At 40.3% G+C, this 72,089-nt stretch overlaps 4 protein-coding genes across 5 annotated transcripts in view; 3 read left to right on the forward strand and 1 right to left on the reverse strand.

Moving 5' to 3' along the window:
- The window catches only part of synpo2b (synaptopodin 2b), a 15,399-nt gene extending 9,481 nt beyond the window's left edge, over positions 1–5,918 (forward strand). Inside the window, 2 exon segments of the mRNA XM_061911833.1 lie at positions 2,788–3,166; positions 3,169–5,918. Of these exon segments, the coding sequence (XP_061767817.1) occupies positions 2,788–3,166; positions 3,169–3,278 (489 nt within the window). The 3' untranslated portion in view covers positions 3,279–5,918.
- Positions 5,919–16,085: 10,167 nt separating this feature from the next.
- Positions 16,086–39,482, forward strand: myoz2b (myozenin 2b). 2 transcript variants are annotated; one of them, XM_061911841.1, is made up of 6 exons: positions 16,089–16,429; positions 21,214–21,333; positions 29,209–29,375; positions 34,506–34,599; positions 38,629–38,791; positions 38,855–39,482. In XM_061911841.1, exons 2-6 carry the CDS (start codon positions 21,252–21,254, stop codon positions 39,078–39,080), a joined length of 732 nt encoding a protein of 243 aa, XP_061767825.1. In that variant the 5' UTR covers positions 16,089–16,429; positions 21,214–21,251; the 3' UTR covers positions 39,081–39,482. The 2 variants fall into 2 exon arrangements, with proteins under 2 accessions (XP_061767826.1, XP_061767825.1); XM_061911842.1 differs by lacking the exon at positions 21,214–21,333 and having other exon boundaries at positions 16,086–16,429.
- A 14,362-nt stretch (positions 39,483–53,844) lies between these two features.
- The window catches only part of usp53b (ubiquitin specific peptidase 53b), a 109,270-nt gene continuing 91,025 nt past the window's right edge, over positions 53,845–72,089 (forward strand). The window contains exon 1 of the mRNA XM_061911844.1: positions 53,845–54,120. The gene's annotated coding sequence lies outside the window, so the exon portion shown is untranslated. The remainder of the gene's footprint in view (positions 54,121–72,089) is intronic.
- Positions 69,739–72,089, reverse strand: part of LOC133559821 (solute carrier family 22 member 7-like) — a 20,208-nt gene continuing 17,857 nt past the window's right edge. Inside the window, exons 7-10 of the mRNA XM_061911847.1 lie at positions 70,676–70,890; positions 70,486–70,594; positions 70,217–70,423; positions 69,739–70,079 (exon numbers count right to left, since the gene is read on the reverse strand). Coding sequence (XP_061767831.1) covers positions 70,070–70,079; positions 70,217–70,423; positions 70,486–70,594; positions 70,676–70,890 — 541 coding nt within the window. The 3' untranslated portion in view covers positions 69,739–70,069. The remainder of the gene's footprint in view (positions 70,080–70,216; positions 70,424–70,485; positions 70,595–70,675; positions 70,891–72,089) is intronic.

A 72,089-nucleotide genomic window follows, 5' to 3' on the forward strand; every position in this document is an offset into this window, starting at 1 on the left:
ACTGCATCCATCCACCCATTTCCTACAGCTTGTCGCTTTTGGGGTTGCGGGGGGTGCTGGAGTCCATCTCAGCTGCATTCGGGCGGAAGTCGGTGTACACCCTGGACAAGTCGGCACCTCATCGCAGGGCCAACACAGATAGACAACATTCGCACACTAGGGACCATTTAAATGATAAATGGGTTGTACTTTAGTGTTGCATTCATATTTATAGTAATTTCTATATGCTGGGTCAGTAAAAAATCACAAGAGGCTCATCATCCCTACAAGCCTGTTTCGCAGGTTTCCCGTCAGGGGATTTCGTGTTTTTTTGTGTTTTTTCCAGACCTAACGTATATTCCGCTCTACCCCGGTATTGAGCACTGTGTAACGGAAAAACCACAGAAACCTCGACTGTATATTAATATTTGTATCGGGGTCGGACCTAATAAGTTTACTTCTTCCCACTCCCTTTTGAGCCAATATTGACATCTACAAAAGATTAGTCACATGTAATGTTTTCAATGTAGGTGTAAAAATAATGTATATATATATATTTATTTTGTATTTTATGTCATTTTTTTGTTTTGTTTGCATGGCTCAAAATAAACCATTCATTCATTCATTCATATTTATACCTATATTCAACATTAAATATGTATATTTATATTTCCATCCATCCATCCATCCATTTTCTACCGTTTATTCCCTTTGGTGTCACGGGGGGGCGCTGGTGCCTATCTCAGGTACAATCGGGCGGAAGGCTGAGCACACCCTGGACAAGTCGCTACCTCATCGCAGGGCATTTAAAATGTACATTTAATAATCCCAAAGGTGAAGAAAATGAGCTGAATGTGAAAAAAATTACCAAAATATATCAGCTAAAAAAGTGTGATTGAATTTTTACACTCGATACCCCAGTTTAAAAATATTTATTTCAGAGGTTAATTGATGTGAAATGTAGTAGCTTAACATCCATCCATGCATTTTCTACCGTTTGCCCCTTTTGGGGTCGCTGGAGCCTATCTCAGCTACAATCGGGCGGAAGGCGGAGTACACCCTGGACAAGTCGCTGCCTCATCACAGGGCATTTAAAATTTACATTTAATAATCCCTAAGGTGAAGAAAATGAGCTAAATGTGAAAAAAGTGAGGTAAATGTGAGAAAAATTACCAAAATATATCAGCTAAAAAAGTGTGATAGAATTTTTACACTCGACACCCCAGTTTAAAAATATTTATTTCAGGGGTTAATTGATGCGAAATGTAGTAGTTTAACATCCATCCATGCATTTTCAACCGTTTGTCCCTTTTGGGGTCGCTGGAGCCTATCTCAGCTGCATTCGGGCGGAGGGCGGTGTACACCCTGGACAAGTCGTTACCTCATTGCAGGGCATTTAAAATTTACATTTAATAATCCCTAAGGTGAAGAAAATGAGCTAAATGTGAAAAAAGTGAGGTAAATGTGAGAAAAATATTCAAAATATATCAGCTAAAAAGGTGTGATTGAATTTTTACACTCGACACCCCAGTTTAAAAATATTTAATTCAGAGGTTAATTGATGTGAAATGTAGTAGCTTAACAGCCATCCATGCATTTTCTACCGTTTGTCCCTGGAGCCTATCTCAGCTACAATCGGGCGGAAGGCGGAGTACACCCTGGACAAGTCGCTGCCTCATCACAGGGCATTTAAAATTTACATTTAATAATCCCTAAGGTGAAAAAAATGAGCTAAATGTGAAAAAAGTGAGGTAAATGTGAGAAAATTTACCAAAATATATCAGCTAAAAAAGTGTGATTGAATTTTTACACTCGACACCCCAGTTTAAAAATATTTATTTCAGGGGTTAATTGATGCAAAATGTAGTAGTTTAACATCCATCCATGCATTTTCAACCGTTTGTCCCTTTTGGGGTCGCTGGAGCCTATCTCAGCTGCATTCGGGCGGAGGGCGGGGTACACCCTGGACAAGTCGCCACCTCACCACAAGGCCAACACAGATAGACAGACAACATTCACACACTAGGGCCAATTTAGTGTTGCCAATCAACCTATGAAGCTTAAATGATTCCCGGGCGCGGCCACCGCTACAGCTCACTGCTCCCCTCACCTCCCAGGGGGTGATCGAGGGTGATGGGTCAAATGCAGAGAATAATTTCGCCACACCTAGTGTGTGTGTGACAATCATTGGTACTTTAACATTAATTTCAAAAATAGTTTTTATGTATGTCATTAAATGCCTCAATGTTTAAAACCCTACATGTAGCTTGATTTTGTGAACTATCAAAGTCCTGTAAAATCTACTTCATGACACCACACATGATGGGAAAGTATATTTTGATTAAACTGAATTAAAGAATTAGTGCGTCTGCCTCACAATATGAAGTTCCTGCAGTCCTGGGTTCAAATCCAGGCTCGGGATCTTTCTGTGTGGAGTTTGCATGTTCTCCCCGTGAATGCGTGGGTTCCCTCCGGGTACTCCGGCTTCCTCCCACTTCCAAAGACATGCAACTGGGGATAGGTTGATTGGCAACACTAAATTGGCCCTAGTGTGTGAATGTGAGTGTAAATGTTGTCTGTCTATCTGTGTTGGCCCTGCGATGAGGTGGCGACTTGTCCAGGGTGTACCCTGCCTTCCACCCGATTGTAGCTGAGATAGGCGCCAGCGCCCCCCGCGACCCCGAAAGGGAATAAGCGGTAGAAAATGGATGGATGGATGAATTAAAGAATGGTAGTTCTCTGTGAAGCCAGAGGGTGGCAGCACAGTCAACTTCACAAGGCTCATACAATGTGTTTGTTTTTCCGCAGGGACTTGGTAGAAGCAGCTTCCTCAGCCTTCCCAGACGCCACACAGGTGGATTTAAGTTACCCGTCAGCACAGAAGGATGTCGTTCTCCAACACGTCAGCACCAAGCAGCCTACAAGCCGCCCACACCTTGGGAGGCGGCATCCAGATGCCCCTTCGGTTCGGTGGACGACGCCTTCTTCTCCCAGAGTGTGGTTGCGTCGCAGGTCCGAGACGCAGGGCCCCGCGGGTCTCTGCCGGAGCCGCCTGAGGAATGGAAGCGTAGGGTGTCGCTTGATCCTCCGCTTGTCAGTCAGGGTTACTGCGGTCTAACCCCAGCTTATCTGGCAGGGTCCATGAGGATGAAGTGTACGTCTGGGAAAACAGCAGAATATGGGCCTCCTTTAGACCGGCCCAGCCGCTAAAGTCTGCAGTCAGGGCCCAGACTTACAAACCCCGTTTCCATATGAGTTGGGAAATTGTGTTAGTTGTAAATATAAACGGAATGCACTGATTTGCAAATCATTTTCAAGCCATATGCATTTGAATATGCTACAAAGACAGCATGTTTGATGTTCAAACTGATAAACATTTTTTTTTTGCAAATAATCATAAACTTTAGAATTTGATGCCAGCAACACGTGACAAAGAAGTTGGGAAAGGTGGCAATACATACGGATAAAGTTGAGGAATGCTCATCAAACACTTATTTGGAACATCCCACGGGTGTGTAGGACAATTGGGAAATGGTGGGAGCCATGATTGGGTATAAAAACAGCTTCCAGAAAAATACTCAGTCTTTCACAAGAAAGGATGGGGCGAGGTACACCCCTTTGTCCACAACTGCGTAGGCTAATAGTCAAACGGTTTAACAAAAAAAGTTTCTCAAAGTGCAATTACAAGAAATTTAGGGATTTCAACATCTACGGTCCATAATATCATCAAAAGGTTCAGAGAATCTGGAGAAATCACTCCACGTAAGCGGCGTGGCCGGAAACCAACATTGATTGACCGTGACCTTCGATCCCTCAGATGGCACTGTATCAAAAACAGACATCAATCTCTATAGGATATCACCACATGGGCTCAGGAACACTTCAGAAAACCACTGTCACTAAACACAGTTTGTCGCTACATCTTTAAGTGCAAGTTAAAGCTCTACTATGCAAAGCGAAAGCCATTTATCAACAACATCCAGAAACACCGGCGGCTTCTCTAGGCCCGAGATCTTTTAAGATGAGCTGATGCAAAGTGGAAAAGTGTTCTGTGGTCTGACGAGTCCCACATTTCAAATTGTTTTTGGAAATATTCGACATTGTGTCATCCGGACCAGAGGGGAAGCGAACCATCCAGACTATTATCGACGCAAAGTTCAAAAGCCAGCATCTGTGATGGTATGGGGGTGCATTAGTGCCCAAGGCATGGGTAACTTACACATCTGTGAAGGCCCCATTAATGCTGAAAGGTACATACAGGTTTTGGAACAACATATGCTGCCATCTAAGCGCCGTCTTTTACATGCTTTTTTCAGCAAGACAATGCCAAGCCACATTCAGCACGTGTTACAACAGCGTGGTTTTGTAAAAAAAGAATGCGGGTACTTTCCTGGCCCACCTGCAGTCCAAACCTGTCTCCCATCGAAAATGTGTGGGGTATTATGAAGCGTAAAATACGACAGCGGAGACCCCGGACTGTTGAACAACTGAAGCTAAACATAAAACATGAATGGGAAAGAATTCCACTTTCAAAGCTTCAGCAATTAGTTTCCTCAGTTCCCAAATGTTTATTGAGTGTTGTTAAAATAAAAGGTGATGTAACACAGTGGTGAACATGCCCTTTCCCAACTACTTTGGCACGTGTTGCAGCCATGAACTTCTTAATTATTATTTGCAAAAAAATAAAAAAAGTTTATGAGTTTGAACATCAAATATCTTGTCTTTGTTGTGCATTCAACTGAATATGGGTTGAAAAGGATTTGCAAATCATTGTATTCCGTTTATATTTACATCTAACACAATTTCCCAACTCATATGGAAACGGGGTTTGTGTAGAAAACACATCCAACTCTGGTCGAACCAACTTCCAGCCCTTGTCTTGAGCAGTGCAACACATTTGAATGAGGAGAAATACACACTATAGCAGACCTGGGCAAATTAAGGCCCGGGGCCACATGCGGGCCGTTAAGCTTTTCAATCTGGCCCAGCCGGACATTCCCAAATAATTTTTTTTAGATCTCTAAGATGGAAAGTGTAGCTGCCATTATGATGTGCAGTGATCTTTTACAAATGACCGCAAGTCTTGAACTATACAACATATTTCCATGGCTGGGATCTGCGGTTTTGCATGATATACTAGTTACTATGGTAATGTAATCAGTTACTGTTGTCATATAATTAGTTACTATGGTCATCTAATTAGTTACTTTGGTCATCTAAGTCACAACAGTTCAGACGAGGCACCAAGCAGTGTGGGTTTGGGAGCGTTTCCACATAGTGTTTCCAGAGCGGCCAGCCTATAATGCGGGTGTCAGGGACAGACATTTTTACAACAACACGCTAAAGCTTAATGATGTATCAAATTGTAAGTTTTTTTGTTTTTTTTACCTTTTGCGTTAATGTTTTTGTTGCGTTTCGCTTGATGGCAAAATATGTCGATCGAGAAGGGGTGTGACGTTCATACGTTGTCAATATTCAATGTTTTATCGTTCATAGTTAATATTGTAAATTCCACATTCTTTATTTTCATGTACATTCTGGGTGTCTCATTCAGTAAAAAAAAAAAAAAAAAAAAGTAAAATTCCATTCCGTTTTTTAAGGCGGTCTGTCATAACGTTTTCAGCACTCAGACATTATTGTGAGGTTTTGTATTAGTGTTCCTAAAAATAGATAAACCAGCCACCAGACACATTTTTCTCTAAATTTGGCCCCCTGAGTCAAAATAATTGCCCAGGCCTGCACTATAGTATAAGAAATGAGAATAGTTTAAAGTTAAAGTCCCGCCGATAGTCTCACACACACACACACACACACACACACACACACACACACACACACACACACACACACACACACACACACACACACGCACACACACACACACGCACACACACACACGCACACACACACACACACACTAGGTGTGGTGAAATTACCCTCTGCATTTGACCCATCCCCCTGTGAGGTGAGGGGAGCAGTGAGCAGCAGCGGTGGCTGCGCCTGAGAATCATTTTGGTGATGTAACCCCCAATTCCAACCCTTGATGCTGAGTGCCAAGCAGGGAGATAGTAGGTCCCATTTTTATAGTCTTTGGTATGACTCGGCCGGGGTTTGAACTCAGAACCTACCAATCTCAGGGCGGACGCCACAAGCCCACGGAGCAGGTCTAGTAGGTGAAAAGTGAAAAGTCCGTCCACATAAAGAAGCATGTTTTCACGTATGATAAAGATATATACAGTATATACAGCATTCTATTATAGTCTTTGATTTAATGGTATGAAGCATCAACGTAGGATAGTGTTTCTTAAGTATTTTCTGCCACGCCCCCCGAGGGGCATCATTTTTTTTTTTTTACATCTCCCTTAAAGTGAATGTTTATTTTTTATATCTCAAGATATTTATTTACGAACACTAAAGATATTATGTGCCACCCCGTTAGTCAAGATGCACTGCATTAAATGGACAGTTTGGAACTTGCCAAGTTAAATTTTTACGAGCAAACATTTTTTCATGCCCCCTCCTCAAAGTGAATATTCATGTATTCATATTTTTACAATATTGGCCCCACTATTCAAGAAAAATTGCTTTAAGACAGTGGTTCGCTATCATTTTCTGTCACGCCCCACTTAGGGTACATCTTTTTTTTTTTTACGCCCCCCCGAAGTTATTGTTTATATTTTATCTGTATGTGCTTAGATAGTTGTTTACTAAAACTGAAGATGCTATTACGTTATTGACTCTCAGTCCCCCTTACAAAGGGGCCCCACGATTTAAAAAGCACTGCATTAAATGGGCTGTTTGGAACTTGCTAAATTACATTTTACTAGGAAACACAATTTTTTCATAACCCCCTTACAGTGAATGTTCATTTATTCATCTTTTTACACTATTTTATCTGTACGTGCAAATATAGTCTTTTACTAAAACTAAAGATGCTATTAGGTTATTGTCTCTCACTCCACTATTCAAGAACTTGCTGACTTACATTTTACTCTGAAACAATTTTTTCACACCACCCCCTATGTTGAATATTCATTTATCCATCTTTTTATGCTATTGCCGTGCCCACCATTCAAAAAGCATTGCTTTAGAACAGTGGTTCTCAATTATTTTCTGTCACGCCCCAGTTAGGGGATATTTTTTTCATGCCCCCCCTGAAGTTGTTTATTTTTATCCGTATGTGCCAAGATAGTTTTACTAAAACTAAAGATGCTATTATGTAATTGCCTCTCTGTCCCCCTTACAAGGGGGCTCACCCCACTATTTAAAAAGCACTGCATTAAATGGGTTGTCTGGAACCTGGTAACGGCTTCAGGGTGGCAGAGGGGTTAGTGCGTCTGCCTCACAATACGAAGTTCCTGCAGTCCTGGGTTCAAATCCAGGCTCGGGAACTTTCTGTGTGGAGTTTGCATGTTCTCCCCGTGAATGCGTGGGTTCCCTCCGGGTACTCCGGCTTCCTCCCACCTCCAAAGACATGCACCTGGGGATAGGTTGATTGGCAAGACTAAAATTGGCCCTAGTGTGTGAATGTGAGTGTGAATGTTGTCTGTCTATCTGTGTTGGCCCTGCGATGAGGTGGCGACTTGTTCAGGGTGTACCCCGCCTTCCGCCCGATTGTAGCTGAGATAGGCGCCAGCGCCCCCCGCGACCCCAAAAGGGAATAAGCGGTAGGAAATGGATGGATGGATGGAGCCTGGTAACATTAGCCAGAAATGTTTTGTTTTTTTCACGCCCCCCTTAAAGTGAATGTTCATTTATTCATCTTTTTAGGCTATTGGCCCGCCCCACAATTGAAAACGCATTGCTTTAAGACAGTTGTTCTCAATTATTTTCTGTCACGCCCCACTTAGCGGACATCATTTTTTTCACGCCCCCCCGCCCCCCCCCCCCCCCCCAAAGTTATTGTTTATTTTTTATCTGTGTGTGCCAAGATTTTTGTTTACTAAAACTAAAGATGCTTTTACGTTATTGCCCCTCACTTCCCCTTACACTACTCAAAAAGCACTGCATTAAACGGGCTGTATGGAACTTGCTAACAGTTACATTTTACTAGCAAACAGATTTTTTTCACGCCCCCCCTTAAAGTGAATGTTCATTTATTCACCTTATTACGTCTACTGACCTGCCCCACTATCTCAAAAAGCATTGCTTTAGGTTCTCAAGAGTTTTCTGTTACTCCCACTTAGGGGACATCATTTTTTTATCCGTATATGCCAATATAGTTATTTCCTAACACTAAAGATTCGATTATGCAATTGCCTCTCAGGCTCCTTTACAGGGGGGCCTTCCCCACTGTTTAAAAACCACTACATTAAACGAGCTGTTTGGAACGTGCTAACAGTTCCATTTTATTAGAGGACATAATTTTTTACGCCCCTGCCTGCAGTGAATGTTCATATATTTATCTTATCACGCTATTGCCTCTCCCACCCCCTTCCCCCACACACATCCATCCATCCATTTTCTACCGCTTATTCCCTTTTGGGCTCGCGGGGGGCGCTGGCGCCTATCTCGGCTACAACACACACATATCACCCCAAATTATATGAAATCATGTCTTAATCAAATAGATTTGTGATTAAAGCCATTCCAGACATACTAAATATAGACAAAAACTGAGATGGCAAACAATGTCAGTCTTGATTAATCACATTGCGAGTGCTTTTTGAATCTCATCCTCCTAGTATTGTTTGCACTCTGGCAATCAGCATATATTCTGCATATACATGAAAAAACACAAAATGGATGGCGCTCTCTATTTTGCTCATTTAAGCGACAAAATCCTCTGCTCACATTCTTAGTAGTTTGCACATGTTTTAATACAAGCCGACCTTAAAAGGGGAACTGCGCTTTTTTGGGAATTTTGCCTGTGGTTCATGAAAGACATGACAGATGGATTTTTGGGAGACATTTGATTCTGCCTATAGAGCCCCTAGAAAAATTCAAACACCTCCATTAAGGTTTTATGTACATGATGTAAGTACACATGTAACATTTATAATAACATTTAATATTTACATATTTTGACCGTTTTAAGCAAACGCGGAATATTCATTTTGAAAACGCATCACAGCGTTTGTTGATTTCTGCTCAATGCAGACTTTACGACAACCAACATAATCAAACATCACTTACTGTATAAAGTCTGCTGTCATTGGACGGCTGACTGCTGTGCCGTTCTCGCCAGTTCCAACTTGTCGAATTATATCTTCAGCCATCTACTTTCCAGATGAGATGCATGATTTATGATCTAAAAAAAACTTACAGGGAGAAAGGAAGCGAGGAAGCAGCTCACCGCTCGATTATGTAGACATTGAGACACGATATAGTTTGTCTGCGTTAGCCCTTATAATGACATCACTAATACTTGGTTAAAATTCAAGTCACGAAATGTAAATAGTATTGTTGGCGGTTTTTGAATGGTTATCAGATTTTAGGGGCGCAATGAGGACCTCCCATAAGCAGATTTTTATTGACATGTATTTAATGTTTAGAATGCAGCTGATATAGGCTCCAGCACCACATACAACACCGAAAGGGACAAGCGGTAGAAAAATAGATGGATGCTTTATAAAAATAAATTAAAAAAAACACACCCTTTATGCCTTTCATAATGATTGTGAACAATAGGCAAATTCCAAAAAAAAGTGCAGTTCCCCTTGAAGTAGAAGAGGTTCTTGGTCTGCAAAGCACTTATATATAGACTCAGTGTTGTGTTGCTGATTATAAAAAGGGTTTTAGTGATGATGAAATATTTACAAGTTGATCCTTTTCTTATGTTTGATTGCACACAATGGTTGGGAGGAAATTTTAACTTGTTCACCTCTCAAATTGCCTTTATGATCACAAACTCCTTCATTTGTGTCATCGTTGTTCCAAAAGCAGCTCTGTTGAAAACTGTATTCTGCCTTATTTTGAGTCACTTTTTGCATGTGAAAATAAAATGTGTTTGCACTTTCTGCACAAACATATTAAAACATGCAAACGTTCTGGACAAAGTGGATATCTTTCCCTTTTAATGACAATCTTGAATGGAATTGTATTTGTTAGTTATGTCATAGGAAATAATTAGTCCTATTAAATGATAATTATTCAAACAGATCAATCACACTTTTAAATACGGATTAATCACAGGTTACTTTTAATTTTTTTTTTTTTTTACCGTATACAGTAAAAATATTACTGCTTCGCACACTCTCGATGAGCTTCAAGCACACCTGTGAGGTGAAAACCATTTCAGGCGACTACCTCTTGAAGCTCATCGAGAGAATGCCAAGAGTGTGCAAAACAGTAATCAGCACAAAGTGTGGCTATTTTGAAGAAACTAGAATATGAAACATATTTTCAGTTATTTCACGTTTTTCGTTAAGTACATAACTCCTCATGTGTTCATTCATAGTTTTGACGCCTTCAGTGACAATCTACAATAAATAAATAGTCATGAAAATAATGAAACCGCATTGAATGAGGAGAAGGTGTATCCACACACACACACACACACACACACACACACACACACACACACACACACACACACACACACACACACACACACACACACAGTGTCTTGGAAGTGTGCGGTTTTAAAAAAATAAAATAAAATAGGGACTTTTGTTGAGGCTAAAAACAATTATTCATGTTTACTATGTTTCTTACGGGGAACTTTGCTTCACTATGCAAAGTTTTAGGTTCGCGAACCATGTTCAATAACCGATTAAGATTGCAAATCAAGGTTCCACTTGTGTTTATTATAAATAATTTTCACTTCTATAATCTATCGTCACAGAACCAGATCAGGACTTGAAATGGGATCGAATCTCAGGTCAAATGAATGGGAACAGGCTCAAAGGCCACAAATGTTGATCAGGACATCCCCAGTTAAAGTCACTCTGATATTTATAAATGATAAATAAATGGGTTGTACTTGTATAGCGCTTTTCTACCTTCAAGGTACTCAAAGCGCTTTGACACTACTTCCACATTTACCCATTCACACACTGATGGAGGGAGCTGCCATGCAAGGCGCCAACCAGCACCCATCAGGAGCAAGGGTGAAGTGTCTTGCTCAGGACACAACGGACGTGACGAGGTTGGTACTAGGTGGGAATTGAACCAGGGACGCTCGGGTTGTGCACGGCCACTCTTCCCACTGCGCCACGTCGTCCCGAGTAAGTAAGTACACTAAATCCAAAAAGTCTTTTAAGATAATGTAACGGAGTAAATGTTACTACCTACTTCTATCCTCTATGAACCAGGAGGTAACCTGCTTAGTAACCGCCAGGTGAACAAAGAAATGCAACAACATTGGGTGATATTGCAGTTGTATGTGGTCAGCCAGTGGCGGGCTGTGCGTTTCCCACCTAGGCCTTCAGTAGTGTCCTACTTAGTCAGACTTTAATAAATACCCCACAAAATACCATAACACATGACCACGGCTGGACAAATACAATACAGAGATACACTTGTGCACTCCTGGTCATTGAATCCCCTCAACAGTGTACAAAACAGGCTGTATTTCGGCACATTTAAAAATCAGTGAACCCGTATCAGCATTTAAAATCATTGTAAAGAACATATTAAATGTGGCAAAATAAATAAAACTAAATATTTGAAATTTTTCTTTGAGAGTTAAAAAAAGTCAGAACCGATGATTTCTCTGTCTCCCTTCCTGCTTTTCGCAAATGACAACTTGTGATTGGATTCTTACTTGGGAGTGACAAGTGAAAATCCAATCAGTCACGTATACCGCAAAGATACCTAGATAGGCTACTGTCAACTCGTGATTTGATTGGCTATCGCAACTGTCTATCTGGCAGAATTCAGACAGCGCTAGCAACAAATTAGCTGAATTCTGATTGGATAAAACCTCTAACGTAAAAACAAGCAAAACTGGAGCCTAATAAAACATGCAGAGAATATGATGAATAGTTTATGGAGAGTAGATTAAAATGTTTTTTTTATTCATCTATGATCATGATTTATATTAGGCCAGCAGAGAAGGCCTTGCTGGCTCTAACGGCACACCACTGTTAAAAGCACATTTCTAATGGTGGACTCATGCACACTACCGTACTTTATGTAGGAATCATACTTGCCAACCCTCCCGATTTCCACCCGGACAACAATATTGCCTTTAGCGTCCTCTACAACCTATCGTCACGTCCGCTTTTCCTCCATACAAACAGCGTGCCGGCCCAGTCACATTACATATGCGGCTTTTACTTACACACACACAGACTTAGACTTAAACTTCCTTTTTTATTGTCATTCAAATTCGAACTTTACAAAATAAGAACAACATTTCATTGCATTAGCTCCTGGTTTAGCAGGATAAAAAAAGCAACAAGGTGCAGATAAATAGATTACTGTACAGATAAACATATTGCACTTTTGCATATGCATCCAGGTTTATGGATGTATGTTATATTGTCTTTTTTATTCCAGCGAGTTAATCAATTTTGGGGGGAGTTGAGGGGATAATTAAATTATGATGCGTTATGATGAGTCTTACCGCCTGAGGGAAGAAGCTGTTACAGAACCTGGAGGTTCTGCGGAACCTCTTCCTAGAGTCCAGCAGTGAAAACAGTCCTTGGTGGGGGTGGGAGGAGTCTTTGCAGATTTTCTGAGCCCTGGTCAGGCAGCGGCTTTTTGCGATCTCCTGGATAGGAGGAAGAAGAGTCCAGATAATCTTTTCAGCAGTCCTAACCACTCTCCGGAGAGACTTCCAGTCTGAGGCATTGCAGGCTCCAGTCCAGACAGCGAGGCTGTTGGTCTGCAAGCTCTCTATAGTGCCTCTGTAGAATGTGGTGAGAATGGGGGGAGGGAACTGTGCTCTTTTCATCCGATGCAAAAAGTGCATGCGCTGCTGAGCTCAGTTTACAAGAGCTCCGGTGTGTAGGGACCAGGTTATATTGTCAGTGATCTGCACCCCCAGGAACTTGGTGCTGCTTACCATCTCCACTGAAAAGGGTTCGTATGTTCTCCATATCCAACATTATGTATTATTCTAATTGATCTTTTTTGTAACACTGTTAGTGAATGAAGCGCACATTTCTGGTTGTTGCACAATAACTCAGATATGGTAACACTAGTGAGCAGTAAAGAATATGAAGGGACTTTTGGTCCAGAGCAGGGGTGTCAAACGTACGGCCCGCGGGCCGGATCAGGCCCCCGAACAGGTTTTATCCGGCCCGCCGGATGAGTTTGCTAAGTATAAAAATGAGCCAGAATTCCATCCATCCATCCATTTTGTATCGCTTATTCCCTTTTAGGGTCGCTGGCGCCTATCTCAGCTACAATCGGGCGGAGGTCGTTAGCTCATCGCAGGGCCAACACAGATAGACAGACAACATTCGCACTCACATTCACACACTAGGGCCAATTTAGTGTTGCCAATCAACCTATCCCCAGGTGCATGTCTTTGGAGGTGGGAGGAAGCTGGAGTACCCGGAGGGAACCCACGCATTCACGGGGAGAACATGCAAACTCCACACAGAAAGATCCCGAGCCTGGGATTGAACCCAGGACTGCAGGACATTTGTATTGTGAGGCAGACGCACTAACCCCTCTTCCACCGTGAAGCCCTGAGCCAGAATTTTTGAATGAAATAAACAGTTCTAAATGAGTCCACTAGATCAGTGGTCCCCAAACACCAGGCCAAAGAAGAATTTTTTATCAACATAGAAAACACAAGATACTCTCACAATTAGTGCACCAACTCAAAAAAACCTCCCCTTTTCATGACAAAAAAAAAATACAAAAAAATAATAATAATTTGGCCACGGGACAAATTATCAAGCGTTGACCGGTCCGCAGCTACAAAAAGGTTGGGGACCACTGCACTAGATGTCACAATAGCAATTATTTGTATCTTTGTAGATTCTGTTACAAAATAAACCGCAATATGTTAGTGCACCAGTTGAGGAAAATGAGCAAACTACATAAATAACATCCTGTAATTTGATTTTGATATTATTTTTTTATCTTGATAGATTGAAAATTAACACCAATGAGTTGACTGATGAACTGTATCACGTAATTTATTCAGAAAGTATAAATAACGACAAATAAAGACAGAACATTATTACATTATTGGTACATTTTCAAATTGTGCTTGTTCTATTTTTAATAAGGAAAACAGTCTGTAGTCGTCTTTATTTTTAGGTTACCGTGCCGTGATTTTACCACTCCGGCCCACTTACAAGTATATTTTTTGTCCATGTGGCCCCTGATCTAAAATGAGTTTGACACCCATGCTCTAGAGCAGGGGTGGGCATTACGTCGATCGCGATCGACTGGTCGATCTCGGAGGGTGTGTCAGTCGATCTCAAGCCAGGCATTAAAAAATAGACATAAAAATGAGCAATCATCAATCATACCAAGACTTCAATTTCGTCAGTTGTTTGACATTCTCGGCACCCGAGGATCTTGTGAGATGACGCTGGCTGCTGCGAGCTCATATTTAAGAAAAAAATCACTAACAGGGCGGACGCAGAGAAACACATTTTATTTCTAGAGACTCCGTACCTACTGTCAAAACTCTAAAGACCGACTGCACAGTTCCTGTCTTCACCATAAAAGACCTGTTTCATCCTGCCTGTGCTAACAAAATAAGAGTCTCAGAAAGCTAGCGTGCACAAGCTAGCAAGCTACGGAGTTTGATGCCAATGTATTTCTCCCCCGCCCTCAGCGACCGCTTTCTCACTTGCTTGCCCACCCGCACAGTCACTGACGTCACTCACCTGCTGCCAGACATTAAAGGGCCACACACATATGCTACTCTCATAACAAAGTGTTTAAAAACGAGTATGCAAGTGGACAAATGAGATGCCAAATCCAACCACTTTCATGTGGTATTGGACAGAAAGGAGGACTTTTTTTTTCCTCCATTTGAAAATGCGGACGTTATCAGCACCACTGTCTAATTCCAATCAATGCAAGTCATCAGAATCAAATACACCAACTTATATTCTTGTCTTCACGAAAGAAAGGAATCTATGTGTATTAAACATGCTTGTATTATCATTAAACACCATTAACTTGTTAACAAAAATGTCTCTTTCATAAATAAATAAATATAAATTATAAATAGGAATGAGGTAGATCTCCTCGACCTGGTCAATTGAAAAGTAGCTCACCTGCAGAAAAAGTGGGAGCGCCCCTGCTCTAGAGCATATTTTGCTTTAGTCGTTATTGACGTGCTTCTTGCTACTTTATGTTGTATTTTTTTTACATGTTATTTCCAATTCATTTTATCATCTATTGTTACACCCAAAAATGTGTTTTCTTTTACCCTTTCAAGTGTAATATGGCGATGATAAAGCAAGATATAGCAACTGGTCAGCAGTTACAATCAGGAAATTTTTAAATGTGGCAATAAAAAAAAAATAGACTTTATTATCAAAAACAATTCCGATAGCTAGCGCCCCCCCCACCCCCCGCCCCCCCTCTCTGTGCGTCGGTTGAGGTGGGCGGGGTTGGGGGGCGCAGGGGTGTATAATATACCCTGGAAGAGTCATGGATGTATTGGATTCTGGGTAATTGTTATGTTGTGTTTATGTTGTGTTAGTGTGAGGATGTTCTCCCGAAATGTGTTTGTCATTCTTGTTTGGTGTGGGTTCACAGTGTGGTGCATATTCATAAGAGTGTTAAAGTTGTTTATATCACAACCTTCAGTGTAACCTGTACGGCTGTTGACTATATGCTTTGCAATATCGTACGTGTGACGATAGAAGCGGCGAAATGCATGCGTCCGGCCGGCACGCAGATAGCATGGTGTAAAGGCGGGCGATGACATGTTGTAGAGGACGTTTAAAGTAAAGCCATCACGGCAAGCCCTCAATATTGTAGTCCGAGTGAAAATCGGAGAATGATAACCCCGGGTGATGTCCAGGAGAGGCACCAAAACCGGGGGTCGGCGATTATGCAGCTGAGCTATATGCAGCTGAGCCACATCAGAGTGTTCAAAGAGCCGCATGCAGCTCCGGAGCCGCGGGTTGCCGACCCCTGATATAGAGGAATTATATTTGGACTGTCCACAAGTGGCAGCTGTGTCGTGAACTTGAATACTTCTTACCACAAAAGGTTTTAACCCCTTGAGACATGTTGACTTGGACAATTCAGACGCAAGAAAATGGTTTTATCGCCGGAATGGGGGAGGGAAGCGTGACCCCCCTCCACCCCAATAACTAGACCTGTGTCTTGTCCCATGGTCTACATGCGAGCCCTGTGGTGTTTGAGAGCGCTTTGGAGTGTTTGTCAGGGTATATTTAGCCTATTGATGTAAGCTGCATTCCATGGACAACGGACACAGAGACACACTGGCAGTGTGGCTTTAGTGTCCAAGAGTGTGAAGATCAGGGAAGATCAAACCAGCGAGTGTTGGTTGACCTCTGAGCGTCGCCCGCTTCCCCTCAAGGATACCGCTTGCACGCCCGGGACACCATCACAGGTCAGCGAAAGACTCAGTGTTGATTCGGCAAATATTTTATATATTATATTGTCATCCCTAAATGAACACCATTGTTCTCCAATTGTTGAATGTTTTTTTTTTAACTTTTATTTATTATTTTTGATTTGCTGAAGAACTAATTATTGCAGTCTTTAAATTGTGCCTCATTACTTCAATTCAACATGTAGTTCAAATTGAAAAACTACAGCAATCTTTTTTTTTTTAAATAAATAAAACCTCAACTTTATCATTAAACCTAAAATTGTTATACTATACTTTTTTTGTATGGACTTCATATTTATGCACTATATCACACTTTTCAGCTACCTGTACAGTTTTAAAATTATGTACCTGTCCTATTACGAATGGAATAACAATGAAATTAGGGAATACATTTTAATCTGACAAGCATGGATTTTAAAAAAGGCAAAAAATATAACATAATTTTGCAGCAAGGTACCTAAAACATGCGTCCAAATGCAAAAAAAAATATGACTAAAATGTTTGTATATTACTTTAAGAAATACTGATAAAATGCGTCAATAAAAAGTTGAAATAAAAGTTGCCAACAAATAAATGTAAAAAAATATATGAATGATAATAATGATAAAATAAAACTGTTGATATGAATAAACAATACCAAAACAATAATTATTAGTATTTCATTGTTAGTCAAATTAATGTTAATTATACATTTTACTAGTATATATAAGTAATCATGCACTAACTCACACTTTTGAGCTTCCTATACAATTTTAAAATTAGGGAATACATTTTAATCTGACAAACATGGATTTCGAAAAGGCAAAAAATATTATAACATAATTTTGCATAAGGGTACTTAAAACATGTGTCTGAATGCAAAAAAAATATGATTAAAATGTTAATATGTTACTGTCAGAAATACTGATAAAATGCGTCAATAAAAAGTTTAAAAAATTGAAATAAAAGTTGCCAACAAATAAAAGTAAAAAAATACATGAATGATAATAATGAAAACATAAAACTGGTAATATAAATAAACAATACAAAAACAATAATGATTATTATTTAATTGTTAGTCAAATTAATGTTCATGATATATTTTACGAGTATATATAAGTAATCATGCACTACCTCACACTTTTGAGCTTCCTATACAATTTTAAAACTATGTTGCCGTCCTATTACAAATAGAATAACACAATGAAATTAGGGAATACATTTCAATCTGACAATTTCGACAAGGCAAACAAAATTAAAGCAGAATTTTGCAGCAAGGTACCTAAAACATGCGGCCAAATGCAGAAAAAATATGAGTAAAATTTGGGAATATCCATCCATCCATCCATTTTCTACCGCTTATTCCCATTGGGATTACTATCACAAATAATGATAAAAATGCGTCAATAAAAAGTTAAAAAAGTTGTCAACAAATTAAAGTAAAAAAATACATCAATGATAATAATGATAACATAAAACTACAATATATATATATATATATATATACAGTATATATATATATATATATATGTATATACAAACAATACAAAAACAATAATTATTATTACATTTTAACTATATTGTTATTTATTATACATCTTACTAGTATATATAAGTAATCATGCACTACTTCACAGTTTTCACTTACTACTTGTAAAACTACTTTATGTTCCTGTTAATTGTGATATAACAACGCATTTTAATCTGACAAACATGGGTACAATTTTAACAATTTTGTAGGCTGTAACCATATAAAAGGTACCTAAGATATGTGTAAAAAAATATAGGTGTATTTTTATCATCACAAATAATAATGGAATGCGTACAATTAAAAGTTGAACAAGTTGAAATAAAAATGCTCAACGAATGAAATGAAAACAAGCACATTCATGATAATTATGATCCTAATGCAAAACTAGGAATATAAATAATACAACAACCAAAACAAATAATAATAATAGCAAATAATGCACTTATTACTATTATTATTATTGGTCGATGCATGATTTTCTGGGGTTGAATATACATTTTAAAAATGTATGTGAGTAATTCATGCATTACTTGTCCTATTGTGATTGAACAATACCATAGGTTTATGGAGTACATTTTAATCTGACCTACATGGGTAAAATTTTAGCATCTTTGTTGCATGGAACCATATATGGTAGTTAAAATATGAGTTGAAATGCGAAAGGTAAGATGAGATGCAGTTTAAAAAACATATTTATTATTACTGTCATTATTATTATTATTATTATTATTATTTGTATTATTGTTAGTATTAAAAACAATAGTCAATGCATCATTTTCTGGGGTTGAATATGCATTTTATAAATATCAACTTTGGATTTCCATGTGCAGTATTACTGTAGTTCTCCTTAAAGGGCACAAACAAAATGATCTCCAAATATTTGTAAGTTAAAACAATAATTGCACCTACAAAATGATTGTGCGAAATTAAGTTTTTTATTATTGTATACACTATTTTTTATTTGATTGCTATGACAATACTATCCAAAAACAGATTAACCCGCTGGAATATAAAGAAAATATAACATACATCCATAAAAGCGCAATATATTTATCTGTACAGTAATCTATTTATTTATATCTGCACATCATTGCTTTTTTATCCTGCATCACAATGAGCTAATGCTACATATTTTCGCTCTTATCTGTACTGTAAAGGTCAGATTTGAAAGACAATAAAAGGAAGTCTAAGTCTAAGTCTAAGTCTAAGTCTAATGCAGGGGTCACCAACGTGATGCCCGCGGGCACCAGGTAGCCCGTAAGGACCAGATGAGTTACCCGCTGGCCTGTTCTAAAAATAGCTCAAAAAGCAGCACTTACCAGTGAGCTGCCTCTATTTTTTTTATTTTTTTATTTATTTACTAGCAAGCTGGTCTCGCTTTGCTCGACGTTTTTGATTCTAAGAGAGACAAAACTCAAATAGAATTTGAAAATCCAAGAAAATATTTTAAAGATTTGGTCTTCCATCCATCCATTTTCTACCGCGTATTCCCTTTTGGGGTCGCGGGGGGCGCTGGCGCCTATCTCAGCTACAATCGGGCAGAAGGCGGGGTACACCCTGGACAAGTCGCCACCTCATCGCAGGGCCAACACAGATAGACAGACAACATTCACACTCACATTCACACACTAGGGCCAATTTTAGTCTTGCCAATCAACCTATCCCCAGGTGCATGTCTTTGGAGGTGGGAGGAAGCCGGAGTACCCGGAGGGAACCCACGCATTCCCGGGGAGAACATGCAAACTCCACACAGTAAGATCCCGAGCCTGGATTTGAACCCAGGACTGCAGGACCTTCGTATTGTGAGGCAGACGCACTAACCCCTCTGCCACCGTGAAACCCAGATCTGGTCTTAACTTGTTTAAATAAATCCATTTATGTTTTTTGTTTTGCTTCTTATAACTTTCAGAAAGACAATTTTAGAAAAAAAATACAACCTTAAAACTGATTTTAGGATTCTTAAAAACATATACCTTTTTACACTTTAAATTTGTTCCTTTTCTTTCCTGACAATTTCAATCAATCTCAAGTACATTTTTTTTTTTTTATTGTCAAGAATTATAAATACATTTTAATTTAATTCTTCATTTTAGCTTCTGTTTTATCAACAAAGAATATTTGTGAAACATTTCTTCAAACTTATTATGATTAAAGTTTTAAAAAATTATTCTGGCAAATCTAGAAAATCTATAGAATCAAATTTAAATCTTATTTCAAAGTCTTTTGAATTTCTTTTAAAATTTTTGTTCTGGAAAATCTGGAAGAAACAAAGATTTGTCTTTGTTAGAAATATAGCTCGGTCCAATTTGTTATATATTCTAACAAAATGCAGATTGGATTTTAACTTATTTAATACATGTCATCAAAATTCTAAAATGAATCTTAATCAGGACAAATTACTAATGATGTTCCATAAATTATTTTTAAATTTTTTTCAAAAAGATTCGAATTAGCTAGTTTTTCTCTTCTTTTTTTCGGTTGAATTTAGAGTTTGCATGTCCTTCCCGTGAATGCGTGGGTTCCCTCCGGGTACTCCGGCTTCCTCCCACTTCCAAACCCATGCACCTGAGCATTGGTCGATTGGCGACACTAAATTGGCCCCAGTGTGTGAATGTGAGTGTGAATGTTGTCTGTCTAGCTGTGTTGGCCCTGCGATGAGGTGGCGACTTGTCCAGGGTGTACTCTGCCTTCCGCCCGATTGTAGCTGAGATAGGCGCCAGCGCCCCCCGCGACCCCGAAAGGGAATAAGCGGTAGAAAATGGATGGATGGAAAGAGTCGAAATTGAAGATAAACTGTGTTTCAAAATTAAATTTTAATTTTTTTCCTGTTTTCTCCTCTTTTAAACCGTTCAATTAAGAGTTTTTTTTCATCATTTATTCTCTACAAAAAAACCTTCCGTAAAAGGAAAAAAAAAGTACAACGGAATGACAGACAGAAATACCCATTTTATATATATATATATTCATCAAAGGTAAATTGAGCAAATTGGCTATTTCTGGGAATTTATTTAGGTGTGTATCAAACTGGTAGCCCTTCGCATTAATCAGTACCCAAGAAGTAACTCTTGGTTTCAAAAAGGTTGGGGACCCTTGGTCTTAAGTATACTAGTAATGATTACTAATTATTGCATAACATAGCATATTCTACCAAGTTGTATTTATTTCCTTATTGTCAAAATAGGAGCCATGGCATTTTATTGACAATGGCGATAGACGCGCCATGTTTAAAAGTGCCAACAAGCACATCTTAGTGTCCTGTATGTGTTTCCAGCCCGCCTGCTGCCCTCTGACAACCTTGCCAGGCCCACAATGTCACAATTCTGTACAATGGCAGCTGGAGAGAAGAAGAAGTACGCAGCAGCTATTTGTCGAGAGGTCCACGGTGCCAATGGTAAGGCGTTCCGGCCCGGGCTCGCCACTGCAAGTCCATAACCCTCTGAGGGATACGAGTGCAAAATGTCAGGGCTGCTATCTGCCAGAAATAAGCGAAGGGACTGATTGACCTCCTACAGAGGCCCTGCTGGGAGCTCTATTTCTGGGTGTGTCAATGGGTGGGACCGGGGAGGGAAGATGTGGCGCTATGCAGGGCTGTGACAGCTGGCGGCCATTTGCTCACTGTTGGCGTATGAGGCTGTATTGTAAAGTCCTTGTCAGGGATGGCGATAACTCCTTTTTCCATGACAGGGCTTACGGAATATGACATGGAGAAACCTTTCCTCTGACATAAACATTTCTTTCCATGCTGGCATCTCGTTAGCTGCCTTATGACAAGCCATCAATCACAAATTGTGACGTGAGTTGGCTCCTCCCACCTGTAGCAATGTAACTGTATTTCTATCATTGATTCACACTTATTTGTTAAGTGTCTAACACAGCAGACGATGGCGTGGAACACCGCAGAGGCCAACACAGTGTATATGTTTCTTTTACTTTTTATTCATAGCTGTATGTAGAAGTTGCTGGTTGCATCAGCTCCGTTACTTTAATGTCTTTAATGTTCTTTGTGCTCTTTGATGTTTGATGTTTCCCTCTTACGCACATGTAAGAGGGATGTGTACTATGGCTATTAGTTTTTTTTCCCCCTTGGCCTCAGTCTGGACCGCCTCTCCATGGCCCAGGCTTACATCGATTTTTCATTTTATTTTAATCTTCTATTTTTTTTTCTCCCATTCCCCCCCACACTTGTTTACCTGAATCTCATCTTTTTTGTAAGGGGTGCTGGAAGCCAGCTGACCCGTCAGCCATCCTGTTCTGTCTCCCTGTAATGTTTGTCTGATCTTGAATGGGATTGTGCTGAAAATTGAAATTTTCCTGAAGGAACTCTCCTGACGGAATAAATAAAGTACTATCTAATCTAATCTAAAGGTGTCCCGATACAACTTTCCAGTTCCGATACGTTACCGGTATCGGAGCTTTGAGTATAATTCGGTACTTTTTTGGCAGCGATCGAATCTTGTTGGTCCTACCAATTCCTATAAAATCCAACAGTGCCGGTAACGCCGGGTTGCAAACGCGACATCACTCCAGCAGTACAGGGAGCAGATATAGCCAAACTACCTCTAGATAATGTTGCAATTTTCTAGATAGATAGATAGTACTTTATTTATTCATTCAGGAAAATTAAAATTTTCAGCACTAAGATCAGACAAACATTACAGGGAGACAGAACAGGATCGCTGACGGGTCTGCCGGCTTCCAACGCCCCTTACAAAGAAAGTGAGATACAGGTAAACAAGCGGAGGGGAATGGGAGAAAAAAAAAGAAAATTAAAATAAAATTTTAAAAAATCGGTCTAAGCCTGAGAGGGGGTCCAGACTGAGGCCAAGGGGGAAAAAAAACTATTCATAGCCATAGTACACATCCCTCTTACATGTGTGTAAGAGGGAAACATCAAACATCAAAGAAGACAAAGGACATTAAAGACATTAAAGCAGCGGATACAACCAGACACTTCTACATACAGCTATGAATAAAAAACTAAAAGAAACACATACACTGTGGTGGCCTCTGCGGTGTTCCACGCACGCCATCGTCCCCTGGGGTGGAGGGAGCATGGCCAGAGACGTTAGCAGATTCAACAAAGCAACCAAGAGAGCCGACTCCACTCTTGTAAGTCAACAAAAAAATTTACAGAAAAAAAATCCTAATTGGCAATTGCAATTTTAACTTTCTTCCAAAAATTTTCTGAAAACTACAATGCACGTCACAATCCAACATCTCATGCGTACAATACTTACAGTATAGACACTTTGGAAGGCGCAACAGACAGTAATGACGGAAATGACCGACACACCATAAACTATTCCCCACAGCCCTTTAACTTCTTGGACTCGGAACTGCAATTGAAACCTAATGTCATACCTGCAAATGAGACTAAAAAAAATTGACAATGACTCAAGATATAACAACTGGACAGCAGTCCTCATATTCAGGTAATTTTCAAATGTTGCAATAAAAAAAATTAATTTAATTTTTTTATTATTATTACTATTAGTATTATATTTTATATGTTTTATATTTTTTTATATATTTAAAACATGTTTTATTTTGTATATTTTATTTTTTATTCATATTAGAATTTTTTTTTTCAAACAATCAATATTTAAAAACACACATGAAAGTACCGAACATTATATCCGTTGAGTATCGATTCGCAGATACCGGTAATCGGTACCGTGACGGTTCAAATATGAACAATACCCATCCCTAATCATAGTACATACTTCTATATTATTTTGTTGTGTTGAATGTTGAAAAAAAGGCTTGATCAAGTGAAATTACTTAAACAGAAAACAATGGTAGATATGAAAACACTAACATATGGATTTATACTGTCTTTAAATTTAAGGTGGGGTTGAAATTTGACCAAGTGGTCACAACAATTCCTTAAGACAATTCCTTGGGACGGCGTGGCGCAGTGGAAGAGTGGCCGTGCGCAACCCGAGGGTCACTGGTTCAAATCCCACCTAGAACCAACCTCGTCATGTCCGTTGTGTCCTGAGCAAGACACTTCACCTTTGCTCCTGATGGGCGCTGGTTGGCGCCTTGCATGGCAGCTCCCTCCATCAGTGTGTGAATGTGTGTGCGAATGGGTAAATGTGGAAGTAGTGTCAAAGCGCTTTGAGTACCTTGAAGGTAGAAAAGCGCTATACAAGTACAACCCATTTATTATTTATTATTAAGATTATAAGTAAGTTGAACGATGCGGACCCTTTGCTTACTGGACACTTTTTAATACGTTTCTGCTTGAAGACTTTGCATGTGTAAGTAATAAGCAAATATAATGATGAGATACTTCTTTATATTTGAAAAATGTGTGTTTTAGACTGCAGTATTGGTCAAATACACTTTTCGTGTGTATCTAATTCATGACCCGAAGATGATGACAGTAAATTGAATGATGCGGATATGTTTGTTACTGGGTACCTGCTCGTACACTTTTGTATTTGTAATGCTTTTGTATTTGTAATGAATGTGTAACTACTAGAGATGCGCGAATAGGCAATTATATCATCCGCAACCGCATCATCAAAGTCGTCATCCACCCGCCGTCCACCCAAACCAACATTTTATCAGAAACGCAACCGCCCGCCACCCGCCCGCTGAAATACATCAGAGGTTGGCGAACTTTACCACTCACAGAGCTGTCTAAACCCATTTCACAGAGTAATGAAGACAATTGGAGCCGCTAACGTTCTCGCGATTATCCAATTGGCGCTCATCCTGATGACAAGGATATGGACGCGATGTGAAGCCATTGCCTTTGACACCTTCAACAACATGTACACGATTGTTAGTCTGGCAACATGCAGCTTCCGCAATCACACGTACAAGATTGAAAGGCATACTGGGTGACACAGAATACACTGATGGTTGTGATATAAACAACTTTAACACTTACTAATATGCGCCACGCTTTGAAGCCACACCAAACAAGATTGACAAACACGTTTCGGGAGAACATCCTCACAGTAACACAACATAAACGCAACACAACACATACCCAGAATCCTTTGTATCCGTGACACAACCTGAATATATCCCCCCCCCCCCCCACGCCCCCAACCCCGCCCACCTTACTGAAGCACGGGGTGGAGGGGTGTGGCGGGGTTTGCTGCTAGCAGGGTGTATAAAATAGTCAGGAATGATCATGGATACAAAGGATTCTGGGTATTTGTTGTGTTGTGTTTATGTTGTGTTACTGGGAGGATGTCCTCCCGAAATGTGTTTGTCAATCTTGTTTGGTGTGGCTTCACAGCGTGGCGCATATTACTAAGAATGTTAAAATTGTTTTCATCACAACCATTAGTGTACTCTGTGTCACCCAGTATGCCTTGCAGTCGTGTGCGTGTTGCTGTGGAAGCCACACACAACATGTTGCTAGAATGACAAGCAGATCGTACATGCTGTAGAGGGCGACAAAGTCAATGACTTCATAGCAAGCCCTTACACTTATCTGGGTGACTGCCGGCAGTCATTCTAGAGAATAATAGCGTCTCCTATTGTCTTCTTCGCTTTATGACACGGGTCTTAAATGGCTCTTTGAATGGCAAAGGATACCGATCCCAGAACCATGTATATCAAATATTTCCGGATGGTTCAACCGCCACCCGCCCGAATCTAATTAAAATCTATTTTTTCGTCATGTCACCCGCCCGACCCACGGTTTATCCGCGGATTCCGCGGATGAGACCGCAAACCGCGCATCTCTAGTAACTACAGTCGTCTCTGGTTTTTTTTGTTCTTTGGTTGAGGACAATGCCGCGATAAATGAATTTCCACGAAGATGGAATCATTCATTATAAATCTTACATTTTCAAAGCTAGAGCAAAGACCTTCTAAATATGTTTCTCAACAGTATGAGAGCCCTCTAGACATGAAGTTACACCCTTTAGTCACATTTACACTTTCTTAATCCAATATAGTAATGCTGTCTGAGGCTGAGCCAATCAGTGGCCACAATACTGAACAGCGCACTCTGATTGGTATATATATATATATATATATATATATATATATATATATATATATATATATATATATATATATATATATATATATATATATATATATAAATATATATATATATATGTATATATATATATAAATATATATATATATATGTATATATATATATAGGTATATATATATATACATATATATATATACCTATATATATATATATATATATTTTTTTTTTTTCACGGTGGCAGAGGGGTTAGTGCGTCTGCCTCACAATACGAAGGTCCTGCAGTCCTGGGTTCAAATCCAGGCTCGGGATCTTTCTGTGTGGAGTTTGCATGTTCTCCTCGTGAATGTGTGGGTTCCCTCCGGGTACTCCGGCTTCCTCCCACTTCCAAAGACATGCACCTGGGGATAGGTTGATTGGCAACACTAAATTGGCCCTAGTGTGTGAATGTGAGTGTGAATGTTGTCTGTCTATCTGTGTTGGCCCTGCGATGAGGTGGCGACTTGTCCAGGGTGTACCCCGCCTTCCGCCCGATTGTAGCTGAGATAGGCGCCAGAAAATGGATGGATGGATATATATATGTATTTATGTATATACTTCATATATATGTAGACTATAAAAATATGCAATGTTTTGAAGCTGCATAATTTTAAGCGCAATGTGTCGAGGGATGACTGTATAACTATTTGATACGTGTTGATATTGAAAAATCTGCAAAATCGTTCAATTAAGGACACTTATTGATAATATCTAGCTTGTGTGCTATTGTGTGGCTAGCTGTTGTGTAACTGCCATCTACTAGTAGCCTACACCATGTATCCCTTTTGTAAATGACGTGACTAAAATAGAAGAAAAGACACATCCTGTGTGTTAATTGGAGGACATTTAGATGTTAATTGGCTGTCCATCTTTGCAAAAGTAAACCCGATGCAGGGCTGCTTGTATCAGAGATTTTACATGCACGTCGATATCGGACCAATCAGATCCATAAAACATTGGCATGAAAAGTTCCAAACATTCCAAATGACCACGATGCCATGCTGGCTGCATGAAAGTTAGCCAAGGGAACCACTGCACTATCACACACCTTTTGTCTCATCATATCTGAGGTAAGATTGGGTTTGTTTCTATTAAATAATAATTCACACTCAATTACCTGTGCAAGAAGGTTAAGGAATCTGGTCTTTGATTGGTCGGTCTGTCTATATGTCAGTTAGTCAGCAAGTTAGCAAAACAGCCCAAAAAGTTATTGGCAGATATTTAAGAAACTTTTAGAAAATGTCCGAACTGGGATAAGGAGCAACTGATTAGATTTTGGGCCTGACTTTGTTTACGCTTTCCTCTTTCTTCCATTCCGCTAAAGATATTTCAAAAGGTTATAGGTGGATTTTTATCTGACGTTCAGAAAATGTCTACAATGGAATCGAGATCAAGTCTTTACTAGTTAGGGGCTGCCCTTTACCGTTTCGCACGGGACTACAAACCCTGGTCATCCCCATGAGAGGCGAGTGTGCTGACAACCGAGCTAAAAGCGTTGGCTGGCACCTGATAGCCAGCATTGCTCCTAAAGTTGTCGAGGTTTACTAAGGTACACGTGGCCAAAGCGCACTGGCTGGCTGTCTTTGTGATCATGTTATCTTCTGTTTTGTTTTTGACTCAATTAGTTCCTGTTTTTGCGCACCCTGGTTTGTTTTAGTTTCCATGACAACAATGAGTTGTCACCTGTCATGTCACGCACCTGGTTCATTTGGATTCACGCACCTGTTAATCACCGAAGCATAATTTAAGCAGGAAATACAGAGAGTATACTCCACAAAATTCCTGGGGGTCATCATTGACGAATACCTCAATTTCAAATGTCACATTAGCCATCTGTTAAACAAAATATCCAAATATGTTGGCCTGTTCTTTCACCTTCGTCATTATCTTCCTCTTTATGCTCTACTTACCTTGTACAAAACTCTCTTTGAACCACATCTAAACTACTGTAATATCATCTGGTGTAACACCTTCCCTACCTACCTTCACAAATTAGTATCCCTGGAAAAGAAAATCATACGGGCCCTGTCATGGTCCAAGTTTAATGCCCCACTCGTCATCTATTTCATAAATATCATCTCTTAAGACTGACAGAGTTCAATATTCATCAAAATGCTTGTTTAACCTATCAAGTCATTTATAAGCTGAATCTTAGGCTCTGTAGTTTGGTTCCTATCTACCATCCCCAGCATGCCCACAACACTCGTAACTTAGATCTGATAACAGGTAAACATCGTTTACTGGCTTGTAGCGCTCACAGTGTTGTATGCAGGGGACCAAAGATTTGGAACCAGCTTAATGAGAGCCTCAAGATGCTGTTTCCATCCTCCAACTTCAAAAAGAAACTGAAAACTTACCTATTAACCACCTATCTTCAATGCCTCATGTGGGGTAGACAACTGTTGGGTTTTGCATGGTTGAATGAATGTATGTATGTATGTATGTGTATGCTTGCTTTAGTACTATTATCTTGTGTTTATCATATAGCGTTGTTGTTTTGTTTTTGTTTTTCGTTGTTGTGCTTGCTACCATATTTGATCTTTCCATGTATATATTGTCCTTTGGACCCCCTGTCAAAAGCTTCTTCTAGCTTATTTGGGGGACCCTTTCACGTACCAACATCTTTAAATGACGATATTCACCACTATTGTAAATGTTATATGGTATTGTGAATAAACTTGTAAACTTGGAAGCCTCTAGTGGCCAGGCAGTCAGCTTGGCGACATCACCTCCTACACACCCATGTTATCCATGCCGATGATCATGCTCTTTCTCAGTCTCAGTAAGTGTTTTCGTTTTTGTTGTCCATATTTTTGCCTTAGTGCAAGTTTTAGTTTTCATAGCCAAGTTTTTGTACCTCCTCTGTGAGCGTCTTTTGTTTGTTCCTTTTATTGAGTTAAGATTAAAATATGTCATTACCTTCACGTTGTGTCCGGTCCAGTCGCTTTGAACCACGGGAAAACAAACCACACCACAGTCCACGCCGTGACAGCGTTACACACTTTACCTCACGTTTACGTTATAAGCGTCACCTTTTGTGCGTGTGTGGGTGTCGGTTATTAAAGTACAACGGTTCTTTTTTATTTTTGTATCTATTTATTGATGACAGTGCACAATAATGAACAATCAGCTTTATGGACTGTAAATGAGGTCAATTATCCCATTGTTTGCTACTTTAAGGATTACCACATGCCAACATTTATCATACATCCTGTTGTATGACACGTGAGGTTTTATTTTGGCATTGTTGCACTACAGGGGACGGGATGGATCTGGGAAAGAAGCACAGCACTCCCAAAGACATCATGCTGGAGGAGCTGTCGCTGCTCTCCAACAGAGGCTCCCGCCTTTTCAAGATGCGCCAGAGACGATCGGATAAGTACACGTTTGAGAGCATACAAAACGAGGCCAACGCACAACTTAATGTGAGTAAAAAAAATGGTGGTATTTATCAGAAAATGTGCTTTTGGATGTCTTTCAGCACAATGATGATTCTATAGGAGGCTGCTTAGAAATTTGGCATAAAAGCTACTTTCTTGTTAATTAGTGTTTGTTTACTAATGTGGCCTTGTTCACATTGCAGGTCAATTTGGGATTTTTTTAATCATGTGCGACTTTTTATGTCAGTGGGAACAGTGGCTATCCAAATGTTTCATATCCATATGTGGATATAAATGAAATATATATGCGATTTGTGCATCAAAAAGCGATAAGTGTCATAATTATTTTTCCAAACTAGACAATTACAAAACCACTCACAAACGTTTTTGTATGTCTGTATGTGGAGTAAAACTATAAAACAAAATGGACTTACAACACAAGCAATGCCACACAATTAATCGATTTAAACTATTATACAAACATCGGGTCTGCTTCAAATACAGAGATGAGGGTCATTAATTTGACCTGCTCTTATACTCTATCTCAAAGTGTTAAATGCCTACTGAAAAGAGATTTTCTTATTCAAACGGGGATAGCAGGTCCATTCTATGTGTCATACTTGATCATTTCGCGATATTGCCATATTTTTGCTGAAAGGATTTAGTAGAGAACATCGACGATCAAGTTCGCAACTTTTGGTCGCTAATAAAAAAGCCTTGCCTTTACCGGATAGTAGCAGACGATGAGGTCACTGGTGTGAGGGCTCCTCACATCCTCACATTGTTTATAATGGGAGCCTCCAGCAGCAAGAGCTATTCGCACAGAGAAAAACGACAATTTCCCCATTAATTTGAGCGAGGATGAAAGATTTGTTGATGAGGATATTGATAACGAAGGATTAGAAAAAAAAAAAATAAATAAATAAAGAAAGTTAAAAAAAAGGCGATTGCATTGGGAGCGATTCAGATGTTTTTAGACACATTTACTACGATAATTCTGGGAAATCCCTTATCTTTCTATTGTGTTGCTAGTGTTTTAGTGAGTTAAATAGTACCTGATAGTCGGAGGGGTGTGTCCACGGGTGTGTTGACACCAGTCTCTGAGGGAAGTCGATGGCAGCTGCATGGACGGCGCAAGCTGAGCTGATCTCCGGTAAGAAGCGACTTTTTACCACAATTTTCTCACCGAAACCTGCTGGTTGACATTCGGTCGGGATCCATGTTCGCTTGACCGCTCTGATCCATAGTAAAGCTTCACCTCCGGGAATTTTGAACAAGGAATCACCGTGTGTTTGTGTGGCTAAAGGCTAAAGCTTCCCACCTCCATCTTTCTACTTTGACTTCTCCATTATCAATTGAACAAATTGCAAAAGATTCAGCAACAGAGATGTCCAGAATACTGTGTAATTGCGCGATCAAAAGAGACGACTTTTAGCCGCAAGTGGTGCTGCGCTAATATTTCCTCTCCAACCAATAACGTCACAAACACACGTCATCATACGCGTCATCATTCCGCGACGTTTTCAACAAGAAACTCCGCGCGAAATTTAAAATTGCAATTTAGTAAACTAAACCGACCGTATTGGCATGTGTTGCAATGTTAATATTTCATCATTGATATATAAACTATCAGACTGCATGATCAGTAGTAGTGGGTTTCTCTAGGCCTTTAACATGTGCTCAATGTCAATGTTTCCTTCCCATTATTGCTATGTTGTCTATTACCATTGTGGTATTTTGTCTATTACCATGCATTCTTCCTACATTGTTGATACAGTGTAATAATTATTGTTAACTGTGGTAACGCCACTATGATACAACATTTGTATAATCCCGAAACAAAGTAACAATGAAACTCAATGTATTAATCACTGAATGGAGAACTGGGGGTGGGATTAAATAAATTATCTTTCAGGCAAAACTGGACAATCATGCTTACATGCTGTACATTACCTTTTGGATTAAATCAATTTATGTTAATATGTATTGTCGACTTGTACTTTTTCATGTCATTGCCTGAAAAAAATTAATAAATGAAAAAAATTAAATGAATATGTATGATCAGTACCGGAAAACACGATCGGTCTACGCATGCGCGAGCGCAACGTCACATCCTGGACTTGCAATAGTTAGTGGCGTTTCTGCCACGTCATGTTCTCTGATATTTGAATGTTTTATTAATGTTTTGTAGAAAACATAGCCTTTAGGAACAACATATAGCAAGAATATAAAAATAGACATGGGGGAAATTTAAAAAAATTAGGTAGTATTATCGCCACATTTTCATCCACTTTTTACTCTTCTGTCGTTGCAATAAATGACGCACGAGGGCGCCACTGACCACCATCACGTAATTTATGTTTTGAACTGTTGATTTTAGTTTTTTTTAAACACGACACTTACTGTAACTTATTTGTGTTTTAACAACAACTATACAGTTAGTATTGTGAACCGGTGTATTTATTGTAAACAAAGTAGTGAAACAAAATGATTTATTCGCCATTTAAGGCTGCTGAGTACATCGTTCAGGTTTCTGCACGGTTTCAGAATAAATACTGTATTTTTTAAGTATTTTTTATACGGCATTGTTATTCAAATAAAGATTACAAAAGATAAAACCATGGTAACTGGAATTTCGGGAGCGATAACATATTTTTTTTATTATTATTTTTGTTTGTATAAATCTTTATTTATAATGTTAACATTATAAATTGTTTTTGTTCATATGTTTGTTTGTAAATGTTGAATTCAACATTTACAAACAAACATATGAACAAAAACTAGTTTGGACTTGTGGAAGCACTCGATCACTAAGGCGGGGCATCTGTTGCCTCATCCTGGACAATTTTCATGACAAAGTTGTGCTTTGTTTTAAAGATGTGATATTTGGTTTTACACTGTATGAACAAAAATTTGAAAAGGAATTTTACCTTTGCAACCTCATTAATGTAAGTTTCTCAATACCTGACTTGTCTTTGTGCCTTTAAAAATGATTTAGAACTCTACAATAAAACACTCTCTACCTCTAACTAGAAAAAAAGCTGTGAAAACGATGATGCTGTGTTCCAAATTTAAGTTATTTACTGAAATTTAGTGAGCCTATGGCTTTGCACTTTATATATATATATATATATATATATATATATATATATATATATATATATATATATATACATATACAGTGGGGCAAAAAAGTATTTAGTCAGCCACCGATTGTGCAAGTTCTCCCACTTAAAATGATGACAGAGGTCTGTAATTTTCATCATAGGTACACTTCAACTGTGAGAGACAGAATGTGAAAAAAAATCCAGGAATTCACATTGTGGGAATTTTAAAGAATTTATTAGTAAATTATGGTGGAAAATAAATATTTGATCACCCATTCAAAGCTCTCACTGATGGAAGGAGGTTTTGGCTCAAAATCTCACGATACATGGCCCCAATCATTCTTTCCTTAACACGGATCAATCGTCCCGTCCCCTTAGCAGAAAAACAGCCCCAAAGCATGATGTTTCCACCCCCATGCTTCACAGTAGGTGTGGTGTTCTTGGGATGCAACTCTATTCTTCTTCCTCCAAACACGACGAGTTGAGTTTGTACCAAAAAGTTCTATTTTGGTTCATCTGACCACATGACATTCTCCCAATCCTCTGCTGTATCTTCCATGTATCCATTTTGGTATAAACTCAACTCGTCGTGTTTGGAGGAAGAAGAATACTGAGTTGCATCCCAAGAACACCAAACCTACTGTGATGTATGGGGGTGGAAACATCATGCTTTGGGGCTGTTTTTCTGCTAAGGGGACAGGACGATTGATCCGTGTTAAGGAAAGAATGAATGGGGCCATGTATCGTGAGATTTTGAGCCAAAACCTCCTTCCATCAGTGAGAGCTTTGAATGGTTAACCAAATACTTGTTTTCCACCATAATTTACAAATAAATCCTTTAAAATTCCTACAATGTGAATTCCTGGATTTTTTTTCCACATTCTGTCTCTCACAGTTGAAGTGTACCTATGATGAAAATTACAGACCTCTGTCATCATTTTAAGTGGGAGAACTTGCACAATCGGTGGCTGACTAAATACTATTTGGCCCACTGCATATATGTATATATATATATATATATATATATATATATATATATATATATATATATATATATATATATATATGTGTATATATAAAAAAAATATATATATATATATGTATATATATATATATATATATATATGTATATATATATATATATATATATATATATATATATATATATATATATATATATATATATATGTATATATATTGTATTCTATTTTAGTTACTTAGAATTTACAACCCCTTGGCGCTGTTTTATTTTGTTCTGTTTTTGTACTGATTTGTACTGTTTTTGTACTTATTTTGATTATTGTTTCGTGTCTGTTTGTTTTTAAATGTTGTAATTTATAAATAAAAGTTAAAACAACAACAAAACAAAACAAAAGAAAAACAGCGCCAGGGGGTGGGTGCGATAATAACTGTCGTAAAACAATTTCAAGGAAGCGACGTACTCTTTGCGCATGCGTGGACCGATTGTTTCTTCCAGTACCGACCGTGTAGTAACAATAACAAAGCAGAAAACAAGTGAAATGTATATTTTAGGATCTCACATGAATGGTCCACCACTCCTGTCTTTGACTGCTCATCCATAAACATGCTCTTCAATATCCTGTTGAACTGCCAGAGCCAATATACTCGTCCTCTTCCTTCTCAGTCCTCTGCGGGCAATAAATCGGTTCAGAAAATGCTGACTTTTATTGCTCAAAACCCTTGAAATTGCCAGAAATTCGCCACTACTGCGACGGACTACAGCTGAAGCCATGTTTACTTCAAGTAAACACTGCAGTGCTTGCGACGTTATGATGTCATGTCCGCGTGCGGGTCAGATTGCATTCACATTACAAATCAAAATTTTGTAATGTGAACAGCCACTAAAAACAAAAACAAATCTGAATTGGACATCTGACCCTGCATATTGAAAGTAGCCTGAGTGCATAGAAATCACCGAACATAATCAAACTGCAGGTCAACAACAAAGGTACAGTTTTGCCTAACAGTCAGTAAAACTGATTTTTGTATTTAAATTTGTCTGTTCCAGCCTCAAACCTGCCCCTGTTAACTTTCTTCTGTTTTACAGCATGATTTCCTGACTGCGAACGCACACATGATTGAAATAAAAGTGGATGCACCAACCAATGGAAACACACCAGATCCAGATAACACACCTCAAGGTAACAAAGCTAATATTTTTCCATTTAGTCTCAATGCATCCTGGATATAAACAAATACGACAAATACAATACAAATACAAATACTAAATCTATAATTACAGTGGAATAGCGTTAACAAAACGTTTGTATTAATCATGACCCCGGAAGTAAATGGGGGGGGAGGTTTTTGTAGGGGGAAAGAAACTTGGCGTGACAGCTCCCTTTTGTTTTTTGCTAGCTTCCATGCTAAGTTCCTTTTTGTTTTCTAGCTCCCATGCTAGCTCTCTTAGTTTGTTATCCGCCTTGTGCGAGCTTTGTGTTAGTACCCTTTTGTTTGTTCTTGTTCCAATATTTTAATTCAATCCTGTTTTCCTGTTCAATGCCTGCCTCCGTCTCTGCATCTTGGGGTTCGTCTACAACAAACTTTGACATTAACGTGGACCCCGGCTTAAACAAGTTGAAAAACTTAATCGGGTGTTGCCATCTAGTCGTCAATTGTACGGAATATGTACTGTACTGTGCGATGTACTGATAAAAGTCTCAATCAATCAATCAATCAAAAGTTTGATACCCCTGGCTTAATGCTTATTATTAGAATATTCCATTCATAACACAGAATGTGTGGGCTTCCAATGGCACCATTTACCTGTCAGACTTTGAACACCCCCGATTTAAGGCAAATCCACAGTGAAATGGGATTCACAGCATTAATAAGGATTTGAACATGTTCACATATCATGCATTTGTTGCCTAATATTTGCTGTGTCAGGTTTTATTTTTTTCTTGTCATTTGCCGCCCATATTTCCCCCACTGTGGGCTAAAAATACGAGCCAGTGGCAAACATTCAAGCATGAGCTGGTGATTATGTAAGGTGGTCATAAAAAAAGGACGACACTGTCGAGCCGTGAGCAGCTCGGATCATACAAGAGATTTGAGAAGCGCTGCACAGCTGATGTTTAGTTTGGAAAATCTTTTTTCAAAAGAATGATTAATGACGAGGTTTCGTCTCGTGCAGGCCGTCCAAAGCTCCCAGCTTTAGTCCTGGAGGGGTGTCATCCCATGTGGACATGTTATATGACGAGTGTACACTTCAAGTATGTGCTATTTTAAGACCCAAGATCATAATGATGGACAAGTCAGCCTGCCAAGGCTAAGAGCTTTCTAAGCACGCTCCCGCTTCATAATCTCATCACAAACCCAAAGTCTTTGCTCTGTTGCCGCAAACACAACTCATGATCACGGCGTGGTCAGTGGTGTTTTTGTACAAAAAAAAGTCGACAACGTCTGCGTGTGTGACATGTGTCTGCTGTACCTGTGGGTGGTGCAACAGCTGGAGGAATATAAAAAAGAAAAATAGATTTTTTTTTGTTGATTCAGTTTGAGGAGACTTCACATTGCTTAACGAGACAAAATAAATACTCACTTCTTCATATAAGTACTTAAATGTGTCATCACTAATTAATCCTAATTGGAATTGTATACATAAATGATAAATGGGTTGTACTTGTATAGCGCTTTTCTACCTTCAAGGTACTCAAAGCGCTTTGACACTACTTCCACATTTACCCATTCACACACACATTCACACACTGATGGAGGGAGCTGCCATGCAAGGCGCTAACCAGCACCCGTCAGGAGCAAGGGTGAAGTGTCTTGCTCAGGACACAACGGACATGACGAGGTTTGTACTAGGTGGGAATTGAACAAGGGACGCTCGGGTTGCGTACGGCCACTCTTCCCACTGCGCCACGCCGTCCCTGATAATAAATACATTTGTTATTAAATGGGTGTTTGGTAAAAGTACATTTACTTATTTCATCGTTTGATTATTTCGATATTTCGATTTTATTTTTATATTACCATGATATTCATATCATGATTTAATTAAATAGTTCATTATTTAATTAATTATTTAATTGATAATTCCATGATTTAATTAGATAGTATTATTAGGGATGTCCAACAATATCGGACTGCCGATATTATCAGCCGATAAATGCTTTAAAATGTAATATCGGAAATTATCGATATCGGTTTAAAAAGACTTGTTAATTCCATGACTGTATATATCGGTATCGCTTGACATCGGTATCGGTAATTAAGAGTTGGACAATATCGGAATATCAGCAAAAAAGCCATTATCGGACATCTGAAATTATTATCAATATCATTTTATTCATTAATTATTTAATTAATTATCAATTTAACTATATATAACTAGATAATTAGGGGTTAAAGTGTAGTGGGGGGTGATTATTGTAGCATCCCAAAAAGAGTTAGTGCTGCAAGGGGCTCTGGGTATTTTATTTGTGTTTATGTTGTGTTACAGTGCGGATATTCTCCCGAAATGTGTTTGTCATTATTGTTTGGTGTGGGTTCACAGTGTGACGCGTATTTGTAACAGTGTTAAAGTTTTTTATACGGCCACCCTCAGTGTGACCTGTATGGCTGTTGACCAACTAGCCTTGCATTCACTTTTGTGTGTGAAAAGCCGTAAAAAGCAGTATTATGTGATTGAGCCGGCACGCAATGGCAGTGCCTTTAAAGTTGATTGGCGCTCTGTACTTCTCCCTACGTCCGTGTACCACTCCGCACAGCGGCATTTTAAAAAGTCATAAATTTTACTTTTTGAAACCGATACGATAATTACCGATGTTACATTTTAAAGCATTTATCGGCCGATAATATTGGCATTACGATATTACCGGACATCTCTAGAATACACCAAAAAACTCGTTAAGTCACAGCGTGATGTGACAGGAGGTGACAGTACAGTACACCTACTCTGAGACAAGAGCTATAGTGATGGATGCTTGGTTATGGTTTTAAGTCATTTCTAACAATTGTGAGAACGACTTTTTATTGTCAATATCGGCTGCTGAGTTAAGTTTTTTAATGATTTCTGCTGCTGGTGTGCCTCCTCATTTTTTCAATGCAAAAAATGTGGCTTCGCTGAAAAAGGTTGAAAAAGGCTTTGGTTCTCAAATGGGGGTACACGTACCCCTGGGGGTACTTGAAGGTATACTAAGGGGTACGTGAGATTTTTAGAAAATATTCTAAAAATAGCAAAAATTCAAAAATCCTTTATAAATATATTTATTGAATAATACTGAATGCAGTATAATAATGAAATGCAACAATGCAATATTCAGTGTTGACAGCTAGATTTTTTTTGGGCATGATCCATAAATATTGATGTTAAAGATTTCCTTTTTTTGTGAAGAAATGTTTAGAATCAAGTTCATAAATCCAGATGGATCTCTATTACAATCCCAGAAGAGGGCTCTTTAAGTTGATGATTACTTCTATGTGTAGAAATCTTTATTCATAATTGAATCACTTGTTTATTTTTCAACAAGTTTTTAGGTATTTTTTAAATCTTTTTCTCCAAATAATTCAAGAAAGACCACTACAAATGAGCAATATTTTGCACTGTTTTACAATCTAATAAATCAGAAAATGATGACATAGTGCTGTATTTTATTCTTTATCTCTTTTTCCATCCATCCATCCATTTTCTACCGCTTATTCCCTTTTGGGGTCGCGGGGGGGGGGCTGGCGCCTATCTCAGCTACAATCGGGCGGAAGGCGGGGTACACCCTGGACAAGTCGCCACCTCATCGCAGGGCCAACACAGACAGACAGACAACATTCACACTCACATTCACACACTAGGGCCAATTTAGTGTTGCCAATCAACCTATCCCCAGGTGCATGTTTTTGGAAGTGGGAGGAAGCCGGAGTACCCGGAGGGAACCCACGCATTCACGGGGAGAACATGCAAACTCCACACAGGAAGATCCCGAGCCTGGATTTGAACCCAGGACTGCAGGAACTTCGTATTGTGAGGGAGACGCACTAACCCCTCTGCCACCGTGAAACCCTTTATCTCTTTTTTTTTTCAACCAAAAATACTTTGCTCTGATTAGGGGGTACTTGAATTAAAAAAATGTTCACAGGGGGTACATCCCTGAAAAAAGGTTGAAAAACGCTGCCTTAGGGGTCATCACTGGTGAATAAGATGTTTAAACGATGTGTTCCTATGACAGATACGAATGCGGATGAGTCGAATGCCTCCGCCATGTCTAAATCCTACCACTCACCGTGGGAGGAAGCCATCAGCGATGACCCGGGCCTCACTGAGACTTTCAAACTACAAATGCCCGCTATGGACCCTCCCCCTGAACTTCCTGAGTACAAAAGCTTCAACCGGTAAGTCGAGTGTGCATTTTTTCCTGTCAAGTAACAGGGCTGATGACGCGGTGCTGGTTACAGGGTCGCGACCCCGTATGGCGGCTTCGACAATGCGCCCCGAGGAATCACATTCAAACTCCCAGAGCTGGACCTCAATCCGCCCAAGTACCCGGAGCTCCAGGATGCGGGGATCAAGCGGCCCACCTTCAACAGAACGGCCCAGGGATGGATAACCGAGGGCACCCATTTGATCCTGCCCCAAATCACCCTAGAGTCCATTCAAGTGCCCGAGTCGGATGACCTGTAGTCACTCACACAGCTGCCATTTTTTTTGGACAACAGAATGCTTCACTCAGCTATCCTTCAGATGATTGGTGTGTTTGTTGTACACCGGGGTTAGAACTTTGTGTAAATAGAGAATGGTATGTGCTGCCAAAGAGTTTCCAGTGGTTCTGAACATGTGTAAATAAAGATTTCAGCTTATTTATTGACTGAGCACAATTGAAACATATAGGAAAACTATAACAGTGGCACTCAGTAGAGAGCAGAACTCTACCATGGCTGAATTATTCACAAAAATGATCCGTGTTGGTTTGTCTGAATGTACACTACCTTGGTTTATGCGCTGCGACAACAATTATACGTATTGAAATCTGTTACCATCGTGACCCAAACAGCAAAAAAGAGGAAATAAATTTGATCAAAAATATATTTGTATTCACACTTCTTCAATGTACAGGGTTGTCAAACTCATTTTAGATCGGAGGCCACAGTCCGAAGTGGGCCGGACTGCTAAAAACACGGCACGATAACTTAGAAATAAAGACCACTTTAGATTGTTTTCTCTGTATGAAAATAGAACAAGCACATTCTGAAAATATATAACATCATAATGTTTTTGGGGTGGTTTTTTTTACACTTACATGTCGTGGTTAGGGCTTCACGGTGGAAGAGGGGTTAGTGCATCTGCCTCACAATACGAAGGTCCTGAGTAGTCAGGGTTCAATCCCGGGCTCGGGATCTGTCTGTGTGGAGTTCGCATGTCCTTCCCGTGAATGCGTGGGTTCCCTCCGGGTACTCTGGCTTCCTCCCACCTCCAAAGACATGCACCTGGGGATAAGTTGATTGGCAACACTAAATTGGCCCTAGTGTGTGAATGTGAGTGTGAATGTCTACCTGTGTTGGCCCTGCGATGAGGTGGCGACTTGTCCAGGGTGTACGCCGCCTTCCGCCCGATTGTAGCTGAGATAGGCACCAGCGCCCCCCGCCACCCCAAAGGGAATAAGCGGTAGGAAATGGACGGATGGATGGATAATCACACATACAAACCAAGGTTGTATTGCAAGTACCATTGAAAATAGTTACTAAATTACAAGTTACTCACCAGTTATTTAGTACTTAAGTAGTCTTTTCACGGAATACTTACCGGTACTTAACCTCTTAAGGCCCATGCTGTTTGTTTATGTTTGTTTACATGATTATTTTTTTTCTCTTTCCTATTTGGGCTTATTGGACTATAATTAGAATAAAAAACTAAAAGTCATAGTTGAATTTCAGACGGCACCTATCAAATACACAGTAATAAAAACACAGTTGTTTTCTAACTGTACTGTGCTTGATGGTTACTAAAAAAACAACAACACTTACCTTTCACTATTTTAGTAACGTCACTTCCGAGTTTCCAGGAAATGGCGCCTGTATGTGCTTTGGCCTGGCGTCTCTTGATGTCAGCTCTGTTCGTTTTTGTGTTGTTTGCGTCTATTTTTGTCTCTGTCGTCCTCTCCCCTGCCACCTGCGGGCTGTGTGTCGGGCCCCACCTGGATTAGCTGCGCCCTTGGACGTGCTGGCCCCCGCCAGGTTCGGTCTTGTGAACGCAATATCTTTGACATACAAATCGTCAAGGATTTCTTCACTTCCCGCGGACTTCCTCTGTGTGACGGAAACATGGCTAAGAGCGGGTGAGTCCGCCCCTCTTAATAAACTTTTGCCTCCGGAGGGTTCCTACTTTAATTTTCTGCGGTCGTCCGGTCGAAAAGGAGGAGGATTAGCAGTCGTTTTTAAAAATGACTTTAAATGCAATGCCTGCAATCCTTCTCAAGCTTCGAACTGTGCATGTTTGAGCTGGAGGGGGCGTGACTTCCAGCTCGGCTGAATTTCGGGAGTCTCCTGGAAAATCCGGGAGGGTTGGCAAGTATGACTGTCGGCTTTATTATAAGAAAATGTAAGAGTCAGTTTACGTAGCCACCAAGTAGGAGGCTACGTAAACTAACAGAGATGGGTCAGCGGATGCTGAAGCGCATAGTGCAAAGTGGTCGCCGACTTTCTGCACAGTCAGTTGCTACAGAGCTCCAAAGTTCATGTGACCTTCCAATTAGCCCATGTACATTACGCAGAGAGCTTCATGGAATGGCAGCTAAGCCATACATGTAGCCACTGGACTCTAGAGCAGTGGAGACGCGTTCTCTGGAGTGATGAATCATGCTTTTCCATCTGGCAATCTAATGGACGAGTCTGGGTTTGGAGGTTGCCAGGAGAACGGTACATTTCGGACTGCATTGTGCCGAGTGTGAAATTTGGTTGAGGGGCAGGTATAGTGTGGGGTTAATTTTCAGGAGTTGGGCTTGGCCCCTTAGTTCCAGTGAAAGGAACTTTGAATGCTCCAGCATATCAAAATATTTCGAACAATCCTATGCTCCTGACCGTGTGGGAACAGTTTGGAGCGGGGCCCTTCCTCTTCCAACATAACTGTTCCCCAGTGCACATAGCAAGGTCCATAAAGACATGGATGACACAGTCTGGTGTGGATGAACTTGACTGGCCTGCACAGAGTCCTGACCTGAATCCAATAGAACACCTTTGGGATGAATTAGAACAGAAACTGAGATCCAGGCCTTCTTGACCAACATCAGTGTGTGACCTTACCAATGCGCTTTCGAAAGAATGGTGGAAAATTCCTATAAACACACTCTGCAACCTTGTGGACAGCCTTCCCAGAAGAGTTGAAGCTGTAATAGCTGCAAAAGGTGGAACAACATTGTATTGAACCCCATGGGTTAGGAATGGGATGGCACTTTAAGTTCATATGTGAGTCAAGGCTGGTGGCCAAATACTTTGTATGTCTAGCTTGCGCTAATCCGATACTTGTTCATTTGTTTGTATCGGATCGACATCTGATATTAATATCATATCGGGACACCCCTAATTATTACTTTCAATTCTCACTAAATCTAAGTCTTTTTGCTCCTTTTTTTTTGTTATTTGTTCTGTTCAACTTTATATCGGCAATATGCTGCAGGGCCAAACAAAACTTGAGCTGCGGGCCGCAAATGGCCCCCGGGCCACATTTTGGACACCCCTGGGATAAGAATGAAAAACAATTAACTACAGAACTATACAAAAAGGATCCTATGGACAAGTATCAAGAGAGAGGATTACGGATCATACACAGGAAGTAGTTTGTTGCTCTGAGTGTGGCCGTTGCAGACAGAAATGCAGACATAAATAGAAAGAATTTGCGTAAGTAATGATGGCGACGGTCTAATTTTGGTGGCGCTGAAAAGGCCGCCGATTAGTGCGCTGTGTGTGCGTCATGTGTCCCTTTAGAACAGAGAGAAGACAGATGGAGGGACATTACAAACTTGGCTGCGGTCTGTCACAGGAGAGGACGTCCCCGACTAGTTCAGCGGCAATTAAACTAATAAGGGAAAATAAAAAGCGCACATTCACGTGTCTGTGGGGACAAGATGATGACGACCACGATGATGAGAGAGAGGCTATAAACAGACACATGCTCCACTTTGTACACTGCGCCGTGGATCTGTAACCGTGGTTCTTAAACTTTGTTCGAGTACCACCTCGGAAAAAACATGGCTCTCTGAGTACTAACATAACGACCAAAATTAAAACACAGTAGTATACAGTAGATAAGTATTCATTAAAAACAAGGCAGAGGTTTTATTTAGGAAGTATATTTAATATTTGTAGCCACTGTAACATTACACATAGTTTGAACAGTAACACTGTGTTTGAATATAGAAAAAATAAAATGCTGTACTTGGATGAAGTGATTCTTTGGCGTGCCACTAGATAATAATAATACTTTCTAATATCTATAAAGGTGTCCGATAATGGCTTTTTTGCCGATATCCAATATTGTCCAACTCTTAATTACCGATTCTGATATCAACCACAGTCGTGGAATAACACATTATTGTGCCTAATTTTGTTGTGAGGCCCCGCTGGATGCATTAAACAATGTAACTTTACCATGAATTGATTAACGTGGACCCCGACTTAAACAAGTTGAAAAACTTATTTGGGTGTTACCATTTAGTGGTCAATTGTACTTAATATGTACTGTACTGTGCAATCTATTAATAAAAGTTTCAATCAATTAATCAAAAACAAGGTTTCCCAAAATAAGAGAACAACTTCAACTCCAGTTATGGAAAAAAGTGCCAACATGGCACTGCTATAATTATTATCGAAGTCACAAAGTGCATTTATTTTTTATTTTTTAACATGCCTCAAAACAGCAGCTTGGAATTTGGGACATGCTCTCCCTGAGATAATCCCAAAACCCACTACCACTATGGGAAATACTATACTTTTACTTTCACAAAGTGCATTATTTCATTTTTTTTTAAACCATGCCTCAAAACAACAGCTACAAAAACAATGAAGGCAAACAGCTTCAGTCCAGAGTATACTAGAGCAAACTTACCAACCTTGAGACCTCCAAATTCAGGAGAGAGGGGGTGGGGGGTGTTGGTGGTAGCGGGGGGTGTATATTGTAGCGGATGTTCTCCCGAAATGTGTTTGTCATTCTTGTGTGGTGTGGGTTCACAGTGTGGCGCAAATTTGGAACAGTGTTAAAGCTGTTTATACGACCACCCTCAGTGTGACCTGTATGGCTGTTTAGTGCAGGGGTCACCAACCTATTAGAAACCAAGAGCTACTTCTTGGGTACTGATTAATGCGAATGGCTACCAGTTTGATACACACTTAAATAAATTGCCAGAAATAGCCAATTTGCTCAATTAACCTTTAATATATATATATACTGTATGTATGTATATATATATATATATATATATATTTTTTTTTTTCCTTTTACGGAAGGTTTTTTTGTAGAGAATAAATGATGAAAAAAACAACAACTTAATTGAACGGTTTAAAAGAGGAGAAAAAAGGAAAAAAAATTTAATTATATTTTGAAACATAGTTAATCTTCAATTTCGACTTTTTAAATTTCAAAATTCCACCGAAAAAAAGAAGAGAAAAACTAGCTAATTCGAATCTTTTTGAAAAATTTCAAAAAATAATTTATGGTACATCATTAGTAATTTTTCCTGATTAAGCTTAATTTTACAATGTTGATGACATGTTTTAAATAGGTTAAAATCCAATCTGCACTTTGTTAGAATATATAACAAATTGGACCAAGCTATATTTCTAACAAAGACAAATCATTATTTCTTCTGGATTTTCCAGAACAAAAGTTTTAAAAGACATTCAAAAGACTTTGAAATAAGATTTAAATTTGATTCTAAAGATTTTCTCGATTTATTTTTAATTTTAATCATAATAAGTTTGTAGAAATATTTCACAAATATCCTTCGTCGAAAAAACAGACGCTAAAATGAAGAATTAAATTAAAATGTAGTTATTATTCTTTACAATAAAAAAAATACTTGAACATTGATTTAAATAGTCAGGAAGGAAGAGGAAGGAATATAAAAGGTAAAAAGGTATATCTGTTTAAAAATCCTAAAATAATTTTTAAAGTTGTATTTTTTTCTCTAAAATTGTCTTTCTGAAAGTTATAAGAAGCAAAGTAAAACAATAAATGAATTTATTTAAACAAGTGAAGACCAAGTCTTTATAATATTTTCTTAGATTTTCAAATTCTATTTGAGTTTTGTCTCTCTTAGAATTAAAAATGTTGAGCAAAGCGAAACCAGCTTGCTAGTAAATAAATACAATTTTAAAAATAGAGGCAGCTCACTGGTAATGGCTGCTATTTGAGCTATTTTTAGAACAGACCAGCGGGCGACTCATTTGGTCCTTACGGGCTACCTGGTGCCCACGGGCACCGCGTTGGTGACCCCTGACCTAGTGACTCAAAGCGCTTCACATAGTGAAATCCAATATCAAATTTCTACATTTTAAACCAGTGTGGGTGTCACTGGGAGCAGGTGGGTAAAGTGTCTTGCCCAAGGAAACAACGGCAGTGACTAGGATGGAGGAAGCGGGGATCGAAATGGTAAATGGGTTGTACTTGTATAGCGCTTTTCTACCCCTTTTTAAGGAGCCCAAAGCGCTTTGAGAGTATTTCCACATTCGCCCATTCACACACACATTCACACACTGACGGCGGGAGCTGCCATGCAAGGCGCTCACCAGGACCCATCAGGAGGAAGGGTGAAGTGTCTTACCCAAGGACACAACGGATGTAACTAGGATGGTAGAAGGTGGGGATCGAACCTGCAACCCTCAAGTTGCTGGCACGACCGCTCTACCAACCGAGCTATACCGCCCCAAGTACGCCTTATGTGTGTGTTAAAGCCACATATATTGTGACTGGGTCGGCACGCTGTTTGTATGGAGGAAACGCGGACTTGACGGCAGGTTGTAGAGGATGCTAAATGCACTGCCTTTAAGGTACGCCCCCAATAATGTTGTCCGGGTGGAAATCGGGAGAAATTTGGAAGAATGGTTGTCCCGGGAGATTTTTGGGACGGGCACTGAAATCCGGGAGTCTCCTGGGAAAATCGGGGGGTTGAAACCAATATCGATAATTTCTGATGTCACATTTTAAAGCATTTATCGGCCGGCCGGTATTATTGGACATCTCTAAATATTTAAGTATTTGAAAGTTTAATGCAGTGCATGCACACAGAGTTATGTACAGTATCTACGAGAGGTCCACTGATACTGTGCCTAAACAAAACATGACTGTTGAAGAAAAAAGGCCTTCTACCTTTTGCCAATTATTTTGTGTCCTTTTTGTCGCACTTTGAAAGAAGGGATCAGAAAGTAGAAGCGTAGGAGAAGAGAATTAAGCAAAATCCCATTTGCATGAAAGCCCTTTCAGGGGTTTTCACCACATTTGACATAATCAGCAATGACACTAAGGCCATTTCTACACTAAGTCGTTTAACCCCTTAAACCATGGGTGTCAAACTCTGGCCCGCGGGCCATATTTGGCCCGCCGTTTAATTTAATTTGGCCCTTGAGGCAATATCAAATTAACATTAGAGCTGGCCCGCCGGTAACACCAAATTCACTCCTAATACTCATACTTTCTTGCCAACCCTCACGATTTTCCCGGGAGACTCCCGAAGTTTAGTGCCCTTCCCGAAAATCTCCCTGGGCAACCATTCTCACGATTTCCACACGGACAACAATATTGGGAGCGTGCCTTAAAGGCACTGCCTTTAGTGTCCTCTACAATATGTCGTCGCGTCCTCTTTTCCTCCATATAAACAGTGTGTTGGCCAAGTCACATAATATATGCGGCTTTCACACACACACATGCGAATGCCATGCATACTTGGTCAACAGCCACACAGGTCACACTGAGGGTGGCCGTATAAACAACTTTAACATTGTTACAAATATGCGCCACACTGTGAACCCACACCAAACAAGAATGACAAAACACATTTTGGGAGAACAACCGCACCGTAATACAATATAAACACAACAGAACAAATACCCAGAAACCCTTGCAGCACTAACTCTTCCAGAACGCTACAATATACACCCCCTGCTACCACCAAACCCCGCCCACCTCATTTTTATTTTATTTTCAAATTTATTAGCCTCTGGAAAAAGTTAATGTTGATATTTACCTCAGAAGGCCGCAAATAGAAAAGAGGCATTAATTTTTTTAATTACATTTGATTGGCAACACTAAATTGGCCCTAGTGTGTGAATGTGAGTGTGAATGTTGTCTGTCTATCTGTGTTGGCCCTGCGATGAGGTAGCGACTTGTCCAGGGTGTACCCCGCCTTCCGCCCGATTGTAGCTGAGATAGGCGCCAGCGCCCCCCGCAACCCCAAAAAGGGAATAAGCGGTAGCAAATGGATGGATGGATGGATTTAATATACCACTGATGTTTTTTCGTTTGTTTTTTGAAAGTTGATTTTGCACTATTACGTTATATAAGTTCTGCCTGTTCCATGGTAGGAAGCCAGAGTCCCCGGAGGGGAACCCACGCAGTCACGGGGAGAACATGCAAACTCCACACAGAAAGATTCCGAGCCCGGCATTGAACCCAGAATTACTCAGGACCTTCGTATTGTGAGGCAGATGCACTAACCCCTGTACCACCGTGCTGCCCTATATAAGCCTTGCCTGTTCAATATTCATTGCAAAACTTGTTTGGGTCCCTATTAAAAGGTTATTTTGTTCAACCTTGGCCCGCGGCTTTGTTCAGTTTTAAATGTTGGCCCACTCTGTATTTGAGTTTGACGCCACTGCCTTAAACGAATAATTATTTAGTCTAAGCCCCTTTTTAGCCACACTAAACCAGCGTTTAAGGTCCCCCTCCTCGGACAAATTTTTACGCGGGTAAGTCAGTAATTCTTGAATCTCCGGCACTTAGCTTTGTACGGACTCATCGATCGTTTACAAACGGAGTTTGGAGAGGAAGTGACGCCAGAAACACCACACCCACACAGGAAATTACCTCAGAAAGAACGCACCACAGCCAGCTTCCTAATAACCGAGGGTGGACGCTCCCCTTTCCTCTCCCTTATCTCTCCTGCTGGTCTCTTTATTTTGTAATGTCTTTAACTTTCTTGTTGCCTCTTTTTGCACTGCTCTCCAAATCTAAACATTGGAACTATTTACCTGGCCTCAACAAAATTGATAAGATCTCGGGTTTGGGGGAACCTGCTGTCGTGACCAAGCGGTTGTTGCTGGACACACGACGGACTCTTGGGAGAAGAAGGAGGGCTGCGTGCCTGGCGACCCTTTTCTGTCGAGGACGTGAAGATATCCACCTATTCGGAATTATGACAACAGGACTTCTGCTGATTGGAGTAAGCGTTGCTCTGGTTTGTCGACAAATTGGAAGTTGCTGGCAGTCTTCGAAGTACCCCAGAGCTGCCACAAATGATTGGAGGATGCGGGAAGAACTGTGGATTACATCGGACTGTCTACCCCGCAGTTTTTGAGGACCAGTCATAGACAATTTAGAGTGAAAAGCAAATTTTATTTTCACTCGCATACAAATCTTTTTAACTTGGATTGTTTCCCTGGCTTTGAGACTCTCCCGAAGATCACTGCAAGCGAAGACACAACAAACTCCCTTTTTTTGTCTCTCATTGACACACACCTGTTATTGTGAACTTTGGACTAGCGACGGCAAATACATCAAGGCCACGGAACAGAGACACACTACGGGCTTATACACACACACACACACACACACACACACACACACACACACACACACACACACACACACACACACACACACACACAAACATCTACAAAAAAATATACACCACACATACACCCCCCTGCCCCCCAATCCAACGCCCTCGACGCAAATCCCGTAGGGGTGATGAATTGATGGTCAGCGCGACCAACCACCCTGACCTTGAACTACCTTCCCTCAGTTGCTAGATATCTCGAGATGTATGTTGTAATACGTATATGTGCTTTGCTATGGAGGTTTTTTCTCACTCCGAACGGGGCCCCCTTAGGAGCCCAGTCTGGATTGTATTTTTTTACTCATCCTCCCCCAGCGTTGACCTTTTTCCCATCTTTTACGGGGCGCCTTATGGCGACCCATCAGCGTTCTTGTTCTGTAACCCTGTACACTGTTTGTTTGTCTAATCTTAAACAGGTTTGTGCTGAAAACAAAGTTTCGTTGTACTTGTTGCAATGACAATAAAGACCTACCTACCTACCTACCTAAAGTGGTTTCGTAACTCAAAGAGGTAAACACTGCAAATATGAAGGTGAGTCATCCAGACATCAATCAATCAATCAATCAATGTTTATTTATATAGCCCTAAATCACAAATGTCTCAAAGGACTGTAGAAACCACTACGGCTACGACATCCTCAGAAGAACCCACATAAGGGCAAGAAGAACTCACACCCAGTGGGACGCCAGTGACAATGATGACTATGAGAACTTTGGAGAGGAACTCATATGTGGGCAACCCCCCACGCCCCCAACCCCCCCTCCTCTAGGGGACCGAAAGCAATGGATGTCGAACGGGTCTAACATGATACTGTGAAAGTTCAATCCATAGTGGCTCTAACACAGCCACGAGAGTTCAGTTCAAAGCATATCCAAGACACCAGCGAGAGTCCCGTCCACAGGAAACCATCCCAAGCGGAGTTGGATCAGCATCGTAGAGATGTCCCCAACCAATACACAGGTGAGCGGTTCTTCCTGGGTCCCGACTCTGGACAGCCAGTAATTCATCCATGGTCATCGGACCGGACCCCCTCCACAAGGGAGGGGGGAACATAGGAGAAAAAGAAAAGAAGCGGCAGATCAGCTGGTCTAAAAAGGAGGTGTATTTAAAGGCTAGAGTATACAAATGAGTTTTAAGGTGAGACTTAAATGCTTCTACTGAGGTAGCATCTCGAACTGTTACCGGGAGGGCATTCCAGATTACTGGAGCACCAACGGAAAACGCTCTATAGCCCGCAGACTTTTTTTGGGCTTTAGGAATCACTAATAAGCCGGAGTCCTTTGAATGCAGATTTCTTGCAGGGACATATGGTACAATACAATCGGCAAGATAGGATGGAGCTAGACCGTGTAGTATTTTATACGTAAGTAGTAAAACCTTAAAGTCACATCTTAAGTGCACAGGAAGCCAGTGCAGGTGAGCCAGTACAGGCGTAATGTGATCAAACTTTCTTGTTCTTGTCAAAAGTCTAGCAGCCGCATTTTGTACCAACTGTACTCGTTTAATGCTAGACATGGGGAGACCCGAAAATAATACGTTACAGTAATCGAGACGAGCCGTAAGAAACGCATGGATAATTATCTCAGCGTCGTTAGTGGACAAAATGGAGCGAATTTTAGCGATATTACGGGGATGAAAGAAGGCCGTTTTAGTAACGCTTTTAATGTCTGACTCAAAGGAGAGAGTTGGGTCGAAGATAATACCCAGATTTTTTACCGAGTCACCTTGTTTTATTATTTGGTTGTCAAATGTTACAGTTGTATTATTAAATAGAAGTCGGTGTTTAGCAGGACCGATAGTCAGCATTTCCGTTCTTTTGGCGTTGAGTTGCAAAAAATCAGCGGACATCCATTGTTTAATTTCATTAAGACACGCCTCCAGCTGACTACAGTCTGGCGTGTTGGTCAGCTTTAGGGGCATGTAGAGTTGGGTTTCATCAGCATAACAGTGAAAGGTAACACCGTATTTGCATATGACGTCACCTGGCGGCAGCATGTAGATGCTGAAGAGTGCAGGGCCAAGGACTGAACCCTGGGGAACTCCACACGTTACCTTAACATAGTCCGAGGTCACACATGCCCGTGTGTCTCCTTCTTCTACATGTACAGACGCTTCTGGAAATCAGACATGAACACCTTAAGAGAAAGCGATTGCAGCTATTTGGGATACAACACTTCTCAGACGGCAAGAGAACTTTCCAATGTCCGGCTGGGTCAGCTGTGATTCTACTTAGCAAAAAACTTATTCCATTTGTCAAAGGAGAGTCAACGAGAATGCGAGCTTCTGTGGATGTGATATAGAAGGGAGCGTGTGCTTTGTATTACCTGGCCGCCGAGGAAAACGGGGAATGCTTTTGGACTGGCAAAGCAGACCTTATTAGTTATTGTCCGCCATGGATGTCGCCGACTCAAGGTCTCGGTCCAGAGTATATAAAGTCATCAAAAACGAATGGACAATGAAAGGGAAGGCAAAAGAGTGAAGAGCATCCTGACCAGATATCTAGATCCATAGTTTAAATGATGTACAATGTTCTTTATCACATTGTTTTAATGTCTAATAAAGATTTGATTAATTTATGATTTCTCAGGTGTGATTCACTACAATAGGGCCCCACAGCACACTGGATTCCAGTTAATTGAAATACCACAACACTGGATATTGTTGAGATAAGTTACATTTAAGAACTTGCACACAAAGCAACACTGGAGGTGCGCCGGCGGACGGAGGGAGGTGGGGGTCTTAAACGCTGGCATTGTTGTGTGTGGACACGGATAAGGTTAGGTGTGATTTACCCTTGATAACCTTAGTGTAAACAGGGCCTGAATGAGGCGACGTCCCACTGGGTGTGAGTTTTCCTTGCCCCTTATGTGGGCCCTACCGAAGATGTCGTAGTGCAGGGATGTCAAACTCAAATACAGAGAGTGGGCCAAAATCTTAAACCGAACAAAGCCGCGGGCCAAGGTTGAACAAATTAACCTTTTAATAGGGACCCAAACAAGTTTTGCATTGAATATTGAACAAGCAAGGCTTATATAACTTTAGTGACATGCAAAATCCAGTTTCAAATAATAATAATAATAGTTAAAAAAATATCAATGGCATATCAAATAAAATTTAAACAAAAATGTTATGCCTTTTTATCTATTTGCCATCTTCTGAGCTAAATATCATTTTTTTCCCACAGGCTAATAATACATTTGAAAATAAAATACCAATAATGAATGAACCAAACATTCAAGCCTTGAAGTAGCAAGACAAAATGCATGAATAAAATGTTAATTATTGGTCAGTTTGCTGGAAGTTTACCGGAAGACTTAGTGCTGCAAGGGGTTCTGGGTATTTGTTCTGTTGTGTTACGGTGCGGATGTTCACCCGAAATGTGTTTGTCATTCTTGTTTGGTGTGGGTTCACGGTGTGGCGCATATTTGTAACAGTGCTAAAGTTGTTTATACGGCCACCCTCAGTGTGACCTGTATGGCTGTTGACCAAGTAGGCCTTGCATTCACTTGTGCGTGTGTGTGTGTGTAAAAGCCACAAATATTATGTGACACGCTGTTAGTATGGAGGAAAAGCGGACGTGACGACAGGTTGTAGAGAACGCTAAAGGCTAAACGCCCCCAATAAAGTTGTCCAGGTGTAAATCGGTAGAAATTCGGCAGAATGGTTGCCCCGGGAGATTTTCAGGAGGGGCACTGAACTTCGGGAGTCTACCGGGAAAATTAGGAGGGTTGGCAAGTATGAGTATTAGCGGTGAATGCGGTGTATAACACTGGCGAGCCAGCTCTAATGCTAAATTGATATGGCCTCAAGGGCCAAATTAAATTACACGGCGGGCCAGATCCGGCCCCCATGTTGTAGTGGTTTGTGTTGTGGTTTGTGCAGTCCTTTGAGACAATAGTGATTTAGGGCTATATAAATAATCATTGATTGATTGATTAGGGTTGAAAATGAAAAATCTCAAAATGGCCCTGCATGCTTTACTTTTTTAAAGGGGAACATTATCACCAAACCTATGCAAGCGTCAATATATACCTTGATGTTGCAGAAAAAAGACCATGTATTTTTTTAACCGATTTCCGAAATCTGAATGGGTGAATTTTGGCAAATTAAACGCCTTTCTGTTTATCGGCCCTTAAGCAATGGTGTCAGAACGTGACGTCACCAAGGTAACACACCCGCCATATTCATTTTCAAATTACAAACACCGGGTCTCAGCTCTGTTATTTTCCGTTTTTTCAATTATTTTTTGGAACCTTGGAGACATCATGCCTCGTCGGTGTGTTGTCGGAGGGTGTAACAACACTAACAGGGAGGGATTCAAGTTGCACCACTGGCAAAAAATCTGCCGCCAGACCCCCATTGAATGTACCAAAGTGTCTTCACATTTGACCGGCAATGCTAAGACAGACATGGCACAGAGATGTATGGATAACCTGCAGATGCATTTGCAACGATTAAGTCAACGAAATCACAAAGGTGAGTTTTGTTAATGTTGTTGACTTATGTGCTAATCAGACATATTTGGTCGTGGCATGACTGCCAGCTAATCGATACTAACATGCTATGCCAATTGATGCTAACATGCTATTTACGCTAGCTGTATGTACATTTGAAACTAGATACCCACATATAATGCGAAACAAACACTTACCAATCGACAGATTTAAGTTGCTCCAGTGTCACAAGATGCGAAAGTCCTGATCGTTTGGTCCGCACATTTTACCGGCGATGCTAATAAGGCAGCCATGCTGTGGGCCACTTCATTAGGTACACCCACGCTATGGCCGAATAGCGTCAATAGCTATTCGCTCAATAGCTTCAATTTCTTCTTCAATTTCGTTTTCGCTATCTGCCTCCATATTCCGACCATCTGTTTCAATACAGCATGCGTAATCTGTTGAATCGCTTAAACCGCTGAAATCCGAGTCTGAATCCGAGCTAATGTCGCTATATCTTGCTGTGGTAACCGCCATGTTGTTTGTATTGGCAGCCCTGTATGACGTCACAGGGAAATGGATAGTGGTTTCGAAGATAGCGAAAATAACGCACTTTAAAGCTTTATTTAGGGATATTTCGGGCCCGGTAAAATTTTGAAAAAAAACCTTCAAAAAATACAACAAGCCTCTTGGAACTGATTTTTATTGTTTTCAACCCTTTTGAAATTGTGCTAATGTTCCCCTTTAATGAGCGGCCTTTGGGGGAAAAGTTTGGACACCCCTGACCTGAACATAACAGCTGGTTGCAAAGCACAGTCGAGTCCCCACGTTGCTGCATGCTTATGAAACGGATGTAGTCACGTGATGTCTGTTCTCATCATCATCATGACAAGTTGCAAGTCTGACCTTCCTCCTCCTCCTCCTCCTCCTCTTCCTCCTCCTCCTCCTCCTCCTCCAGCCAGCACATACACTTGGCCATGCAGGAGATTGCAAGGAGTGCAAACACAGCTTGCAGTGCACTCGAAGCGACACTAGGGGCGGAGTTTGACCTCGCAAGTCTCCAAACATCACTAATCCGAGTCGGACGTTCTGGCCACAAACCATCACTTGCATGGCCTCGTTTATCACTCACACACACACGCACACCAACAGGGAAGGGGACGGCGGCGGCGGCGGCGGTGGTGGTGGTGGTGGTGGTGGTGGGGGCTGAATTTGAAGCCAAATGAAAGTGTCCCGGGCAGCGCTGTGGCAGCGAGCAGACGGCTGAGGCTGCAGCCTGCGTGTCGGAGGGATTGCCAATGGTGCACTATGACAGATAGCGCTGCACGTTTCTGCAGTATTGGCGCTCCTTGCCCGCCTTGGATTCGCACGAACCGGCGCAAAAACTGAAAAAACAAACAAACAAAAAAAACACTGGATTCTTGCGACCCACGTCTGAGGGCTTCCTGCATTTTTTTGAAAAAAGGTGAGTCTGCATGGGTGTTGTTGATGTTTTTTTTGAGCAGTGCACATTGTTGGCCATGCTTCCGAGCGCCCTTGCAAAACATCAGCTTGTTTTTGTTTTTGTTTTTTTAAATGCACATGTTATCGACGTGCATGGGCTTTAAATGCGCATTGATCATTGGGAAAGCTGCACGGAGCACAGTGTTATGTCACTCTTGTATAGCAGCCCCCCTACTCCCCTTAAATGCACATCACATAGTGCAGGGGTCGGCAACCCAAAATGTTGAAAGAGCTATATTGGACCAAAAATACAAAAACAAATCTGTCTGGAGCCGCAAACAAATAAAAGCCATATTACATACAGATGCAACACTAAATTGGCCCTAGTGTGTGAATGTGAGTGTGAATGTTGTCTGTCTATCTGTGTTGGCCCTGTGATGAGATAGCGACTTGTCCAGGGTGTACGCCGCCTTCCGCCAGATTGTAGCTGAGATAGGCGCCAGCGCCCCCCCCCCCCCCCCCCCCCCCCCCCGCAACAGGGAATAAGCGGTAGAAAATGAATGGATGGATTACATACAGATAGTGTGTCATGAGATATAAATTGAATTGAACAGGGGCCAGGAAACGCCAGCATATAACCCCAATTCTTCAGAGTTTGCACTGGCTTCCTGTTCATTTTAGAATTGATTTTAAAACATTGCTGTTTGTTTTTAAATCTTCACATGGACTGGCACCTCAGTATATCTCGGACCTCATCCAAATTTACACTCCTACGCGCGCTCTGAGGTCCTAGAGCCAGTTCCAGCTCGTGGTGCCCAAGACCAGACTTAAAACCAGGGGAGACAGGGCCTTCTCTGTGGTCGGCCCTAAGCTCTGGAACACTCTGCCCCTCCATGTTCAAACTGCTTCCACAGTGGAGTGTTTTAAGTCTCGTCTTAAGACCCACTTTTATTCTTTGGCTTTTAACACTACGTGAGTTGTGTGGTCCTCTGTCCTCTCTTGTCCTCTGTGTTTTTTATACACTTTGATTTCTATTTTACTGTTTTAATTGATTTTACCCTTTAAAATAGTTTTTAATACCTATTTTCGTATTGTTTTTATATTGGTTTTATATTTATTTATTTTCTGTTTTTATTCAGTCATTGGTGGAGCATAATATTGTTTTTTAATATTGTTTTTAACATGGCTGTGCAGCACTTTGGAAACATTCTTGTTGTTAAAATGTGCTATATAAATAAAGTGGATTGGATTGGATTGGATTGAATCATGAGGACTTAAAGAGAACTAAATTATCTCAAATATAGCTACAAATGAGGTATAGTAATGCAATATGTACATACAGCTAGCCTAAATAGCATGTTAGTTTACAGGCATGCAGTGACCAAATATGTCTGATTATAACTCCACACAAGTCAATAACATCAACAAAACTCACCTTTGTGCATTCATGCGCAACTTTATAAGTTTGGTGGACAAAATGAGACGGAAAAAGAAGTGGCATAAAACACGTCTTAGAAAGTCGGAGAAAAGGTATGCATGTAAACAAACTAGGGTGAGTTCAAGGACCGCCAAAATTAATAGGACAAAACGGCGCTCGCCAAATACTCGAATCAGTGAAGCATGTTTAATACAAACAGTGTGCTTTATAACAATTAGGGAGGTTTGTGTCATGTTTGTCCTCCTATAGAAACGAAAATAAAACAAAACATTTTTTTTCCCCCCCCTCATCATTTACATTTCTCATATATTTTTGAAAACGCTCCAGAGAGCCACTAGGGCGGCGATAAAGTGTAGCAGAGTGCATGGTGCAAAAACGTGGGGGGGCACCAGGGTCACTTTACTTAAGGATTTACATAACATCAGTGGTCATTAATTAAATATACAGTATCTGCCAGTATTGTTTTTTTATTTAAATACAGGATGTTGTTAAAATGTAGAACATAACTTGCCTATTTTTGTTTTATTTTCCCTATTTAGGTTGAGCTAGGGCAGCACGGTGGGACAGGGGTTAGTGCATGTGCCTCATATTACGAAGGTCCTGAGTTGTCCTGGGTTCAATCCCGGGCTCGGGGTCTTTCTGTGTGGAGTTTGCATGTTCTCCCCGTGACTGCGTGGGTTCCCTACGGGTATTTTAATTTCCCCTCGTAGATTAATAAAGTATGTCTGATTCCGATTCTGATACTCCGGCTTCCTCCCACCTCCAAAAACATGAACCTGGGGACAGGTTGATTGGCAACACTAAAATTGGCGTAGTGGGTGAATGTGAGTGTGAATGTTGTCTGTCTATCTGTGTTGGTCCCTGCGATGAGGTGGCGACTTGTCCGGGGGTGTACACCGCCTTCCGCCCGAATGCAGCTGAGATAGTCTCCCGCGACCCCGAACGGGATAGGTTGAGCTAATAACACCGAAGAAGCCATAACTCAAAGTGTCATTTGGAATAAAATGGCTCTTATTATTGATAGGAGCTCCCCTTCCTCTCCCTATCAAAGAGATAATTCATTACGGCCATTAAAGATTAATAATCCAGCGCGAAGCTGCAGAAATTCGAAATGTTCCCCAGAGCAGACGCCATGACTGACTGTCTGCTTGATGAATGATGCATTGGAAAGTTTACACTTGATGACGGTGATGTTGTTCACACACCCTCAGGTTACTTCAGTGGGTACATCTGTACAATCCAATCATGGCACAGGAGCCTAACATTCTGCTTTTATTGAAGTTTTCATCTGTTTTGGTCCACAATATTAATCCAACATAGGGATGTAACCATATGACAATGTGATATTATTGCGGTTATTTTGAAAATAGTAACGCGTGGCGCAGTGGAAGAGTGGACGTGCGCAACCCGAGGGTCCCTGGTTCAATCCCCACCTGGTACCAACCTCGTCACGTCCGTTGTGTCCTGAGCAAGACACTTCACCCTTGCTCCTGATGGATGCTGGTTAGCGCCTTGCATGGCAGCTCCCTCCATCAGTGTGTGAATGTGTGTGTGAATGGGTGAATGTGGAAGTAGTGTCAAAGCGCTTTGAGTACCTTTAAGGTACAAAAGCGCTATACAAGTACAACCCATTTATCATTTATTATCTTTTATCAATATGACGTCTCTTTTCATTAAAGGGGAACATTATCACAATTTGAGAAGGGTTAAAACCAATACAAATCAGTTCCCAGTGGCTTATTTTATTTTTCGAAGATTTCTTCAAAATTTTACACGTCCCGGAATATCCATAAAAAAAGCTTTAAAGTGCTTGATTTTCGCTATTTGCCTAAGCCACTGTCCATATCCCTGTGACGCCACATAGCAATCCTAATACAAACAATGGCGAATAGCAGAGCAAGATATAGCGACATTAGCTCGGATTCAGACTCGGATTTCAGCGGCTTAAGCGATTCAACAGATTACGCATGTATTGAAACAGATAGTTGGAGTATGGAAGTAGATAGCGGAAACGAAATTGAAGAAGAAACTGAAGCTATTGAGCGAATAGCTATTGACACTATTCGGCCATGTTTGCCTTAGCATCGCTAGTAAAATGTGCGGACCAAACGATCAGGACTTTCGCATTGACACTGGATCAACTTAAATCCGTCGATTGGTAAGTGTTTGTTTCGCATTAAATGTGGGTGGAGGGAAACGCTGGATGTAAGTATAGTTTCAAATGTACATACAGGTAGCCTAAATAGCATGTTAGCATCGATTAGCTGGCAGTCATGCCGCGACCAAATATGTCTGATTAGCACATAAGTCAATAACATCAACAAAACTCACCTTTGTGATTTCGTTGACTTTATCGTTGGGAATGCATCTGCTTTGAGTGTCGCAGGATATCCAGACATTTTTGCCATCTCTGTGCCATCTCTGTCGTAGCATCGCCGGTAAAAACCAAATGAGGGACTTTCGCATCATTTGACACTGGAGCAACTTAAATCCATCGACCGGTATTTGTTTGTTTGGCATTAAATGTGGGTGGAGGGAAAGGCTGGATGTAAATATAGCTACAAATGAGGCATAATGCTGCAATATATACATACAGCTAGCCTAAATAGCATGTTAGCATCGATTAGCATGCCGTGCTAATCAATGCACATTCTACGTAAATCAATTTGAATCCGTCCCTGATCGCGTTGTTACACCCTCCGACAACACACAGACGAGGCAGGATGTCTCCAAGGTATCGGAAAATAGTCGAAAAAATGGAAAATAACAGAGCTGATTTGACTCGATGCGTGTGATGTGTAGGGAAAAATGGCGTTGAGTACCGATGTGACGTCACGTTCTGACGTCGTCGCTCAGAGAGGGATAAACAGAAAGGCGTTTAATTTGCCAATATTCACCCATTTAGAGTTCAGAAATCGGTTAAAAAAATATAGTGTCTTTTTCCTGCAACATCAAGGTATATATTGACGCTTACATAGGTCTGGTGATAATGTTCGCCTTTAACGACAAATCTGACTAACACTTTACTAAGTATACACGCTACCGGCATCAGTGTTTATATCCATCCATCCATCAATTTTCTAGCGCTTATTCCCTTTGGGGTCGTGGGGGATACTGGAGGCTATCTCAGCTACAATCGGGCGGAAGGCGGTATACACCCTGGACAAGTTGCTACCTCATCACGGGGCCAACACGGATAGACAGACAACATTCACACTCACATTTACACGCTAGGCTTCCTCGCACCTCCAAAGACATGCACCTGGGGATAGTGTTTATATCATATCTATTATTCTGTTTACTCGAGGTAACCCTTGGGACGGTCCGTACCTTGGTTTTAGGGTCACAGTTTTGGTTCTTTTCAGTAAGTTTGGTAAGGGTAAAGAGAAGAGAACAACTTGTTTCCTCTCAAAGTTCAAAGAATCAGTGGTGTGCTGAATGCTGTGAATCTTATCTTTACATTCAAATGGTAAATGATTATGTTTTAATTATTTGTATACATCAGCGCTTCTTACCAGTAGTTTGGCAAAAGGCAGGCAGTGACTCAGATTGTGTTTTTTATTTTATTTTTTTAAGTCAAATACTGCAGCTCATATTTCTCCCGTCCAAAGGCAAAACCTAGTAACTCACTTCTAGCTGATTTTGACGAAAAGGAAAACCAATCCATCTTGATGCTGTCTCACAAAGATCTACAAAGTCATCAAACGAATAGATGTTTTCTTGAGCTTTCATTTTCTTGCCGATTGAATCTGCTCTCATTAATGTGTGCCCTTTCTCCAGATGTTTTATCACAATCTCGGGTGGACCCCATTCTGCGTTTTTTCATTGGACAAGAGCCGTGTACAGCGTCCAGTTTTTATTTTGACCTCCACAGTTATCTGCCCAAAAGAGTATGCAAGGGAAAGAATCAAGAACAATACATTTAATGAAGGTGCTTGCAACGTCCTGGGCCAATCTTCCAAATATCCCCTCGTGCCATAATATCACATAATCAGGTTGACCGTCGGCCCCCATTCGTGCAAATGTCTCATTAAAGACAATAAGGCGACTGACAAAGAAGCTCCGATTGGTCCCTTGAGATACTAGGTTTTTCTGTTGTATCTACGCGGTTATGTGGTAGTTGCTAGGTCCTGCCATGCGCGTAACAGCTTACTTACGGAACAAATTACAATATTGCATACACTAATGTAAAGCATATCACCAAGGAACTCCAAAATTATTATCAGCTCAGTTTTGACCAAAATTGAGTTATTGGGTTTTGCCTTTGGACGGGAGATTTAATGAAAATACATTAAAGTGCAGTTTCATTTTGAGGTAATGTAAAATAATATGTACCAACACATAAACAAGAATGTGTTTTGGGTGACACAGGGGTTAGTGCATGTTATGTCACGTGGGGGTCGCATCTTTATACGGGATCGTTCCTCCAATGCAACACGGACACTCCGGACGAAAACGTGAAGGTAGGATTTGATTTACCGTATTTCCTTGAATTGCCGCTGGGGCGCTAATTAATTTAAAACATCTTCTCACTCCTGCGCTTATCAAAGGCATGCGGTAAAAGTAAGCATGCGCTAATTATTTTAAAACCTCTTCTCACTCCGGCCCTTACCAAAGGCATGCAGTAAAAATTTGAGTGTGATGTAAGCTTGGACTTTGAATCCTACTGATTAGCTCTTAATCTTCTTCCCTTTATGCGATTTCAAATTACTGGTATTGAAATCAGCCTCCTCCATTTTGAAAATGATGACAGGGAAGTGTCACTCTTGATGTCACGAGTTTGACCAGGCGGTAATACTTAGCATGCGCTAATTATTTTGGGAAGCGAGTTTGACCCGGCAGTAATTCAAGGCAGGCGAATACTATATGCCCTGCGGCAATTCAAGGAAATATGGTATATTTAATAACTAATACACCGTACCAAACAGACAGAAACAAACAAAAGAAAAGTGTGCCGAACGCACGGGAAGCTAAGGCAACAACTTAACACAGAGTCCAGAACCGGAATACATAAAGGTGACTGTTGCTTACCGCAAACAAGGAATCCAGGACGAGTGATCAAAAAGGTAGGCTTAAATAGTGTCTCTTGATTAGACACAGGTGTGTCCCAACAAACAGAGGCAGGTGAAAATCTTAAGTAACCATAGTGACAAAACAAACAAGGACGTGCAACCAGGAAGTAAAGAAGTCCAAAACTAACAGAACATAACAAAACTAAAGATGATCCGGACCACAGATCATGACATCTGCCTCACAATATGAAGGTCCTGAGTAGTCCTGAGTTCAATCCCGGGCTCGGGATCTTTCTGTGTGGAGTTTGCATGTCCTCCCCGTGACTCCCTGGGTTCCCTCCGGGTACTCCGGCTTCCTCCCACCTCCAAAGACATGCACCTGGGGATAGGTTGATTGGCAACACTAAATTGGCCTTAGTGTGTGAATGTGAGTGTGAATGTTGTCTGTCTATCTGTGTTGGCCCTGTGATGAGGTGGCGACTTGTCCAGGGTGTACCCCGCCTTCCGCCCGAATGCAGCTGAGATAGGCTCCAGCACCCCCCACGGGCCCAAAGGGACAAGCGGTAGAAAATGAATGAATGAATAATTATTACTGCAGTATATGCTCAAAAAGTACACAAACTGAAAATCTTTGATCAAATTATAAAAAATAAAAAAAAGTAATATAACTAGACACACTGTTAAAAAAGCCACTGTTTTGCATGTTTTGTGTTTCTTATGCTTTACTGATGGTGTTTTATTCTTAATATTGTAGCAAATAAAACCTATTATTATATATAATTTCTGCCAGGCGCTGTGGCGTCCTACTCTGATCAGTGGTGCTTGAACACACCGTAAAAATGGTATAGAGCAGGGGTTGGGAAACTTTTTGGCTGAGAGAGCCATACAAGCCAAATATTTTTAAAAGTATTTCCGTGAGAGCCACATAATATATTTTTTTTAAGACTGATTACAACTAAATGCGTGCATTTTTAAGTAAGACCAACATTTTTAGAGAATAATAAGTCTCTTATTCTTTTTAATAACATCGTTATTCTGAAGCTAACCAACAATAAATAAAATACTTCTTACCATTAATGTGACTTCTTGAGCAGTTGCGGTAGAAACCGGATGGATGGATTAAAATGCATGAGAATTTTTTATATTTCGAACGTTATTTTTGACACTGTGATTACAAGCGGAATTATTCATTACTTGCCGTGTTAAGCAATGTCAGCTAAGATGTATCTGAGAGCCAGGTGCAGTCATCAAAAGAGACACATCTGGCTCTAGAGCCATAGGTTCCCTACCCCTGGTATAGAGTTTAGAACAGCGGCGTCAAATGTACGGCCCGCAGAACAGGTTTTATCCGGCCCGCGGGATGAGTTTGCTAAGTATGAAAATGAGCCAAAATTTTTGAATGAAAGAAACTCCTGTTCTAAATGTGTCCACTAGATGTCGCGATTTGTATCTTTGTAGATCATGCTACATTTGTAAAAAAAAAAAAAAACACATATTAGTGCACCAGTCGATGAAAATGAGGAAACTACGTAAATAACATCCTGTCATCTGATTTTGATCTATTTTTTTTTATGTTGATAGATTGAAAATTTACACCAATGAATTGACTGATGAACATTATCACATGATTTAGCCAGAAAGTATACATAACGACAAATAAAGATAGAGTACTATTAACTGCAACATGTACGTGTAAAAAAACCTCAACAACATTATGATTTCTACATTTTCATAAATGTCCTTGTTTTATTTTTAAACAAAGCAAACAATCTGAAGTTGTCTTCGTTTTTAAGTTATCATGCTTTGATGTTACCAGTCCGGCCCACTTGGGAGTAGATCTTTCTGAATGTGGCCCTGACCCAAAATGAGTTTGACACCCCTGATTTAGAATAATGCACCTGGGGATAGGTTGATTGGTGGCCCTGTGATGAGGTAGCGACTTGTCCATGGTGTACCGTGCCTTCCGGCCAAATGCAGCTGAGATAGGCTCAAGCACCCCCTGTGACCCCGAACAGGACATGCTGTAGAAAATGGATGGATGGGTTTAGAATAATCAATCTTTTGTAAGAGAGCACAGCTTCTAGGTTCAATGTACACAATTGAATAGCTCAGTTACTTAGACAGCAATGTGTGTATATAAGTTTATGTTGGGGTATGTGATTTATTAATGGGGAACATTGTTAATATCTCTTGTTTTCATGTTAGCACTTAAGCTAGCAAACTGGCGCTGGTCGGTGTGTGAGTTTATGAAAGTGCAGTTATCAATCAACGTTTTTGATCATTTCAATTTAAAACGGTGGTACTAACTATGAGGGGTTTTAACACAGTTATCGTTAACACCGTTTATCGTTACATCCCTAATCTAACTGAATGAATGATAGTTTTTTTTTCAGCGTTGTAAGCATCATATTGAGAGGCCATTTGGATTTACAGGGGTACCTCAATTTACGAGTAATTTGTGATACGGGCTGACTCTCAGCTTTTTGTCATGATTTGAGTTGAGAGCATAACTTATATTATTAATTATTTTCACCGTCCGTAACAGTAATATTTGTAATACGGTTTTGCCATTTGAGCAATAAAGACTATATATAATATACTGGTCCTCAAACTTTTTTTCACCAAAAATTCAGTCGGACATTTAAAAAAATGACGCTCCGAATATCTTTCCGTAGATTCTCCGTCACTGAAGTAACGCTTATGCACTCTGACCTTGTTATCAGATCAGTCATATTGGAAGTATGCAAAAATTGGAAAGACGTGTTGTTTATCATTCCCAATCCTTATGTAAGACAAGAACATAAACGGTTGGCTTTTTTATGCATTCAAAATCGTAAATAAATAGCCTAGCAATTGAGTCAACAGCTCAAGGGTCCTCTGTTGAGCTCATTATACTCTCTCTAAAAACATCCAGAAACCGCCAACAATACTCCGTTTACATGTTGTGACCTGAAAATTAACCAAATATGAGCGATATTATTATTTTAAGCGACAATGCAGATGGCCCTTTTTTAGCGGTGCTTTGATAGCAGTGGGCTAATGGTAGCTTACGCTGCTATTGTTGACACACTGAGCCGGCGGCTGCTTCTGCTTTGTCTCAAACTTGCTAAAAGTTTATTTTAGATTATTATTCATGCATCTCTTACCTTCTGGTAGAGAAATGTGGCCATGGAGTGAAAGACTGGCCTACTTTCACATCGCTCGAGATGGTGAAAAAGACACCCATTTTTTCAACACTTTTTGTGGATTGTGATTAATTCTTCATCTAAACGGGGATGTCGGTCGACATCCCAGCGAGAGTGAAAATTGCACAGTAAGTGTTTGCTTTATCATGGTTTATTATAGGTAGTTTGTATGTTTAGCACCTAGCGATTCTGTTGATCCTCTGGTGTTACAAAAAAGCTGTATCCGTTAAAGGGGAACATTATCACCAGACCTATGTAAGCGTCAATATATACCTTGATGGTGCAGAAAAAAGACCATATATTTTTTTAACCGATTTCCGAACTCTATATGGGAAAATGTTGTCGAATTAAACGTGTTTCTGTTCATGGCTCTTTTGGCGATGACGTCAAAACGTGATGTCACCGAGGTATCACAGCCGCCATTTTCATTTTCAACACATTGCAAACACCAGGTCTCAGCTGTTATTTTCCGTTTTTTCGACTATTCTTTGGAACCTTGGAGACATCATGCCTCGTCGGTGTGTTGTCGGAGGGTGTAACAACACTAACAGGGAGGGATTCAAGTTGCACCACTGACCCGAAGATGCGAATGTGGCAAGAAATCTGCCGCCTGACCCCCTATTGAATGTGCCAGAGTGTCTCCACATTTTACCGGCGATGACAGACATGGCACAGAGATGTATGGATAACCTGCAGTTGCATTTGCAACGATAAAGTCAACGAAATCACAAAGGTGAGTTTTGTTGATGTTGTTGACTTATGTACTAATCAGACATATTTGGTCGCGGCGTGACTGCCAGCTAATCGATGCTAACATGCTATGCTAATCGATGCTAACATGCTATTTACCGGCGGTGCTAAAGCAGACATGGCACAGAGATGTATGGATAACCTGCAGATGCATTTGCAACTATATTACATTTCCCTCCACCCACATTTAATACGAAAAAAACACCTACCAATCGAAGGATTTAAGTTGCTCCAGTGTCACAAGATGGGAAAGTCCTAATCGTTTGGTCCGCACATTTTACCGGCGATGCTAACGCAGATATTCGGCCATGCTATGGCTATGAATAGTGTCCAGAGCTATTCGCTCAATAGCTTCAGTTTCTTCTTCAATACTTTCATACTCCAACCATTCATTTCAAAACATGCGTAATCTGTTGAATCGCTTAAGCCGTTGAAATCCGAGTCTGAATCCGAGCTAATGTCGCTATATCTTGCTGTGCTATTCGCCATTGTTTGTTTACATTGGCAGCACTGTGTGACGTCACAGGAAAATGGATGGTGTCTTCGCGGAGAGCGAAAAAAAGGCACTTTAAAGCTTTTTTTAGGGATATTCCGGGACCGGTAAAATTTTGAAAAAAACTTCAAAAAATACAACAAGCCACTGGGAACTGATTTTTATTGTTTTTAACCCTTTTGAAATTGTGATAATGTTCCCCTTTAAGCACACAACTTCTAAAATGTATTACTCATCCTCTGTTCAGGCTCAAAAGTATAAGGTTCCATCCATCCATTTTCTACTGCTTATTCCCTTTGGGGTTGCGACAATCGGGCGGAAGGCGGGGGATCATAATTTTTTCCAAAGTAATCCTTGTTGACTCTCAAAGTTTGCTTGATTAGCATTGTTGTTGATGGGTAAGGGATCTGTGTTTCCTCAGTCTACATCACGGATCACATGACTCAATAACTCTCAAAATGGCTCGGGAATCTCTGTGACATTGATACTATTTTGATCTACATATGGGCAAACTTTGGAAGTGAATTGGTGTCATAAATCAGATATAGATGATAATAGCTTCAATATAGAGGGAACTTGTTTTTCCATTTTTCCATTATTCTGGTAATTTAATATGTTTTCATAATTATTTTAATTTGGACTACCACATAGAGGTATTTTTTAATTGCTGATGCAGGTTTATTGATTTTTTTTAAATGCGCCGGGGAAAAAATGGTTTTGGGAGATCCTGAGATAGTTTTGTGAGATGCTTAGATAGTTTTGTGAGGTCCTGAGATAGTTTTGCGAGATCCTGAAATAGTTTTATGAGATCCTTGGAGCATGAATAAGATGGTGGCTATGGGTTTGTTCATTCTTCTTGTCTCACAAACGAAATCAAACTACGTAGTGACATAAAGACCGTCACCCAAGAAGTCTGCATTTATGTGATGTGTCCGTAAAAGTATGCAACTGAAACTCAGCTCTGACTTTATGTGTTCCAAGCACATTCAATTTCATCAAAGTAGGGGTCTAACGATTGGTCGATATATTGATAGATTGATTTATATTCTTAAATATCAAGTAAATCTGTCTGTGCTCGGCAAGTTTGCCTTGTGGATAGTTGGTATCAATCCAGGATCGATTTAAAAGGGAATCGATCGATTGTATCAATACTAGCAAAATATACCATTGGATTTAGGAATGGAAGACTTTATATGAAGTTTGGCACTTTTAATGATAAGGATGTTAAACGTTAAGTATTTTTCCTATCTGTGGCATCATCAAAACAAAAATGGCGGATACCTACGTTAGTCGAGAAAGGTCATAATAAAAACAAACTACAAATTACAACACAAAAACTTTCAGCTACAGCCTGATTTCAGAAGCCACAACAAAAACAAGCAACACAACTCAATAGTATGAAGCTGCTACACAACTTTAAGTCAAAAAAGACGCAACCGACACAACGGAATTGACAATTGTTTCGGCGAGACATCGACTTCCGGAACACAAGGAGACGTCATTTGATGAGAAACAAATAAATAGAAGAGATGGATCAAGGCGGTTATGGAAATAAGTAAGCGAGTGGCTAACACCATCAACAGGAATGAGGGGGCAAACATGATTCCGAACACCTGGGATACTGTCTGTCAGGGAGAGGAACAGATGCGGTATGGCCGGGTCGGGGAACTTTATTTATCAGGAAAATCTACTGTTAAAATATTGGTTACTGTGCTTTTATTGAAAATTGCTTGAATATTGTTAATGTGAGCTGAAAATGATTCCTTTTGTTAATTCAACCTAAAGTTTTGGTTGCACTTTGCTCAGTTACGATGTGAATGCATTAGGGGTATAACGGTACTCAAAAATTTCGGTTCGGTACGTACCTCGGTTTAGAGGTCACGGTTCGGTTCATTTTCGGTACAGTAAGAAAACAACAAAATATAAATTTTTTGGTTATTCATTTACCAAATTTGAAAAATCTTCCACCAAAAATATTTTTCTTAGTGGAATATTTGATGTGAAATAATGGGAACCTTGGATAGGTCAATAATTCATAATTACATTAATTTTGATTCAATATTATAGAATAGAAAGTACTTTATTGATCCCTGGTGGAAATTCAGCACCACAGTTTGCTCACAATAGACAAAAATAATAATAGATAATATAATATATATAATATATTATACATATAATATATAAATAATATAAATATATTCTACATATGCTACATATACTCTACATATGGTTATGTTTTGAGCAATGACAGTTTGAAAGAAAAAAAAATCAGCTTGGGTTTTTTAGTCAACATTGCAACTTTTTCTTAATTACATTTAACCTTTAAGCTTTTTTATTTCACTTCTGTTATGTTTTTGTTTATTTTAATAGTATTTTTAGAATGTGTTGTGGGCCTTTAAAACATTAGTTGTGGGCTGCAAATGGCCTCCGGGGCACACTTTTGACACAAAAATTAAATCTGATAAATCTATGGATAAAAAGCAGACGCATCCGCTCTCTCTGTCTCTTGCCCAACCCTCACGAAGGCTGCTGCGCGCGCAATTTGTTTTGTTTTTAACCTTCTTAACACTGAACGTACATTGAAAATACACGCAACCATAACTCGAAGAACCGGACGCTTGAGGCGTTTGGGGGGCTCCGCCCGAGCGGCGCCGCGGGTTGGGGGGTTTTGGGTCCGGTGAGGGGAGGACGTGTGGTCAGGACCTACCCCGGTCGCTAACGAATTGTTGTTTTCTTACTTTTTTAGCCATAATTAATTTAGAATTCAAGATAAGAAGCATATACTAAATTAATCTATTTTATAATAAATGACAAAAATCAATCAATCAATCAATCAATGTTTACTTATGTAGCCCTAAATCACTAGTTTCTCAAAGGGCTGCACAAACCACTACGACATCCTCGGTAGGCCCACATAATCAATCAATGTTTACTTATATAGCCCTAAATCACTAGTGTCTCAAAGGGCTGCACAAACCACTACGACATCCTCGGTAGGCCCACATAAGGGCAAGGAAAACTCACACCCAGTGGGACATCGGTGACAATAATGACCCAGTGGGACGTCGGTGACAATGATGACTATGAGAACCTTGGAGAGGAGGAAAGCAATGGATGTCGAGCGGGTCTAACATGATACTGTGAAAGTTCAATCTATAATGGATCCAACACAGTCGCGAGAGTCCAGTCCAAAGCGGATCCAACACAGCAGCGAGAGTCCCGTTCACAGCGGAGCCAGCAGGAAACCATCCCAAGAGGTTTTAATGACAAAAAAAATGCTTGGAATAGCTTTCCGCATCAAATAACATTGAGTTAAGAAGAACCGCAGGTGCAGGTTACGTTCAGTGCTGATCTGGACTCCAAGATGCAGAGACAGCAGTTGAAGTGCAGGTAAAAAAAAAAACTTTTAGTAGGGAAAACACAAAACTAGTGCAAAGCAAACTGAAATTGTTATGATCCGTTGCCTGGATCAGAGTTTTGTTTAAGTTTTGTCTCTTGTTGGCTTAGTTCTGTTTCAGCACCCCCTGTTTTGTGTCTCCTTTGTTGCCATGGTTAATTATTGTTTTCACCTGTCTCTGATTAGTGTTCGGGACACTCACCTGTTTCCGAGCACTAATCAGAGAGCTATTTAGTCCTGTCTTTTCCCGTCACTCAGTCTGGTGCTTTTGTTTCCTTAATGCAACTGTCACGTTGGTTCCTTGTTGTTTCTCGTATGCTAAGTTCCGTCTTAGTGTTTCCCCTGTGAGTTACTCCGTTAGCTTCCTGTTTGCAGTCGACACACTCTCCTTGTGTTTGCATATTTTGTTCGTTTCTGTGTTTTTGTATTTGATTTACGGTGAGAATAAATCATCTCCTACCTGCACGCTGTCCCTGGAGTTCCTGCTGTCCTTGTCGGAAGAACAATCCGCATCATCATGCCGCGTCGACACCGACCACATTACAGAAATAGTTCAGCAAGGAAGTGCACAAAAAGTAACAAGCATAGGAAACATGGGGAATGCAATGCAGCACGTAAAACGTAAAACAATCATCCAGCTCTGTACCACTGACGGGTCTGGCTGGAAGAGGCTTCCTGATTGGCAACCGGGGAAAGGTGTGTCCCTATGGCCAATATGGCCATAGGAACATCAGCTTGGCAAAGTTGGGAGAGTGGCAGACAGGACACGTATTTATTTGTACTCCATGAACTCGGAGGTGCTTCATCATGTTCGACGTGCACCCTCCTAAGCACGAAAGAGTCCTGTTGCACGTGTTACATTTGGCCGATATTTCATATTTTTTAGTAAAATAAAGCCACACTTTCGACCGCCGACGCCCGCTATCCATGCTTGACTGACTCGCTCGGCTACATAGGCTCGGCTATGCTAACACTTCCGGCGGTGGGCGCTTCTTTGTTGGTGTTCAGCGGCTTCCTCTTTGGGTCGGCGGACTTATTCTTTTTTTCTGGTCGGCGGACTGGGTATCGAAACTAGGAATCGAAATTTAAACTTTTGAACGGTTCCGGGAGAATCGGAAAGTTAGTCCCGGTTCCAATCGATACTCGATACCCAACCCTACTCACAATGCAAAAGTCCTGAGTAGTCCTGAGTTCAATCCCGGGCTCGGGATCAGTCTGTGTGGAGTTTGCATGTTCTACCCTCCGGGTACTCCGGCTTCCTCCCACCGCCAAAAACATGCACCTGGGGATAGGTTGATTGGCAACACTAAAAATTGGCCCTAGTGTGTGAATGTGAGTGTGAATGTTGTCTGTCCATCTGTGTTGGCCCTGGGATGAGGTGGCGACTTGTCCAGGGTGTACACCGCATTCTGCCCGAATGCAGCTGAGATAGGCTCTAGGTAGAAAACGGATGGATGGATGGGAAGCAATATTGGTAAGGCACACTAACAGGAATAGTTTAAACATCAGAACATTGACTTACACCTGATAGTCAACCATAGTTCTCATGTATCTAAAGTTTATTACCAATTCAATATGCTGTACCACGTGTTTTACTTCTGTGTTGTCGGAATACATCTTGTGGGCAGGCTCATCTCAGCATCACAGTTGCACATGACAGTATGTTTTTCCTTCATTAGATGGTCTTGTCCCCTGTTTACTTCTCTCTAAGACGTAGACAAGAGAAATTAGATTGGACTACTCAGGTCTACAAAATCGTGGATCATCACATTAGTACGTCGTAGTTTGTTGACTGTGGTATGTACTGTGCAGTGGGGGAAAAATCAATAGTGCCAATGTTTACCTTGGTTTGTCAATATCTTCAATGAACTCAGGCAATTTCGTATTTCGTGTTTCAGTCAGGAGTAAAGCTACTAAACCAGACACCACTGCCATTGCGCAGTAGGTCATGGCTGGTAGGAGATACCACACATCCTCCAGAAGCATGATCAGTGGAGATATGGCCACAGCCATCCGGGCCACAAAGGAAGTGTAGCCTAAACCGTTCTGTCTGGAAAATAATATATTCATGTAAGGCGTATAGAAAAGCACTGTTTTCTAATGGTTACTAACCGTACGACTGTCGGATACAGTTCAGTTGTGTAGAAGAATATGATTGTGAATGATGCCTCTGACATGGCTTTGCCGAGGACTCCCACAACCGTGCGAATGACCCACTTCTCTGAGGGTGATCAGAAAATATGTAGATCGTAAATCATGCCCGGGATGTGTTGATCAACTGAGTGTGTAGAGAAACAGAAACCTTTTGCAACAAACATGTTGATGAAAAGGAAGAGTGCGGTCGATAGCAAGGTGATAGATTGTGCCGATCGTCTCCCAGTTTTTTCCAGGACGAAATACAGGGCTATCTTCATCGGCATTTCGATGAATGCAAATACGAACTGCGTAAGGTACGGGTTCAATCCAAACCCGGTGATATTCAGAGAAATCCCATAATAAGTAAAGGCAACTCCAAACCTGAAAATATAAAGAAGACAAACAATCCAATCCATCAATAATAACAGCTGAGTGATTCCACTTTATCCAACGATATGTTTTTCATTGAACAAGCATGAACCTGTATACATTTGTATAAAATAATTTTTGCAATAATTTGTTATTTTTCTTAGGCCCTGCAGGAATTCTCCATGTCGCGATTGACCAAATTCAACCAAACCCTGGGGATCACTTTTACGTACTTACTTACTTTCGTCAGTGTCATTTTTTACCAATTAAAATTTGTCTCCGAGCGGCGCTGAAACGCACACGTCAACTGCCAAATCAAAACTTAAGTTGGTTTCTTGTGTAGACGAAGTAGGACCAGCAACATGCAACAATATATATCATATATATCAATATAGGGCTGGGCGATATATTGATACAAACAATATATCGCGGATTTGTCTCTGTGTGATATAGAAAATGACTATATCGTAATATATGTATATATATATATATATATATATATATATGTCTTGATTGGATTATCCAGAGAATAGTGCTCGATACCGTGGTAGAGCGCAATACAGGTATGTAGGTGTGGGAAAAATCACACGACTACTTCATCTCTGCAGAACTGTTTCATGAGGGGTTCCCTCAATCATCAGGAGATTGAGGGAACCCCTCATGAAACAGTTCTGCAGAGATGAAGTAGTCTTGGGATTTTTCCCACACCTACATATACATATATATATATATATATATATATATATACATTTTGAGGTGGCGACTTGTCCAGGGTGTACACCACCTTCCGCCCAATTGTAGCTGAGATAGGCACCAGCGCCCCCCGTGACCCCAAAAAAGGGAATAAGCGGTAGAAATGGATGGATATATATATATATATATATATATATATATATATATATATATACATATATTTATGTACACATACATTAGGGCTGTCAAGTGATTAATATTTTAATCAGGTTAATCACACTCTAAACCTGTGATTAATCATGATTAATCACTGGTTATTTTTGTCTTGCATAAAAACAATTTGCTGTAGAAAATACCCAAATATTTGGGTACAAAGACAATTTGATAGTCAGAATGTCAAACAGGAACGTTTTTTTTAATATTTGACTGAACTGCTAGACGTTGATTTGCTCAATCAAAACTTGGTGAAAATTAAGTGCACATTTTGAAAGTCTTTGCGGTTTTTAATAATCTTGCAA

This window comes from Nerophis ophidion, linkage group LG01 (assembly GCF_033978795.1).
Source record: "Nerophis ophidion isolate RoL-2023_Sa linkage group LG01, RoL_Noph_v1.0, whole genome shotgun sequence".
In the NCBI taxonomy this organism is placed as follows: domain Eukaryota; kingdom Metazoa; phylum Chordata; class Actinopteri; order Syngnathiformes; family Syngnathidae; genus Nerophis; species Nerophis ophidion.

What these genes read in the sequence shown, in the direction of transcription:
- myoz2b (XM_061911841.1), top strand. Translation starts at nt 21,252, where the DNA reads ATGTCACAATTCTGTACAATGGCAGCTGGAGAGAAGAAGAAGTACGCA. An exon ending in AGAGGTCCACGGTGCCAATG is followed by an intron (nt 21,334 to 29,208) that starts GTAAGGCGTTCC and finishes GTTGCACTACAG; the next exon opens with GGGACGGGATGGATCTGGGA. An exon ending in GAGTACAAAAGCTTCAACCG is followed by an intron (nt 38,792 to 38,854) that starts GTAAGTCGAGTG and finishes TGCTGGTTACAG; the next exon opens with GGTCGCGACCCCGTATGGCG.